At 38.0% G+C, this 72,089-nt stretch overlaps 1 protein-coding gene across 2 annotated transcripts; it reads left to right on the forward strand.

Moving 5' to 3' along the window:
• Positions 1-2,383: 2,383 nt before the first annotated feature.
• On the forward strand, positions 2,384-29,150 carry TMEM47 (transmembrane protein 47). Of its 2 annotated transcripts, none has more exons than XM_035316039.1 (3): positions 2,384-2,884; positions 15,924-16,064; positions 21,064-21,176. In XM_035316039.1, exons 1-3 carry the CDS (start codon positions 2,659-2,661, stop codon positions 21,159-21,161), a joined length of 465 nt encoding a protein of 154 aa, XP_035171930.1. In that variant the 5' UTR covers positions 2,384-2,658; the 3' UTR covers positions 21,162-21,176. The 2 variants fall into 2 exon arrangements, with proteins under 2 accessions (XP_035171930.1, XP_035171929.1); XM_035316038.1 differs by lacking the exon at positions 21,064-21,176 and adding an exon at positions 25,677-29,150 and having other exon boundaries at positions 2,406-2,884.
• Positions 29,151-72,089: the final 42,939 nt, after the last annotated feature.

The raw sequence follows: 72,089 nt of genomic DNA on the forward strand, positions 1-72,089 counted from the left end.
GACAAATTTCTGAGGCAATGGTGCTTGTTACTTTGTTACAATGTGTGCTATTTCAGTTTTCCCATGCCCTCTTTTTCCATTTTCCCTCTCTTCACTTAATCCTTCGTCGCACACTTAGGCTGTCTCTGCTTCCTTCTTTCCAGCCCTCCCTGGGGAAGTACCCCAGGCTGTCTTTCCATCCTTTGGACCCCTGATATTTGATCGTGCCTTAGGACCAAGCAGTCCCATCACTTGGGCTGTGTCTCCTGTGCTCCTTGTGTAGGACATCTCTGAGGTGCGGGAAATCTCCCTGCTCCTTCTCATGTCCAGAGAGGGCTCTCCAGGTACTTCCAGGGCTGGCGGGTGGCCAGAAGGCCCAGGCCGGAGCATGTCTCAGCATTTATTTGCTGATACACCCTTCATTCAGACACAGAAGCTGTAAACAGATGCAGCATACTCACTGCAGAATAAATCTCTGGAGAATTTGACACAAACACAGCTCTCTTGAGCATACCAAACTGAGGCATGGTGTGTAGGTTGTGGTGCTTTCTGTGTTTTGGGAGGTTGTGTGTCAACTTTCTGCTTCTCACTTTAAAATGCAACGAAGTTAGATTTTTTTTTTTTATTATTTGTTTTGTTTTGTAGACAGTGAATATGTGTATTTGTCAGGCCCCACATAACTGAACTTTAGCTAGAACTTAAAAACATAAATCAACTTAATGCAGATATCTTGAGGAGCAAGTCCAGCCCTAACATCAAGGGTTTAATAAAATAAAAACAAATTGAGCCTTGTACAAAGTGCTGGCAACATTAACTATAGATACCAGTGCTATTTCTGTACATAATTTCCCATGTTTTCATATGTTTCAACTGTTTGTATTTTCTCCTTCTTTTTATGAAATACTGGAATTGAACCATGATTCTGCATTTCATACCGTTTTGAGACAGTGTGCTTAGCTTGGCATAACTATGTTTTTTATCCATTTTTAAATCCTTTCCCATTTTGACTTTTTAATTTTATTTGCTCTGTTCTTCCAATAATTATCATTTTACAATTGAGAGGTAATAGAAACACGACTCAGACAAACCAATTGGTTAACATACTTGCTTCTGGTGTATACTTATGCAAATTATATCAGACATTAAAAAATATATATATAAAAAAAAATCAAATGCTAGCAGCAGCAGGACAAGGAAATACATTTCTTCTTCAGGATTAATGACAGACTGGTGTTAACAGCTTCACAAATATTTATAGCTTAGAACTCTTTGAAATACACCTAACTTCTGCTAACATCACCTTGTATATGCATCCTGATACAGGGCACTGAGTTTTAGTGGTTGTGTTTCTAACAGGCACCTAAATGCTTATGAAGAGGAGAAATAGTTGCAAAATGTGTAATCCCATTCAATGTCACTGAGAAACCAGAACTGCACCTCAAACACTTACTTGTGTAAACAGCTGTAAAAGTAAAGCTGTTTGTGCTCTGAGGAGCCTGCAATATAAATAATATTCTTTCTTCCTGTTCCTGCCTTAAAGGACTACAGAGTGAAACAGAGTGAGGAAAGTTGTCTAAATCATTAGGATTTAACTGTGCACCTTTTGAAATTACTGAGAATATTCCTATAGTTAGAAGAAAGACTTATGGAGCAGGGTTTTCTCCTGTTTCTACACCTGACCATGGCTTTTGGGGCTTGATTTCTCCCTTCCCATTTAAATTCTGCCTCTGATCTCAGTCACTGTGTGTTCCTTTCCAAATCTGAGGGTTTGAGGGTTGAACTTTTTTTTTTTTTTTTTTTTTTTTTTTTAAATAGTCCTTAATGGCTTAATGGACATTATACAGCATCTCTGTATGTGTTTCTTTGTTGTGAGGGAGATAGTGAATTATAGTAGTACTAATGTTTAATAACTAACCAAAATATTCGCCCTTGACATTCTCTGTACTGTAATGCTAATTAGGCAAAACGAAGAGATGAAATGAAAGCTGGTCAAAGGACTCATCCGTTCTTAAGATTTAATTTGGGTTCAGAAACGTAGCTGATGGGAGAGGGAAAAGGGAATTACCAGTACGCTCGTGCGCAAACAACGAAACCTTGATTTTTTTCTTTTTTAACCTTATACTGAAGACTTGTGATTTAAAGGTCATTTGAGAAGAGGAATCAAGGTCAGCCGCTGCTGATCCCCAGCCCGAGGTGGCCTTTCTTTTCTCCCGGTTCTCCGCTTTGCCGCGGGGCACCCGGCCGCGGCCGCACTCGCCGCTTCCATGCGTTTCTGCCCGGGCTGAGCGGGGAAACTTCCCCAAACTTCGCCCCGAGCGCGGCCGTGCGGCACTAAGCCGAGCCGTGCGGGTCCGGGCACCGCCCCAGGCGTGGGGCGGGCCAGGGGAGGAGCGCGGCGGGGCCGGGCCGGGCCGAGCCGAGCCGAGCCGAGCCGGGCGCGACAGGGGGAGCTGCTGCACCTGATACACCGGGGCGGGAGCGCGGCGGAGGAGGGAGGAAGCCGTGCTGCCTGCGAAAGCCTCTCCCCGCCGTTAGTCAGCGCTGGTCTCGCTGCTCCTCCCGCCCCCCGCTTCTCCTGTTGGGAGCCGGGCTTTCTCTCCTGCTCCCCTCGGGGCTGGCGGCAGCGCATCCTCCTCCTCCTCGTCTTCCTCCTCCTCCTCCTCCTTCCCCCCGGTCCCCATGGCTTCGTCCGGCAGCGGCATGGAGGAGGTGCGCGTCTCGGTGCTGACCCCGCTGAAGCTGGTGGGGCTGGTGTGCATCTTCCTGGCGCTGTGCCTGGACCTGGGGGCCGTGCTGAGCCCCGCCTGGGTGACGGCGGACCAGCAGTACTACCTGTCCCTCTGGGAGTCCTGCCGCAAGCCCGGCAACTTGGACAGCTGGCTCTGCGAGTCGACGCTGCACAGCGGTGAGATACGGCTGCCCCCGCTCCCCCTGCTCCTCCGACTTTCCCCCCCGTCCCCGAGCCGCCTCCCGCTCCCCCGGCCCCACCGCGGCCGCCAGAAGCTCTCCGTGCCCGGGCTGCCCCGCCGGCGTGCCCCCGCCATCCCAATGCCGGCTCTCCTCGGCCGCCTGGGTTTGCGAGCGGCTCGGGACGAGGTCCGAGCTCCCGGGGACAGCCCTCCCGTACTGGAGTGGTGCCCGGGGCTCCGCTACGCCGCCCCCTCGCCTCGCCCGCTGCCGCCCCGCTTCTAGCCCTGCGCCCCGCTCCGGCCGCCGCCGTCGGGAAAAGTACGGGCGCCTCTTGGCTGCCCGCCCTGAGCGCCCTTCCCGGCCCCCTCCGCGCCGTGCTGGGCTCCCGGCCTCCCTCTCCTCCCCTCTGCCTTTCCGCGGCCGGGGCTTGCCCCCCGCCCGCCGTCCCCACCCGCCTTGGTGCAGCGGGGCGCCCTCCCGAGCCGCCCGGCTCCAGCCCCTCTTCCTCCGCCTTACGACCGAAGGCGAGGGCAGGGATTTCTGGAAATCAAGCGCTGGGGAGGGCTCCGGGAGTCCACCGTCTGCTATTTCCCCTCCCCGCGTGACGGTCTAGGATGCAGGAGAGGTTTAAGGATAGCTTCTGTGACTGAAAGAGGTGACTGATTCCTTATCTCTGCTTGACTGCTCTCACAAAAGATACCGACTTTGGGCTACTTCTGATTATTTTTCTTTGTGGCCGTTTTAATCGAATAAGGGGAAGCTATTGGGGATCAAGGATCTTATCATTACGTCGCCATCCCCAGAAGTCACCAGGTGTGGAAAGCTAAGGCTTCCTAATCTTAATAAATAAATAAAATGTCATTTTGTCCCAGGTGAAGCCATCTGGATTCTAGCTCACTCCATCCCTCTTGATGTGTTTGTGTGTGCCTTTTTCTATCATATACTGCTATTGCTCCCATCGTCTTTCATACTTCTTTTCCTTCTTGCCACATTCTCTATTTTGACTTCTTGATGTTATTTTGTTCTTCACGTTTCTATGTCTTTGGTCATAAGTATTAATTTATTTTTAATGTAATTGCACTGTTGTTTGGGGTACTAAAAAAAAAAAAACACTCAACTGGTTGTGAGTGATACAAACAAGCTGCCTGTTGAATATTTTTTCAGTAAATTTTTCTGTAGTTCGATAATCGTTCCTGTTTTCATGTGCTGTTTTATTTACTTTATACTGATTCCTATATCAGGAATTCCAACAGAAACATTTACAAATGAAGCTGGCCTCTATTCTTCCCCTCTGCCCCTCATTTCCACCCCCCTGCTCCCCCCCCCCACATGCTTGCATTGCTAAATCATCCATTTGGATCACTGTGCTCTCCAGCTTCTGGTAAATCATACAGGGATGAGATGCTTGTTTTGGGAAAGGGGCAAGGGATTGTCTGCATGTTCTAGATGGCTTTTCTTTTTCTGCCTTTTCAGAAATCCTCTTAAAGGTTCTAGGAAATTGCTGTTTGAGTAGAAATTGCACAGGTTTCTTTGCTCCTGTTCTTGTCTTTCTATACTTGTGTGGAGTAATATTTGAGGTTTTGAATGTTGTTTCAGATTTTGTTTTAAATCACATATCTTCAAAATGAATTGTAAAGAACCGTCAGTTTCAATCAGTTACCCGGCTATCTACACAAACTTCAGAAAGCTTTCTTTTCCTTCCCTGGTATAAATGGAAATTTATGTAGGAATGTCAGCTTCTACTGTCTCCTTAGCAACGTGAATCCTTTGCCCCTTCTCTCTGTCTCCTGAAATAGTATCCCCTTGATTGCAGAAGGACCTTTTAGCTGTCTTGAATGAGAACCTGCTTCAAATCCCCTTGCCCCACACACACTTCACTGGGCTCCCCCCTCAATCGGTGCCCCACCACGCATTTGCATACACACGTGCACACACTCAGTGGGACATTAAGAGAAGCAGGACAGTTTATGGAACAGCACGTAAGGCAACTAATTTATCTCATTGCTTTATTAGTTACCTATTTGTTTATGGAAAGATGGAAGATGAATCAGTGTGGATGGATAGAAATAAAATACAGTTTTGTGGGACGCTGTATATTGAAAATTTGCCCTCTCCTGAAGCTTTCTTCTATACTGTGTGAAAATTCCTGCCTGCTTAGTTTTATTCAAGTTCCTTGAATGTGCTTTACTTATTTTCCTTAGATACTTTCTAGTCTAGTGGAGCCAGGTTTCCCAAGCTACTGAGGAAAAAGGGAACGATTGTTTTATTTGAGGTGACTAGGGGGAAAAACAAACAAACAAACAAAAAAATTCCTCATGTTTGGCACACAATTCTGCACTCTAAGGAGACCTGAAATATGAGACACTGTACTGTATGCCTTCACATTCTTTTAGTGTGTTATAATTCCTACTGAAGTCAGCGGAAGGGCTCCCAGTAAGTTCATCCAGTTGGACTGGGCTCATATTTGAGACCATTTTATGTGCTTCCTTAATATTTTAAGTGCACTTTCCTCCTACATCAAGAATATAGCAAGTGGTATATTTTGGAGATAGTGGAGAGCTCCCACAGGGAAAGCTCTTTTAGCCTGATACCGATGCAAGCAGCTCTGTAGCTAGCTAGCTGTGAAAAGCAGTAGAATACACAAGAAAAAGGCATCTTCACCCATGGTTTTAAGAGATTTACTTCATCATCCCTTGAAGGAGAGCACCTCAAGTGGCACCATCAAGGGCAAGCTCATGCTAGAAGCTGTTAAAGCATATTCAAGGTTTAATTAAAAACCTTTGTTGTAATTAGATGTAGGACCCCTGACTGCTATCAAAAGGGCAACTTGGTAGTGTTTGAACAGAAGGAAATGTACAGAACATGATTACATTGTCTGTTATAGCAGGAAATAATTGTGTTTTCCTTGAGTAATGCTAGTGCTTGGGGTGTATTTTTGCATGTATTCATTCACTGTTTTGAGGCCTTTTTCTATAGCTTGCAAGCAATCCTTTGCTCTCATACTGGTTTTAAAGTTGTGTAAGTACTGCACGGTATTGCCAATTCAAGTATGTGAAATAGACAAATTACTTTTTAAAAAACTCAAGATATAAAAGAGCTCATCTTTTTTTTTTTTTTCTTTTTCAGTCTTTACAGTCTGCATAAGTCATCTTTTAATTTTTTTCTGTAATTGCAAGAAATAGAAATATATTCATGCATATTCCTCTCCCCTGTATGAAATTCTAAAATTCTCACTAATAACAATTTCAGGAGCTGAAATTTAACAAAGTTACCAGTATGAAGATCTCTGTGATAAAATCCAGCAATGCTGCTTTACAGTTCCACCAGCTGCCTAGGCATAAAATTATTTTCTATGATCAAAGCTTAAATTGGCTTGTGCACAAGTTGTCGTTAAGTCTGCTGTATTTTAAACCCACATGCTAAACTGAAAAGTTACAGGATTTGGAATTTCTCTTTGGTTTCGTTAAACAAAATTTTCTTTAGACCTCAGTTGAAGTATATTAAGTCTGATTTGCAATGGTTCATTTACAGATTTATCAGGAGTTAAGAGTTCTGTATGAATATTTATTTCTGTCTCAGTATCTGCCTAAAATTAAATACGTCTTATGTCTAACTGCATGATATGTCTATACCTGTATTGGTAGTTGCCTCATGTTTTCAGAATTAATAATATTAGATTTGAATTTATGCAGATCACTGCAGACATTATAGTTTTCTAAATCAAAGATACATAAATATGATGTGGAATGGTTCCACAGAATCTGATCTGTAAGGTAACCATCATGTATGTTACATTTTATATGTAAATATATGTATATATATACACCAACACACACATTTTATTTATTCAGTTTATTGTGAAAATAGCACATACAAAAATATATTTGAGTGAATACTATTAACCAGTACAAAACTGTCCTGATGGATGAGGGACATGACTTTGTTACTTAACAACCTATGTGTTTGTTTATGAAAACTCAGTTTTCCTTAAGATTATTATATTCTCTAAGAATTACCCGTGAATGTTTGAAAAACAAAACAATTTCAAGGAAATAAATGCAAAAGGGCCTCTGTACATATTGAAGCCTAGTGGTTTAAAAGAGTCAGACCATAAATGTAAGCTTAACTTACAGTATAATGCAGTAAAATGACTTGAATCTAGTTTTGTGCTTATAATTCTGTTCTAATTTGTTCTCGAAAGGAAAATAAAATCAGAGGTTGCGCATTTGGTAGCACTTGAAGAGCTTTAACCTTAATTATACATTAGATGCAGATATCTGAATTAACATGGCTCAATGGTCTTGGATGGTATCTGCTTGTTTTGAATCTAAGCAGTTGTTCCAAGGGGAAATTTCTAGCTCAAAATCAGCTTTCTCATTAGAAGATGTGGATCATTGCTCTGAGTTGATGTTGACACATTTGTAAAAAAGTTAGCAAGGCTAATAGTTTGATATAAAATAAGAGAAACAAGTGTGATTTAACTAAGTCTGAAGAAAGTAGCTCACACAATGTACAGATGAATTAATAAAACAATTTATTTTTAAAAACTGTAGTCTAGTGCTTTCCATATTACTCTCTTTAATAATCATCCCTGACACTTTATCTGAAGGTAGATATAAAATCAAAGCTCTACTACTTCAAACTCGCCACCTAAGACCCTGAGCAAGCTTATCTAGCTTTGAAGTTGGGTCTGACTTGGAGGCTGGCCCTTCTTTCCACAGGGAGCTGTGTGACATGACCTCCAGAGGTCTTTTCTAACCATTTTTTTTTTTTTTTCTGTGACTCTGGTCACTGATACTCTGTTTATACCTTATATTTACCTGACTTCTTGAATATGTTCAGAATGCCTTGAATTTGTTAATTACCTCTCCCCTTAGCCCAAATAGAGTATTTTAAGCTGTGCTCCCCCTTTTGTAAATGGAGCACTTATTTTAGTCTCAGCCTACCCAAGGCTGTGCTTTGTGAGCGTAACATATCTAAGACTTCTGCACAGTAGTCTAGACCTTTTAGTTTGATGGCAAGCTACCATTTTAGCCATCCTTCTCCAGGCAGCTAAGAGATATAGTTATAGCACTTTCATGTGTAAAGTGTGAAGTTTGTGTGAGTATATCTGATCAGAGAGCACCATACACCTTAAGACTGATAACACTCTTTAAAAATAGGAAATAGATAAAGGAATCCTTCTAATCTTAGTGGGTTATTGCTACTGCCGTTGTTCATTGCAATTTCAAAATTAGTAACTTATCCTGTTGCTCTAAGTCTTTATTTAATAAAGAACCCTTGCGCCAGTAAGTTAAAAGATGTTCCTTATGTTAGGGAGATTGTAAGTGGTTTAAATATTTGATGAGACTTTATATTTAGAATCAAGTATAGAGTAACCTTGCCTCTGTTACTGATTTGTGTCCAGGGAAGACCACATAAGATTCAAGATAGCAAGCTGTAGAGGGTAAGTCTATCCAGCTGTATTGCTTTATGTGTTTTCACTTGTTCCAGTTCTATAATATAAATGCCATTATTTTGATGGAAAGTACTATTAGAACTATTCTAAATGCTAACTGTTTTCTGCAAGGAACAGTGGAATGAGTTTTCAAAACAGCAAAAGATGGCCAGCTTGCTTGAAGAGCATTGGTAACTGTAGGAAATAATTACACTTCTGTTACAACGTGAAGTGCACTTCCTTCTTCAGATTACTGAAATGTAGTAGTATATATGGGTGAGGTCAGAAAAGGTGAGCTTTTCTTGAAAAGCTTGTATAACACATCTCCCACACTTCTCTCCTAATGACACAATTCTAAGATTTCCAGGGTTTTCTGATGTTCTTGGAGTTGTAGGTGGGTGTTTCCTTTTTTTCTTGAATGAATGGATATCTGATAATTCAAATGGTGTAGTAGCAAGCTAATCTCAGAGGAATGCCACATAGCCAATGGAAGAAGTGCCTGAGTACACGTTGTATTATTCTGTGAATGAATTATAGATTACTTGATTTTCTGTAATGCTGTGCTTGTCTTGAAGTCATGGGTTGTCAGAAATGATGTGCAACGCACGTTGCCTTTAAATAATAAAATAAAGATCTGTATAATGGCAGTACTTGACTCTATCTGAAGAGGTGCTTCATTTAAAGGATTTTACTCAGCGATTTTAGAAGTGCAGGCAGGCCATGACTCAGAAAGAGCGGAGTTATACTAAAACCTCCCAAAGTGTGTATTTTCTATAAATAAGGAATGCAAGCTTTAATCTTCAGGAGATATGTGTGTCAGTGGGTGGAGGAGCAAGCACCTGCTATGTTTCAAGTTGCTCATACATCTGTAACCCCCCAGGCATTAGACCATCTTGTCTTGCAAAATCTGTCTCCTTTGCACAACAGCAGCAGCAGATATGGTTACCATATTTTTATTGTTGTTTGGTTTGATCTCACATAGAGAATAAGGATAAAACTTGCACTGTTTCTGAAGCACACAAAGTTTGAGTCCCAGGGCCACCATAGTCTGCCTAATACAGCAGCTGAAACAGAAACATCAGACAGATTAATGCACTGCGTATCTCGTGCCACACTGCTGTAGAGATCATCCTGAGAAACTGAGACCGTATCTGCTTTGTGTGCTGCTGACTTCTCTGGGAACCAAATTTTACCCAGCCTGCTCAACAGCATCCTCAGGTGGAAGACACCAAGAGCTCTGCTTGCCATTGAAAGGTGAATGAAGAGGTGCCTGATCTGCTACCATCATTCTCCAACAAATCCACACGGGTGGAGGCATTGGTTTAAAACACTTCATGCAGCATTGCCTGCATCTGTACAATGGCTGCCTAATTAGTCCTCGGATCTAGCAAGCAAGTTCTTCCCAGGCTGAGGAATTCAGATGAGAGAGAGTCCTTCCAACAAGCTGTTACCTAACCTGGAACAGAGCCAGTGTCTTTTGCTCTGATCAGTTATCTTGTTCTGGAGGAGAGTAAAGCAGGAACAAGCCTGAATGAGAGAGACACAGCATTGTAAGTGACTGCTAACGACTTCTCCCTCCAAGCTGGGAGAAACGGAACTCGGTCTGCCTCCCAGTAACGTTCAGGCATTTTGGTCTGTTGGTGGAAAGTCAGAACAGACCATTTAGGTAAGAGTGACTTGAAAGCAAGACTCGGATTCATATTCCATCATATCTATTTGTTTACGTGCTCTGTAGATCTTTCTTATATTATTATGGCTTGGATCTAGCAGATGGAAGAAAGTGGTATCAGTCATACCCAGTAGTTCTATTATTTTGGAAATGGAAGCAGAGTTTCAGGTCTGGAGACGAGAAGCAAAGATCTTGCAGTTTCTGAGAAGTCCTCTAGTATATTGCAATTAAGGAGGCATCTGCATTTTCTATTAACCTCACTGTTAAGCCCACCTGTGTTGTGCAAGACTCCTGATATCAACGGCTTTGTGTGTAGAAGATGACCAAGTTCTAAAGTAATAGCACAATTCATAAATCTCCTGTTGCAAAAGAACCAGAAAGATGCTTTATCTCTTCCCTGAACAGCTTATTTTTACATCTGAGACCTCACTTTATTATATCTTATGTTCAAGTTCATACTGAAGTCACAAGTAGAAGAATGCATTGATGGAGTATCTGAGTTCTGTCTTAATAAATTGATACACCCAGCCACCGCTGCCTGGTTCCCACAGTTATGGCTAACACTTTTTAAGCGATGAAGTGACTTGAAGATAGACACATACAAGCAATACTCATACTGCAGAGGCATCTGAATCCATAAAAGAAAATACAGAAATCAGAATGCATCTGTACAGCAACTAGCAGTAATAAGTATACTGTATGAACTGACAAGGAGCACAAAATAATTAGTTATTACTATTTTGTAATAGGTTCTACTGGGAAAGGTCGTGGCTAGAGGAACGTAATGGAAATTTGGTATGGATCTTGCCAGAAAGGTCTTCTCTTTGTAGTGTGCAGAAGTGTAAGCTACACAGTCTCAAGAGACTGCACTTGTGCTGACTGTAAAAGAATGGAGGAGTAGAAACCAAATAACTCATGAATGCTGGGCTTCCCAGGTTTAGCCATTTTGCTCTTTGTCCACACATCAGCCAAATACTTTTTTTTTTTTTTTTTGAACTTAGAAGGTAAAAGCAAAATTCATCTGAGCAACTCCTTAAAAACAAAACAAACAAACAACAACAACAAAAAAACACATTGTTTCATCTCAGGCAAGATTCAAAAAAAACCTGACTTCCTACATAAAACTATTGCATACATAGATCTTAAAGGTGAATGCAGTACTTGTTTTGCTTCAGTATTTCCACTGAATTCCACTGTTTGGCCTTCCACAGAAGTCCATACACCTGGTAATGTTGAAAAAAAGAGCACTATCATGTGACAAATGTACTTTTAGAAAATAGATTCTACCTTGGTCTTTTTATATTGTTGCTATACTTTTAAAACTTTTGTTGGTTGTTTGATGGCTAAGTTGATGACTGTTGATAACCTTAAAAATAATTTTTAATGTGATACAATTAGGAATACCTGTAGCAGTCTTATTTATCTTAGTTGATAGTTATGACATTCAGTAGGTTATATTTAATTCCTTATGCGTGGGTGCTTCAACTTTCGATGCTTTACTTGACACACTCTTTGAAATTCAATACTCCTGAATTTAAATGCTATATTACAGTTTCTAGGAATGTTTGTTGGCTGACAGCAGGTTATGTACTAAGTGGAGGCTTTGCAATGAATCAGAAAAACTTACCCTAGAATATGTTTTTTTGGTTTTGTTTTCCTCACTGGTGTTTTGTTTAGTGCTAGAAGGTCATTACCTTCAGCTTGTAACAGATGCATGCATTTCTTTAACTTCTATGAGGAGAGGACTCTGTGAAGAACCATTGTATGAAAGAAAGGAGTACTTGGTTGTTTCTTAAGAGATGCATTCAGTTTGCTTGTGTTGCCTGAAAGAAACATGTACAAATCCTTCACATATTCCAGCAATATGTTTTTACTTCCACAGCTTCTTTTACTAGACAATACCATATAGAGAGAATATTTAACTTTTGGGAAACTTGCTGAAAATGTGAAAAAATTGACAGCGCTAGCCATTTGCATCACTCTTTCTCACATTAACAAATGGCCTATCTATTAAGATAAGCATCGCAGAACTTTTATATTTTTAATCCTTCTTTTAAAGCTTTTCCTGATTTTAATTTGGAATGGAAGAATTATTTTGTCCAAGAAATAGAACTTCTAATTATAAATGAATATTCAGTTAAAGCCTTAGGTCATTTCATTAGGGGGCAAGAAGGTAGGAGAGTTACACCTTTTAGTGTGCAATTAACATTGTGCTTCCATGTTATTAAGAAACTGGTATAATTTCCAAACAGCAATGCAACCAGGCTGACCTTGCAAAAAAGCACTGAATTATCTGTGAACAATTAATTGAAAAGAAACATAATATTTTTTATTTTACTCAAAGTGGTGATTTTTATGAATTTCATACAATATGCTTTAAAAGTAGATTTGAAAAACCTGGGTTCAAATTTACATACATTTGCAAATATTGAAATCCACATCCCTAAACTAACAGGCAGATTGTTACAATAAAAATTATGCAAACGTTATCATCACTATCAGAATTGAGCTATAGATTTACCATGGAATAAACATTGTAATGGTTCATGTGCAGTAAAAAACGGAGTTTACAGAACTAAATATGGTACAAATTAAATGAGGTTTTTCTTAAGAAATCTGTCTTGAATTACTCAGCAATCGTCCAAAAATGTATTCTTGCTGTTTAGGTTGGTAAAATCATGAAAATTGGAAAAAGTTAGGCTTTCTGTTGTCTCTGCAGGTATAAAAAAACAAAGGAATTTAATTTCAGCATGCCTGTGAGACAGCAGCACCTTTTAAAATCTGGAGGTTTTTAAGGATTTGCAGAAGTGGAATTTTTGCTGGTTCCTAACATTTTTCTTAAATAGTTGTTGTATAATGCAAATAAACTAATGTACAGTGAAAAATATTTATATGCGTTCTTAAGTGTAAACACATATTTAGAATCCTGAAAAATTATAAAGATAATCTCCAAAGTCCCATTTTGCTCATGTTCATGCATGTTTTTATTTCTGCACAAACAGTCTCACTGAACTGCTGAGTCTCCTGAAATGAGTATAGTATCTCATTTACAAGACTGTCTCGTGTATAGATACGGTGCAAGCATATTTTGGATACCACCAAAGTATACTGATGATTGTGTTCTGTGTACCAGTAACACTACGTAAAGGAGAAATCTGCTGTTCCCATTTTGATGCTGTGTGTTGTAAATCACATCTGGGTAGTCTGAGGAAACTACACCTTGTTGTAGAAAAGCATTTGTTACATGTGATTTTAATGTTGTAGATAACTTACAGGGGGTTCTTCTTTTGGGGGTAGTAATTCAGTTTTCTTGGATGTTTCTTTTCTCATGTATAAAACAAATCCAGGGGCCTCTCCTTAAAATAATCGCTGTTAATAATTTCTGCATTGCCTATGTAGAAATTTGCATACTTAGTCCAACATAAGATTTATTTTGTTTCCAGCTCAAATGGCTTATAGAATTGATAGTTAAGGTGTTTCTAAGACAACAAGGATATTTGAACATACAGTTTCCATGGTAGGCAATATAGAAAAACTCAGCCCCTTATTATTTACGCTGTAATGTCTGTCTGCTATCTGACTGGACTAAGTTATATTGACCAGATACTGAAGTCTAATGCGAACAAAAGGTGTGCAGCACTGGAGTAGCAAACAAATGGAAAAAGATTAGAGTACACTGTTGCTTTACAAAGCCACGTAGCACTTCTGTGTTGGTGCTATAGTAAAGTAGCCTGTTTATTTTTTAATCTTTCCAAAATCCATAGATAGCTCTGTCCTGGAAACTAAGCTGTATTCTATCTAACGTCATGCTTGTATCATCTTTGCCTTAGTTATTTTCACTTGATTAGTGGCCTTGCTACGTAGCTTTGTAAAGCAACAGTGTACTCTAATCTTTTTCCATTTGTTTGCTACTCAAGTGCTGCACACCTATTGTTTGCATGAGCCTTCAGTATCTGGTCAATATAAAGGCAATATTTAATAGTTTATTATTTGTAGTGTCTTTCAAAACTGGTGGTTTCTGAGTTTTCCCATCTGGCACTTTGATTTATATTATCACTTCTTTATGGCTTTTAACTTTGGGGCAAGATGGATTTACATGTCTAGTCTTTGTATCTGTGTAATCTTCAAGTGTGAAGATTCCTTTCATGGTGCTCCAAAATGGTCCATTCTATTTATTTATTTCTGTATTTTCTATCCATAATGCACGGTGATATTGGAAGAATACTTTCTAAATCATCACTATACTAACCACTTAGTGTTTTTGAAGTATCATATAAACATTAAAAACCACTTCTCGTAACATTCCAATCCATAACTAAGATCATATTTCCATCCACTAACAGTAAAGCAGAAGAACATGCAGCAAACTGATGTTTTAGATTGCATGCTGAAAGTAGAAGAATGAAGTATTGTTCCTAGCCTTGGTTTTGGTCCAAAAACAAGGAGTAAAAGGGCTTGGAAGGTTGAGCATTTAGTAATTAAAGTATTAGTAAACAATATGCCTACATTTCTAACAAGAATGAAAATGTTTGTACACACACAAGCACCTTCAAAATAACCTTTTTAAGAAACGCCTTTATAGATCTTTATTCAGTTTCTCGTTTTCCTTTCCTCCATCTTTTTTCGTAGAATATGAAGACTTTTTTCGTGATTATAGCTGCAAACCTTCCATTCCCAAACCCCACAGTTGCATTTTAGGCATCTTTAGCAGATTAGATCCCTGTCAAAATCAGAAATATGTTGTTGTTGTCTAAAACACTGAATTTTGCTCTTGTCAAAAAGAGAATATGTATTTTTATTGTTGCTGTTCTTATTTTAGTAGCATTAAGATCTCCAAATTTATTCTGAAAACTACTAATCCTTTTATTTTCTTTGAACTATACAACTCATTCTTCCATTTCATTCTGAGTGTCGTATGCATGCTAGTACGCTCAAAGTAATGAGATATGCATTGGATCCTTAAAGTACAAAATAATAATGATAAATAGTAAATAGTGATCAGTTTCTTTTTCTTGAAGCCCATGATTGCAGAGAAACAAAGTCTTAAGTACTCTTTTGCATGGAGAGATGGCACGAAGCCTATGCCTTTCTAAAATCCTACAGAAGCTTTTAAGTTAGATGTTGTGTGGCCTTGGTGTCCATCTGCTTGCAGATGAATTTTGTTTTATATTATATAAGACTTCAAGGACGTTGTTTGTAACTGCATCCATTATACATAAAAATAATGAGAAAACACACTAGGCCAGATTCAAAAGTTGCTTTCGGGGTAAGAAAAGATAAACTGACACATTAGGATGACTTCAAAGCAGATTTCAGATTTGACTCAGTCTGCATCTAATCATCATTACCATTTTTTATAAGGGCTAAACATTCACCTTTTTAGTGTTGAAAAATGTGTTTTTCCTTCCTTTGAGAATCTCCTTCCTTTAGTTTTTTTATTCCTGTTACATGAGCTTGTTACCTCTCAAGTGGAATGTATCCATGGTCAGCCTCTGTGTATTTCCCTTCCTATGTCACCCTGATAGTTCAAGCAGAGGTTTGAGCTTTACTCTGTTCTGTGAGAGACTTACAGCATTCTTGGGGTCAGCTAAGACATGCTAGCTAATTCTGGCCCAACCTCAATTTCTCATTCTAAATTGGACAAAGCCAAGGTACCAAATTATTCAGTCTTCCTCAAGCTGAAATCCCTATGAGGCCAACTAAGCCTTGAAAAATTGTGTGATGTTGTTGCACATTGCTGTTAAGTCACATCTGTTGTGTAAAGGTGTTTTGCTAATTAGCAAAAAGAAATCCAAAGTGCAGTTGTGTATTTACCCAAACCTTGATGCAGGCTCTGTGTTTCTCATATTCTGTTGTTTCTGCTGAACCAATAGGCTTGTTTTATTGCAATTGAATTGTTATTAATTTCTTTCTCTCTTTTTCCCATAGACTGGCAGATAGCTACTCTTGCTTTGCTGTTGGGTGGTGCTGCCATCATTCTCATAGCTTTCCTGGTTGGTCTGATCTCTATCTGTGTGGGATCTCGGAGGCGGTTCTACAGACCAGTGGCAGTCATGCTCTTTGCTGCAGGTAAGCAGTTTACCAGCACCTTTATGAAAATTTCACGAGGGCAGCTTTACTTTCGTGAAAGATATTCCTTGTACTGCATACCAGAAGCATTTGGTTTACCTCTTGACTGTTAAGTCATGTGAGGTTTTTCAGGATACCAGTTTTACAAGGTATTAATCATTTTTGCAGTTGCAGTCTTATAGTTCATAAACATTTTTTTTATTCTTGTTATACTTTGGGTTTAGTGAAGTGCAGCAGGGGAAACTACAGAGGATAAATCCGTTGAAGTACCATTTTTAGTCTGTTACTTTGTGCTGCTTGATGGCTCCATTTTTATTCTTCATGCAAAGCCCTTTCTGATATTTTAATGTTCTTCCTTTTATAATTTTAAACTGGGAAAACTAATGTTCAAATGTGAAACCTTGAAGCCCAAAGTGTGAAAATAAATAGGATTATGTTGTGAGGTATTTATAGATGCTCCTGTGCCACTGGAGGAATTAATTTTACTGTGTCAGCTTGCTCACTTAGTTATTAATTTAACAAGCTGTCACACTGTAGTCCCTGTTTGGTTTTAAAAACATAAGGATGGAACAGTTTACATAGACTAACACAAAATCTTAAGGGAGACATATGCATCTGAAATGTCCCTAAAACTGGTCCAGTGAGGTATAATTACAATATAAAATCATCTTCTTTCATACATTCTGGTATTTTGGGCCTTAGCATGGATGTTTCTATTTCTCCTGAGATTCACCAAGAAAAGTTTGCCTTCATCCTGTCACTCATATCTGCATTGGAGCTAGCAGCTTAAGCCCCTTATGATAGCCTGTAATGAAGAGAATGATAGAATGTAGTCTCCAGGATGTATTAAAAAAAATAAGCCACTTACAAGTATATGAAAAGATAGGAACTCATCACGTGAAGGGATGAGATTCAGAAATCAAAGAAAACTCTGGGGAAGGCTCCTGCTGCCCCCTGCTGTTTATGTTACTTTGATTGAACCACAGCATTTTAAGATGTGCTTTTATTTGCTCAAGAAATATAAGTAGGTTATATTTTATTCACTTTGAGAAACTAACTGCAAGGAAGGATCAGATTTTCTGAATAGAAATTGTATTTTTTTTTTGTTTTGTGTGTTGTATTGCTGAGTTGACTGAATAAATAAAGGCACTTGTGCCATTACTTTAAAAATTAGTACTAATTCTGAGATAATAAATCATACTGGACAGGTGACTGAAGTGATAAGGATTTCTGAGTGTATGTAATTGTTTCTTGCTTGGCTTTTGATTTAATTTATCATAACATTGTTTAGTAAATTAGGCAGCGTATGTGTGAGCAATTACTATCTTGCCGTATTGCTTAGTTAGTATACAGTTTGTACTTAAATTAAAAAAAAAAATCCAAATATTACTGTTTTGTTTAAAGCTTAATCTGTTCTCCTGTGTATAAAATCAGTTCTAGTATTTATTACAAAAGTTAGGGGGAAGGGGAAGGTGGCAGTTTAGAACAGTAGAATATGCCTGGTTGGAAGGGACCCACAAGGATCGTTGAGTCCAACTCCTAGCTCCACACAGAACCACCCCAAAAAAACAGACCCTATTGTTAGCCACTTCCTGAACCCCTGATGTAGCTTCATGCCATTCTTTGGGGTCCTGTTGCTGTCACCAGAGAGAAGAGATCAGGTTTAATGCTTACTTGCATCAGAAAGGAAAATGTATTAATGCTGTAGCTCATGAGTGATGTTCACCTCTTTCCTTTGCCTGTGTGTGTGTGTGTATGCACAAAATTGCATGCATTTTAAATAGCCCTGGCCTGAAGTGTGTAAAAGGAGGAGAAGGGAGATGATGAGGCAAGGACAGCCTGCCACATTCTTCATTATCTGGCAAATCTGAGGAGAATCATTTTGGGATTTGATGCTGACATTGTTGCCATCATTTCCTATGGATTTTCTTTGCTTGCAGCTACTTTTTGAGATGAGTATGGACTGACATATATTGAGAGAATCACTTGAAGGATCCACCAGTGAAGAGGAAAACGTTAAGGTTGCAGCACAGTAAAGTTATGCAACCTGTGGATTTCACAGAACATCCATGAGGCTAGAAAACCCCTGCCCCATGAACCTTCTGACATCACAAAATATTTTGCCTGACTGATTAGAAACACATCCCTCTGCCGCCTTCTGGTAGAAGGACATAGCATGAGTTGTGTAGAGATATTAATGGTCTATGTGGGTGTCAGGTAGAAAACATCACAGTGTGGGAGAGAGAACCAAATGGAAAAGTGACTTCCAGGCACTTCAGAGTCTGAGCAGTTGGTTCAAGGCATTTTTCTTTCTTCTAGTTTTGATTTATTTATTTTTGTCCCCTTCAGCTTTAGGTTTCATTTAGTGACTTTGTACGTGAGGAAGATGAATGAGTTACTGGGGCTGAAAGAGTGATAAAGTAAAGGGACAAAAAATAATTCTACCTAGACACTGAGAATAAGCCATCGAGTGATCAGCAGAAGTGTGTGTTTAAAATACGTACTATCAGCTCTGTGTAATGGGAGAGGAGCAAGAATATCTCAGGTGATGGAAAAATGTACAGCATACAGAGAGGTAGAGTTGCAGGACACTTGCGTGGAGCTACCTTGGGTCCATTGGGGTTTATAAACATAACCTCACAGCTAGCCATCATGACCCCATGGTGGCTTGTTAATTCGTTGACTCATGTCAGTGTGCTATATGAAGGGATACAAAAATCTGTCTTAACTGAGCTTGGCAGACTTGGTGTTCATACAACTCTTCCCAGCATTTTTGGTCAAGTAGGGGTCGTTAGCATACATACTTGCTGGAGTATTTAAATGTTCCTGATTCAAACTGGCTCTGAAAGCTCCATCCTCAAAGTGCTATGTCCAAGGTCATAAACGCGTCAGTGTAAGGAGTCTCACAATATGGTTACCAGATAACAGAGTGCTAATCAAGTAAAATTTTAGGAATAGAAAATATAATTGTTGACAGTCTGTAAAAACAACCAAAAAAATGTCATTTAAAATGTGTGTGCTTTCACAGGCTCTATTTTAACAGTGCTTTCTGAGAAGCTTGTGCTCTCACTGTTGTAAGAATTTCCTTCCTTTTCAGCCCATTAAGACACAAATTTGACTGACTGCAAAGTAATGAGACTTCATATGGTGACTTGTGTCAAACAATTTCATTACCTTTTATGATTAGGTCTTAGAAGAACCTTTGAGGTCAGTAACCTTTTAACACGTTTCACGTGATGTTCACATGATATAAGCTAGGGAAATGGGTGGTTAAGTGAAAGTATGGGTGAGGGAGTAAAAGAATGACAAGCAGATAATATTTGGAGAATATTTAGAGAATATTCTGACAGGGAGTCAGAGCTCAGTTCTGCTGGATTAACTCCTGAGTTCTGTGCTGTTATTTATAATGCTGTGAAACAGAACGACAGTATAGTTACCAAACTTGCAGTTAAATGAAGCTAAAAAAATACAGATGTGTTGGAGGACAAAATTTGATTTTGAGGAATTGTCAGAATGGTCTGAAAAAGTAGGACAAACTTTGGTAGGAGGAAGTGCAAGGAGCTACAAGAAGGGAAAAAATCAAAACAGCACAACACAGCATCAAAGAAATCAGTTGGCAGGATACTCTAGGTCACCTAGCATCTAGTCCAAACTCCTTGTTGAGGTGGTTGAGGCAGGACAATCATTAACTTTAGGTCTGTCAGCTGTGGTTTTATCTTGACTAGTCTTGAAGATCTCAAAGGATAAGCTTGTACAGCCCATTCAAGTATATTATCCTGTTGCTGTACCGGCCTCCTTTTTTCCTGGTGTCCATTTTGAATCTGTGAAACTGAAATTCTGTCTCTTGTCAACATCTTAGGTTTCCTGGCGCTACAAAGAGTTTTGTTCCAGCATCTTTGTTGCTGCATTTTCAGGTAGATGTAGGCTGCATTGAAATTGCTCCTTAGCCTCCTTTTCATATATCTAAATCAATCTAGCATCCTCTTCTTCTTGAGGACAATTTGCTGTAGGCTTCAATCATTTTGGTACCTTTCTATACCCTTTCCTGCTGAATCCCTGCTGACTGCTTAATGCCACCTTGTTCTGCACATGCTTGGAGGTGCTCTCCAAGAATCACAGCATGGCCAAGGTTGGAAGGGACCTCTGAAGATCGTCTAGTTCAACTCCCCTGCCAAGCAGGATTACCTAGAGCACGTTGTGCAGCATCGCATCCAGGTAGCTTTTGAATATCTGCAGAGAAGGAGACTCCACAACCTCTCTGGGCAACCTCTTCCAGTGCTCTGTCACCCTCACAGTAAATAAATACCCTCTCATTTTCATCTGCAACTTCCTGTGCTTCAGTTTGTTCCTGTTGCTTCTCATTCTGTTGCTAGGCACAACTGAAAAGAGACAGGCTCCATGATTTCAACACCCTCCCCTCAGATATTTATACACATTGATAAGGTCTCCCCTCAATCTTCTCTTTTCCAGGCTAAACAAGCCCAGTTCTCTCAGCCTGTCCTCATATGAAAGGTGTTCCAGTCCTCTCCTCATCTTTGCAGCCCTCCTCTGGACTCACTCCAGTAGTTCTATGTCCCTCTTGTACTGAGGAGCCCAGGTCTGGACACAGTACTCCAGGTGTGGCCTCACCAGGACTAAATAAAGGGGGAGGATCACCTCCCTTGACCTGCTGGCAACACTCTTCTGAACGCACCCCAGGATAATGTTGACCTTCTTGTCCACAAGGGCACACTGCTGACTCGTGGTCAGCCTGCTCTCCACCAGGACTCCCTCTCTCTGCAGAGCTGCTCTCTAGCAGGTCAGCCCTCAGCCTGTACTGGTGCTTGGGGTTATTCCTCCCTAAGTGTAGGACCCTGCACTTACCTTTGTTGAACTAGATGTACTAGAAGATATACTTCATAAAGTTTCAAGGGATTGAAGTGATGCTGATAGACACTGATGCAACTGTGTCATCTCTAACTTATTCCCGCACTGCTGAGTGCCCTACTCCTTCCCAAAGGCTCCAAGACCCCTGGAGATCTTGGGAAAGCCTTCATTTTGCATAATCTCTCATTAGACTGGCTTTTCTGCCCATCATTGGACCAGTATGTATTCTGAACTTCATTTTGCAACTAATGCACCTGTGGAAATGTGTTATTACACTTTTTGCTGCTTCCTAGCTTGATGTTGGGTTCCAGCTGGGCTTCAGCCTTCCTGATTTTGTATGTAAGTATCAAAATAGTATTTTTATATTTCCCTCTCATGGCCTATCCATGTTTCCTGCTCATCTGCCCATTTCTTACACATTCATTGGAAAAAATCCCTGCTTGGCCAGCTGGACCTCCTAGAAATTCCTGGCCTTCCTCTGTAGTAGGGTGGCTTATTCTAAACTAGCAATATTTTAAAAATGAGCATGGATCACCCCCCTCCTCTTCATGCTCCTTCCCAATTTCTTGCACAGGTTATACTAAGTACAAAAAATTCCTAGACAGTTGTATGTCAATCTTTGAAACTGCAACTGCAATTGGTTATTAATAAAGTGCACATGAATGAACAGGAGGATGGTATAGAGAACAGAAATACAAAAATTACTAGCCAGCAGCACCATTTTTCATAATAGACAACAACCAAAAAACCCAATTTTAAGGCTTTTTTTTTAACAGCAAATCTGTTATAGTTAAAAAATTTAAATGAAGGAAGAAAATAACTGAAATTCTGTTTTCCTAGTTTTTAAAGGTTTTGTTGTGATTTTTGCATGTTTAATGTGGTGAGTACATACACTTCATGTAAATGGAGTAAAACTATTATTCCTGTTCCTGTGTACTTGTCTTGCAAGAATCATAGTACTAGCCATAAAAATGTGTCTAAACTTAAAATGAGTATTCTAGTTTGAGTTGACTTTTTTTTAATAGAGTTTTTAGATCTGTGTATATATATATATATTTAAAGATTTCTTTTGCAGCCTTTTTCTATAGGAAAGAACTAGTATTTCTGAAAAAGTGTAGTACATACACTTTCTATGAGCAGGTCCCTTTTAATTCATTGGATGCAGATCAGTGCTTGCAGTCATTGGTTTCAACATCTTTTAGGGTCATGCTAGTCATTTTTTGTAACTTCACTAACTTGTTTCTACCCTACGTTGGTCCCTTTCCACTTTACAGGGAGCAACAATGATGGGAGACGTAAATAGTGCAAACTGACAGGCAGTGTTAACGCAATGTGGTTGTTTCTGCAGGCCTGCTGATACCAGCGCTTCCTTTGAATTTTTCAATAGTGCGGCTGAACCAGTAGTAGCAAATTCAGGATGCCTCACTATAAAAATGTCAAAAGTACGTGTTGTAGGTGTTGCTCTGTTAGCAACATGTTCCTGTGGAATCACTTTTTTTTTTTCTTTTTGGACAAGTCCAATCCATAGATTCTAATTCAGTATTAGATTGAGCGAAGGTAGGGAGCTTCATTGGGTGCAACTTGATAGAGATGCATGCACATCAAGGGCTATTTCTCTGCTGACCCAGTAGAGGTGCTGCAGCTCCAGTTCAGGAAGCCACCAAAGAACTTATTTACACTCACTCATCACAGGAAATCCTCTTGGACTTGGAATGGTCTTAAAGATGTGTCTGAAAGTTGAGCATATGTTCAGGTGTTTTGGGGTATAACCGTGTTCTCATTATACGGAATTAGAATGCATAATCTTTTCATAAAACTAGAAGCTTTCCCTGGTGTACCCTGTCAAAATTTCTCCAGTGTTGTGCAGTATTTTGTGAGCTGGCAGACAAAAAATAAAAAGAAATAAAGTAACACTTCAATGCTCTAGGTTAAAAAAAAAAAAAAATCCTATGGATTTTGGTACCCACATCAGAAAATCCAAACATTATTTAGATTGTCACTCCCAAGAAAGAATCCAAAGATGCTAACTGGATGCGAGCGGTGGGGATGTGTGAATTTCCAGTGGATATTTTGCAGTGATATCAGAGGGTGTATGATGAGCATTGGAAATCCTCTCCCCATCACAGTCCCCATCCAGAGGACAAGAAAGCATTAGTCTCTAAGCATCTAATGGAAGATGACAGTTTGACAGCACTGAAGAGGGCATGTGGGAATGAAAAGGCAAATGACAGGTTTTGGGTGTGCAATGTGTTTGACCGGCAGGAAAATATTATTTTATTTCACTGTAATTTCAAAAGAGCTTCTGTAGCCAAAAGTAGTCATACTTTTTATTTTCCACTGGCATTTATATTGACTTTGGCTTTATAAAAATTCACAATTTTTATATAAAAAATAATGTTCATTCTTCTAACAATACCTAGTAAACTCTAAAAAATAATGAACCAGTCAATGTTAAAGTAGTTATGGCATTGTATCACATACCATTGAACTTTGATCAGAGTATGTCTCAGGCCTGTAAATTCTTAAGAATGTGCTCAACTTTGTGGATGTGCTCACCGTCTGTAATCAGGTGGCTGGTAGTTTATAGGGGAAGTCATGGACTGAAGTCTTTAAAACTTGATTGTTCTAAATAACGGAAGGAAAACCTATCACATATTTGAGGGATAAAAAAAGGTTGTTTTGTATGTTTCCCATGATGTTTTGTTCCCAGGGCTCGGTGCTGGGGCCGGTCCTCTTCAAGATCTTCATTGATGATCTGGATGAGGGCATTGAGTGCACCCTCAGTAAGTTTGCAGATGACACCAAGTTAGGTACGTGTGTCGATCTGCTCGAGGGTAGGAAGGCTCTGCAGGAGGATCTGGAGAGGCTGGACCGATGGGCCGAGGTCAACTGCATGAAGTTCAACAAGGCCAAGTGCCGGGTCCTGCACCTGGGGCGCAATAACCCCAAGCAGAGCTACAGGCTGGGAGATGAGTGGTTGGAGAGCTGCCAGGCAGAGAAGGACCTGGGAGTAGTGGTTGATAGTCGGCTGAATATGAGCCAGCAGTGTGCTCAGGTGGCCAAGAAGGCCAACAGCATCCTGGCCTGTATAAGAAACAGTGTGGCCAGCAGGGCCAGGGAGGTGATCGTCCCCCTGTACTCGGCTCTGGTGAGGCCGCACCTCGAGTACTGTGTTCAGTTTTGGGCCCCTCACTACAAGAAGGACATGGAGGTGCTTGAGCGAGCCCAGAGAAGGGCAACGAAGCTGGTGAAGGGTCTGGAGAACAAGTCTTACGAGGAGCGGCTGAGGGAGCTGGGCTTGTTCAGCCTGGAGAAAAGGAGGCTCAGGGGTGACCTTATCGCTCTCTACAGGTACCTGAAGGGAGGCTGTAGCGAGGTGGGGGTTGGTCTGTTCTCCCACGTGCCTGGTGACAGGACGAGGGGGAATGGGCTTAAGTTGCGCCAGGGGAGTTTTAGGTTGGATGTTAGGAAGAGCTTCTTTACTGAAAGGGTTGTGAGACATTGGAACGGGCTGCCCAGGGGAGTGGTGGAGTCACCATCCCTGGAGGTCTTTAAAAGACGTTTAGATGTAGAGCTTAGGGATATGGTTTAGTGGGGACTGTTAGTGTTAGGTCAGAGGTTGGACTTGATGATCTTGAGGTCTCTTCCAACCTAGAAATTCTGTGATTATTTGTAGATGGCAGAACTAGAAGCCTAAAGAATGACCAAATCATCTATCTTGTTCTTGTCTTCAAATTAAGTGTAACTTTCACCTGCTTACTCTGGAAGCTGTTGTCCCAATTATAGTGTTAGCAGTATGCCTGATTTTAAAAGAATGGACACTAATAAAACTGAATTGTTGATGTGAAAACTGGTGTTTCTTTACTTTTCAGGTTACCGTATGCATTGTTTTGGTGTAACACAAAGGACAGGTTTGCTGAATTCCTCTGCAGAACTGTGGATCAGACTGTGGGAGATGGGGCACTCTTAGGGGGGACAGTACTTTAGAAAGTAATGGTTTTTAAGCTTTTTCCTGCCTTGAATTAGATCTGTTTTATTAGCTTTTTAGCTTTTTTAAAAATGAAGCATCTCTGACCCACCCACTAAATTCATAATGTAAGGAAATATTTTGCTGTTGAAAAGTTTAGCAATTGATCAAACTTTATGGATTCCTTGTTATTCTGTTCAATAATATCATTAATTCTGATTACAGTACACAGTAATGCATACAAAATATGTAATTCAGTGAGTCTTCATGAACATAAATATGGATCACATACTACAATGAATTACTATTAGGCTAAGTAAATAATTTGATTCTGAGCTTTATTTCTTAATATTCATTTATTCTTGTTTCTTGTTGTTTTGACTTATTTATAATAGGTACGGAACAAATGATCTTAGATTTGTTGTTATGGAAGGAATAATAATTCCAGACTAAAATACAAAGAGGAGAGACAGAAAAGAATTGGAAAAAGATTGCTTTCACTGTTTATTTCTTGGACATCTGAAGTATTATTGTTATACCGTAGCAATAACATTTTTCATCATCAAGGGAATATGCAAGAACTGCTCTGTTCTCTGCGAAGGAAATGAAGGTTATATATATATATATATAGATATATATATTTACATACTGCTCAAAAAGATAAGTATTAATAGCAAAAATTGAACCAAGAGCATTTTGAAATGTGAATCTAAGTTATGTGATGGTTTTATGGAAATGAATTAAGGCCTCTTCTGACATTTGGTTTGTTTCTTTTTCAGTTGTTCTTCAGGTGTGCAGCTTAGTCCTCTACCCAATCAAGTTCATTGAAACAGTCAGCTTGAAAATATACCATGAGTTCAACTGGGGCTATGGCCTGGCTTGGGGTGCAACTATATTTTCATTTGGGGGTGCCATACTTTATTGCCTGAACCCTAAGAACTATGAAGACTATTACTAGAATCATTTAATGGAAAGAAAAATATCGAAAGGATTACCCCATTTTTTCTAACTCACAGTTTTTTTAGAACACTTGTGGAGCACCAGTCTGCTCTGTTGATAAAATAGCCTTTGCCTCTTGGGTGTGAACACTGTAACCAGCTTTTACAACCATTTAGAAGAACTGCGAACACTAGGATTGCTGATCTTACACAGACAGATGCTGCAAGCTGCTGATACATAGGCTTTGTTTTTCCTGACAACAAGCAAAGGATCTACGTGACAGTGATCATTGTGAGAAAACTAGTTGGAATGAGAATGCAAGGCCAGCATCTGCTATTGCCTTCAGGGGAGCAGCTGGTATAGGCTCCATTTAGAAGTTTCTCTGTATAGTAGAGGATTCAAATGTCTGATAAGCAGGCAATGGCATCTTGTACAAAAGGCTGTGTTGGCCCCTTATTACTTGCTCAAAAAAGCTCTTAAGGAATTAGTTGCAAGTAACTGTTGAGGGCAGTGAATGTAACTGGTTAATGACTTGTCTAATATCTGCATTCAACAGTCTTCTTGGAGAATGAAAAAAAAAAAACAAAACACACAGAGGATTTCATGAATTGGTAATTGACATCACCATGCCAGCTGTAGCAGATTGTTGAAGGAATTCCAAACCTGGAGACATGTGCTTCTGACTATGTGGTTGGAAGTTGTCTCAGCTCTGAGTATTTTGTTGGGAGGGTGGAAATAAGGGAAAGGACAGAAGACCATATACATCCCTAAGGCATTTAAAATGCATGAATGAATTGCAGTTTTCCTAAGTACCCATTTAACTTCCGAACATCACCGTGAAAAAAATGAATATGGAACAAGTTCAATTCTATTTTTGGAAGGTATTTGTTAGTATAAATGAATATATATATAATACAAATATAAATGCAAAGGGAGAAAGAGAATTCATCTTTAAATTGCAATAGGAGCTGTGATGCAGTGGTTAAAAGACTAACTTTGTACACATTTTTGAGGGTCTTGGACTGGTACCCCCGGTCATGGTTGGCATTGCAAAATAAACATAAAATGGTTTGTCTTCTGTATATGCCCTTGTACAGATTCTGTGTTATGGGAAATGCTTAAAAGTTCACATCAAGTTAATGTACAAGTGGATGAAATAACTACTTCTTATTCCATATGTAATCTAATATTAAAAATTGTTTTCTAAGGCTGTTGCAAAAGAAAAAAAACTGCCATTTTTTAAAAATCTAGTTAGGTTGCTAGAGTTTCTGATCATCAAGAACATAGCTGAGACCCAATCATGTCCATATTAAAACATTAGCACTGCAGGAGCTACTCTCATGTTTTTAAAGGCAGAGTTTATAATGGACTGGCTGATGATTATGTACACCTAATTACTCCTTGCTTAGTATGTTTCCCACTTAAAACATCTGGATATTATACCCATTAAATCCAAGTTAAAATAGGGAGAATTTCTAAGTGTATTTAATCTGCATCACTTTTATTTTTGTTTACAATTTGCTTGTTTGGGTATTTTGAATTAATTATGAACATATTTTTATACAATTCTAATCTTTAGAAATAACTATTTTTTTTAATGGAGAAATTTAAAGTATATTCTATGTGGACATCTGCAAAAGTCGATATGCTGGGGTTGCATGTCCACCTCTGCACAAATGGTTTTGCTGGTTCCACAGAAAAGACTGCTGAATGACTCAATGCTAAGATCACATTTGCAGTGTTAATGATTATGCCGCAGTTCCCAGGGAGCAGAGGTTCTGCATTGACCATTCTACCCCAGGACTGCCTCTAAGAAGCTGTTCTCAAAGTGTTGCTGCTGTACAGAAGTCATTTCTAAAACTCCAGGCCTCTCTGGAGCTAAGCCTTTACTATCACAGAAAAATTATCAGCATTCCTTCCTGGACCAGTGGTGATTAATTAGATGAGACAGAGCAAAATGATAGCTTCACTGAAGAGGGATTGTATAGCAATGCCTAAAGAGGAAAAGGATGGGAGGAAGAAATATGTCCGTTTATCTTGCAGGCACCCAAGAGCATTTGTAACATTTATTTTTTCTGAGACTGACTTAAGGCAGATATTCAGTATGTAGTAAATTCTGTATCTTTCTGAACTGCTCTGTAGTTCGGCTTTTATTTAGCAGCATGGAGAACATTGTAGTTTGGCATGGGGATTAGGTTAATGTAGAGAGAAGCTCACTGTGAGAAGATTTCTATACCTTTCTAGGAAAATCGTGTTTTGATACCAGTATTGCACGGTGCTTTGCCAATACTGGCAAGAAGGTACAATACTGTAGTAGTAAATCTACAAATTTATCAAAACATTTTTTTCTTTATGTAGAGTTTGAGTGAAATTAAATGTCAGGCTTAAGGCATATGCAAGTTAATTGCAAGCACTTCTAAAGTCACATGGCTCTTAATACGAATTATGTTCAGGCAAAAAAATTACAAATTTGAATGGCTAAAGACAAGGTTCTTCATTCATATTTGGGTCAGAGATCTGATTTCAGCACCTGCTTTTCTTTTTGAACATAATTCAGTCTATTAGGATGCACTTCTCAGGTCCTTTTACTTGGACATCTAGTATTTGGATTTAGGTATGTACTTTTTTTCAGCTTGGAACCTCCCTTTAACTTTCTTATGTTGCTACTTGAGTTTTTTTCCCACCTCGATTCCAGTAATGGTAATTGTTTTTCATGACTAAACAAAAAGTAATGACATTTCTGATTTCTTTCTAGACACAAAAAAAAAAAAGAAAGAAAAGTCGGTGTCTGAGTGTATGTACAACAAATTAATCATTCTGAACATTATGCTTGTGTCATGCCATCATTATTTCGGTTGTTTGGCTTTGTCTCACTGTCAGGATGGTTCTTTCACACAATGAATCCTTTGTTTATCATCCAAATATATATGAATAAAGATATATATATATATAGCAAACTTGCAAGCAGGGCTAGTTATTTGTATTTTTTAGGCTTAAAGTATACCGTCCGGTGCTGACAAGTACCTAGCACCTCTTCTGGATTTCTTGCACAACTTCATTTAGCTTTTGTAAATTTTAAAAACAAATATAGAGAGACCTATGTGTTTGAGATATAAATGATATATATGGATTAGCATGTAACTGTATATTATTAAACATGCAATGAACTGACCGGTAAGTGAAATCTAATCTTATGGCTAGCAACGTAATTTATTCAGACTGTATTTTTGTACAGAGCAGTGCACACTAACCTATTGCCTCTGTGTCCTCTATAATGCCTAAAACCGTGCCTAGAAATTTAATTTGTCTTTAAATGAAAGAAAAAAAAAAAAAGACAACTAAATGATTCATGTTGTTGATGGTATTGATTTTTTTTTTTTCTGATGTTGTTCTTTATTTATTTTTGAGAAATGTATGGTATGTTTATTAAATGAATCCATCAAAAATACGGTTCGTTTTAAATGGTCATTGTTAGCAGGTAAAGATTTTTTTTTTTTTAATCAAAACTTATAAGTTTGCAGTTTTAATACCATTTCTGCATTTCACAATTTTTGTAGCTTACATGAAGTTATATGTGAAAAAGTAACAAATAAAAAAATGTTACACTAATCAAATCTGCCTGTTTTGTTCTGAGTGGAGTACTTGCACAGCTGATACCAGCCTGGATTTCTGTTGGGCAGGCTGAGAAGCACCACTCTACATAGACTTATGAATGCCTTACTAAAGGAGTCTTATCAAAGGACACAGGGAGTGAGGGGAAGAGAGAGAGAGACAGGATCTTTTCTATGTAACCCCTCCATCTTGTCCATAGAATAATACAGGATAGGTATCTGGGTTTCACACAGCCCATAATGCCTTTATAAATGCAGTTATTGTAATATCAGAAAACCAAATTGTTTTAAATGTGTTAAATAACAAGGTGATTTGTTGAATCTTTACTCAGCACCTTGTTCCAGTGGGGAAACTTCTTCATTATACAGACTTTATTTTTTTTCACATTTCCAATAACAGTAATTATTTTTTCTGTTCTGATTCTGAATGCTGTGTTACTTTTCACAATGAAAAAAAAAAAAAAAAGATACTGGTTTTGAGCCACTGCAAAAATGGAAAACCATGTTTTATACACTGAAGATATGGTACTGTCATATTTCTACCATTCAGAAAGTTACTGTCATCCTTCCATTACTGGATACCTCTCATGTAAGCAGGCAGCAACAAGAAGGAGCAGCCAGTAGAAAACAACATGAGAACTGGGGAATGAAACTGTGGATTCAGTGGACCATTGCAATGACTGAGTACAGGCATGAGGGTGGAGTGCGCAAAGTGGAAATCAAATAATGGAAAAGGAATTCAGAGCAGGGAGGGAGTAGGATGGGTGGTGTGGGGTGGAGGATGGGGATTGGCTGAAGATTGATTTTCTTTTGAAATGTGAGTACAAAGAGAGAGGAAGTTCACAAAGAACCAAGAACCTGCAGCTACTGGAGAGTGAGGAAGCAAACTGGAGGTGATGGAACGTGTATTTCTTAAAATCTGCATTAAAATGTTCATTGTAGTGAGTGGTCTTAGGGGATATGTTACCCAAAGACTTGACCAATGCTTAGAGCACAAACTCTGGGTCATCTGTGTGCCTACATGTTGACAACAGGGTCAGAGGGGCACACTAGCTTACCAAAGCAAGAAATTAAGTATAGTGTGAGAAGAATTTACTCTCTGTCTTTTCAAATATGCTTAATGATATGAGCAATGAGCTGGCATGCACTTGGTGTATCAAAGATGTTCCAGCATACTTGGCAGTCAACCTGCATCTCACCACATTTGGTAGACCTGTACTGTACCACTGAACCAGATGAAGTGTGGCTGGATGTATGGCATGCTGTGAGCAAGAGAAAATGTGTGGAGGATGGTGTATGAGCCCAGGTTTGTTTATATCAAAGTGAAGCTTAAACATGAGTAAGCAATGAAGCCCTTTGTGGAAACAAAACGACTTGACTCTACAAGTGAAGCTGAAAGCTCTAGGGTACAAACTGAGGCAAAAGGAGACGAAGCAACATAAATCTGCCCAGAGTGTACTGCTACGTTCACAGAATGTCTTCTTGATCTATGGATTTAAAGAAATCTAAAAACTCTTTAGAACGTTACAAAATCTTACTTTAAATTGATGTTTAAGGTATTTGTGGGCAAGGGGTTGTAAGTCTTGTATGTTTCTCTACCTTTAAGGAGTACTTAAAGGTACATACATGAAAAGTTTTAGTGACTTCCTGGCACTCTCTTGATGAAAAGAATTGCTATGCAGATTTTCAAAGAGACAGTAGCTTCAAAGAGGACTTTAAATCATTTAAGTATCCCCAAAAAAGTCTAGTGCTTGTCTGGAATGTGATACGACAAGCATTACATCCTACAGAAAAGCTAATTTTCATGATTTGTTAATATTTTCACCGTTTATTTATTTGTGAGGAGAAACACCGGATGCAGACAGCTGAGTGAAAAAGTTTGGATGATCTCAAGGGTCTTTTCCAATCTATATTGATATATTATCAATCTATGATGATAAAAACTGATATTTTTTTCTGAGGAATATATGAATCTTTAGTGAATAAAATATGGGTATTCAACTAAATTTTGAATTGTAATAGGAAGTCACAAAAGGTATAATCACTAATATCTGCCATCTATTATCATTCTTTTTAATTCTCCCACCTTCTTTTCTCAGTCCATTTTCTTTTACTTTCTCAGTTCTGTAATATTGTCCTATTATTCTATGGAAGTATAAGATTTAGTACACAAATGAACCAATATGATAGACCTGCCATTTCAAGAAAATATCTGCATGTACAGAGCTAGTCAGCATAGACAGCAGGTCTTCATTGTGGCCAGGAGCTAGCAGCAGGTTACTGCAGCTGATGCATTTACCTTCTTGGAAGCAGAATATCCCAGGACAGATAAAGGGTGATTCTGTGTTTCAGGAATGATATCTGACCTGGGCTGGTTTCCCATCTGCATCGCTCTCATACATGACTGCCTTGCAGCCTGCCCCACGAGAAAGAGGGTGAAAAAATAGCACCTTTCACTCAATGATGTTGAAAAGCAATATGGCTGAAACACTTGAAGTGTGAGTATTGGGACAGACAGAAATGTTTTGTGTATGTGAGCATGGTTGCTTTAGTTGTACCATATGTCACACTGAAGAGGCTGTACAACAGTGCAGTAGGGAGAGAAGTTGTCTGTTTACATTTTGTGCTGTAGATTGGATCTAATCTTTTTCTGAAAGGAGACTGCCCTTCCCTTGGGTCAACCAGGCACACCTGATGTGGATAACAGTTTGGATTTCAGGATAAAATGAGCAGGGAAAGAGGGAGAGAGAGACAGGGTGAGTGAACAGGGAGGCTGCCCCACTTCAAGGGAGGGAGATACCCCAGAAAAGTAAGAGACCTTCCCACCTGCAGAGGAAACAAACCCAGAGCCAAGTTTCAGGAGTGACAAATGTGATAAGACTCCCAAAAGATTCAAGTTACTGTCAACTCTGTATAGCAGCTTTAGAGGCTTTTGTCAGCTCAAGTGCTTGATAGGTTCCCATGCATGAAAAGTTACTGTGATGCTTTTGTTCTTGTCGATGTCTTTGGGCACTGTAGAATCATCTGAGCATCTCTGTACTGCATTGTGCACCACAGCTAAAACCCTGTCCTGAAGCACCCTTGTGGCCCTCTGTGAAATGAAACTTACATTGGGCAGGGCACATTGTGATTTGGGATGGTCCTGAGTCCTGCCACAGTTCTATATTAGATGCCAAGAAGGCTGTGTCTCTTGGTGAGTATGAAACTCTCTATAACTGAGATAAATCATAATGATGCAGCAGGGTACAAAAGAATTTCTGCAGTAGCAGACAAGCCTTGGTATATAACAATGATGAATGGATTCATAAATGCCTTCCTAAACAAGAAGAATATTTTCTGAGTGACTCAGAGCTGCTGTTGGTCTAAATGCTCACCTTCATCTGCAAGTTTCTGTTCTAAGAGCTATCTCAGGAGACAGAACCAGAGCTATTAACTTAATTCTTTTAATTGAGAACAAGTAATGTTTTTTGTTTGTTTTTGTTTGGTTGTTTGTTTGGTTTTTGTTTTGTTTTGTTTTTCCCAAGAGAGTTTTATGATATTAGTATTATTTAAAATACTTAAACGTAGTCAGGTTGAAAAGCTTCAACTTTTTTTTTTTTTTTTTTTTTTTTTTTTTTTTTAATAATGTCTTCTTAGCCACTTGCCACTTGGAAGTTCAGAAAATAGAAAAGCAAGGATGAACATTATACTTAGCTTAGAATAACAGGGGGGGAAATCTTTCAGCTGATAGCTCAGAAATTTAAATGTCTGAGGAAAAGTGAAATGAATAGCAACTGAGAAATACACTGCCTTTTTTCTACTCAGACCGACTTTTTTCTATCCATTCCTACTTCCTCCCTTGATGCTACAAGAAAAGAAGCATTTATTTCGGGATTTGTCCTGGTTATCATCTTTTGAAGTAAGTATGCCTGCTGTATAACGAAGTACTTGTTAAACTAATATCAAGAATTTCTAATGGAAATGTTTAGAATACCTAATTTCCAAGGCCTAATTGGAAGCAACTTGAAGTATTGCATCAGTAAAATTTGCTTGAGGGGAAGCCAAAAGGGATTCATGTAATGAAATAAGAAGTCCTATCTGGAGAAAATTATTTTTACTGTGAAACATTTGAAAAGCTTTGCAGCTGTTGGATTAAAAGAAAAACTACTGAATTATTCTGAATTTTTAAACACATTTAAACATTAAAGATCGTTCAGACTAGTTTAAAGCAACTTGCAAGAGGAACAGGCAAAGCTATTCTGAGTAATTTAAGTGCGAACAGATTGTGCTCCATTTACTTGAAAACAACCTTTACCTGACTGAAGCACAGTGCCATTATACCCTCTGCCAAATACCTTGTAATTCTAGCACACTTGTTTCTATGGTTGTTTTTAAGGCTGTAAGAATTTTACCGCACCATGGTGTCTTAGGCCTCAGGCTAAAATGCCTGTTCTCTTGGGAGACATAGGTGCAAATCCAGATTACCCTCAGCTCATGCCTTCCTCCTTGCAAAGTGCCCTCAATTAATTGAGTTTGATGGTTTGATGCTATTTGCAGCTAGAAATTCTGGAGTCTCTTGAAAAAAGCTACTCTCCCCCTCTTCCTTCTCCCTACCCCAAGATTTTGACGGCTCCATGTCTATATCTATCCTGATACATAAAATGACTTTGCAGCATAGATACTGAGAAGGAGTCATGTCAATTTTCTTACAATTTCTCCCTCTCTCTCTGCAGTTACACTCAAACCTTTGTGTGTCTGCGGGCCACAGCTGTTCTTGTCAGAGAGGTGTTTAATACAGCACTGCTGCTACCACATGACTTTGTCCAGCTATTCTCACGCTGTCAAAACACCTACAAACCAAGGAGTATCTGATTTTTCCCTGCTTGACTCTTCCAAGATTGGTGTGCATAAAGTATGAATAAGTAAATAAGTAACCAGCTGTCTTGGTAGTGGCTGACCAAATTTCAACCTCTTTAAAAAAATGAATTTGTCAAGTGGGCAGCACTTTAGCGTGAGTGTGTATTGTGTATCTGTAATAAATGATCTACACTAACACAATGAAGATGATTTTTTTTTATTTTTTTATTTTTTTTGAAAAGGCAAAAACTTCTCAGGAAATAAAATATAATGTTGGTAGTGTTGGTAGGGAAGGATATATGACCTTCATATTCTACACTTATCCTATAGAGAGCTAAATGAAATTGCAACAAACACATAGATACTTTCAAAGTATAAACGTAGAAAACCAGAATATGTATCAATGCACAGTATAGAGAGTCCATTCTAGGATGCTGTTTCCATTATTAGCTTTTGCAGAGCTGATAGGAGAAAAAGTAGATGGCCATCCTAGTAACAAATTACGAACATGGAGAAAAAAAAATATTAAAAAAAAAAAAACAAACAAAATAAAAACAACAACTAGCAAGCATAAAATATATTATTCATGGAGTACACATCCTTCCCACAAAAACTGTCAAATGGAGAAGAAACTGTTCTCAGTTTTTAATTTTAATTGGGAAGTTTTCTTGATCATCAGGAAAAGTTTAACACACTACTTTGCAAAGCTTATTTTCTGAGAGATCTGAGGTTAATTATTTGCTTACAATAAAGCTGTTCACACTTCTGATTCAATTTTGCTGGTCTCTAGCAGCTGAAGCTCGTGTGAGTAGTTACACTAATTCTTTTAAAGGTCCAATTTTTAGTACTCCGTCAGAAGTTTACAAAAAAGTCAGATCAGCAGCCTCTGCTTCCCTGTGCAGTCATGTATCTGTGGAATTCAAAGCACGGTTCTCTGGAAGCTGCTAATTGCCTGTCAATCATCTGGCATACTAGCAGTTCACACATTTTTGCTATCAACCTAGCAGATTAATAGTATAACCCAAACAAAGGAACAAAGGCTAAACTGTTCAATTGGGTAGGGTAATGTGTGGTCTTTTCAGGCCAAGATTAACAGAGAAACAGAAAAAATGTGTTCTTTGTAAAACTAAAGCTGCAGTGACCTTAACTCTGGCAAATAGATTGAATGAGTTCAGCACTATTTGCCAGCAAAACCTGAAACAGCAAGTGTTTTAAAAATGAAAATAAATAATAACAATAATAATAATAATAAAACTCATATTGAAAAATCATTCCAAGCAAAATGATTTAATATTAAAATTGTTTTCACTTTTAGCAGTCAGCAGCGTGGCAAACATAATTCACAAAGTACTGCTAGATATTGTTGACTATCATACCACAACCTAATGCTGAATGTATTTTTAGTATCTGGGGGGGGGGTCTATTTTCAGGACAATAAAGGACTTTTTAAAAAGGAGTGTTCAAATTTTTTTCCTGGTATCTTTGGGCCTTGTATTCTCAGATTAAAGTCAATCAGAATACGGATACCAAAATTAATACTTTTGCAGTTACTTGTATGTTCATTATACCTAGTAATTCCTACCCAGGTTAAGACTTGGTGCTAACACCAAGCCCACACCAAAGAAGACCACCTTGAAATTTCCATTCTTTCTGTACTGTGGAGCTTCATCAAAGCTTCATAATTAAGACTGCAGTGAGATTTTTCTCACTGTTCCAAAGAGCATTTTTCTTTCAGGCTAAAAGAGTAAATATACCCACATACAAAACGGGCATCTTGTCTTCTTCCTCAGTTTCTTTAAACAAGTTTTGTTTCCAAGGGCATAATGGCATTACATAATGGCCTTTTACATCCTTCTGGCTTCATGTTCCTGCTCATGATACCCATGTCTACAACCTCACCTACTGTAGTACAGTATTTTTCCAGAACTGTGTGGTAAATTTGAGTCACTGATGTGATCCACGGCAAAATTAAGTATTTGAGGAGTATCCTTTCTGAGCCTGGGTCATTTTAGCAACAAGGCATTATGTATGAGCACCAGGCAGTCAGGGGACAACTTGCACCAATTTCATTGCTGCAGCCATTTCATCGTGTCGTCACAACCTCTGTCTCTCAACCTGTTACTGAAGAGAGCAGATATTCTCTTCATTGCTGCTGCTGCCAGTCCCAAATAACATCTGTTCTTTAGGCCAGATGAATCAGAAGTCCTAGAAAATGTCAAAATGCACAAATGAGAGGACCTGAAGCAAGAATGAGTTATTCCGATATAGTTTGACCTCGTAACAGGCCCAGGAGACTGCCCCAGTAATTTCTGCAGCAATTGCTTAAATTATGTTTGAGCAGTAAATCCTGTCTCCTCACATTTGCTCCCAGCGACTTTGGTTCAACCTCTTAATATATTTCTTAGTGTTTTTTTGTTTGTTTGTTTGTTTGTTTTGTTTTGCCAAGGTGTATTCTCATGATCAGCTTAAATCTTCATTTGCTGCCAAAAGCATCAGTTCTCTTCAAGCAGTGGTTAAGTGTTCAGTCACCTTCTTCTGTGCCCGCATTTTACTGATGCCACTTGGGATGTTGCAGCAGCTCTAATCCTGGAGAACACAAAACCCACAACCATCAGATTTCAGCAGTGGGAATTTAGGATGCAGCAAGGCCTGAAGTCAGTGTGAAACCACATTGTCCATGTCTCAAAGGTTTGAGCTTAGTCACAGTCAAGCAGAAGTTGGACACAGAAAAGCATCTGGGTAAGGAGCCCAGTGTTTTGCATGCGGTTCCCTCAGGAGAACTCATAGCACACCCAGGGGGGTGCCTGGCTGAAACACTACACTGCTAGCAGCAGCAATGGGGAGTTTGTAAATTGCCTGTAGAAACTTCAGCTCATGGCAGGTATGGCTTTGTGGGTGGAATGGCAAAGGTGGTACATCTGGTGACCTGTCATGATTGTCTTAACTGACCTAACAGTCTCCAAGCTACAACATACCATCCTGTAAGTTTCACATACTCCATACAGAAAGGTGTCATTTTCTTTACTGATATCCTATTGCATCAGTGGCCTCCACAAACTACACAGAAGACAAAGATGTGAGAACAAGATTAACTTTCAAAATGAACAGTAATTATTGTGACTAAATAATGGTCTGAAAAGTGCATGTCAGGTGGCCAGATTTCACTTTATTCAGAGAAAGAGATTTCTGAAACAATTCCCCAAAGTTGGATACAAGCTTTGTTTCCTGTGAATATTATGTAATATTCATTTGAAATTTCCCATTGCTACAGATATTCAATTCAGTAAACTCATTTGTTGGTCTATAAATTGCTGATGAGCATTCACCTTCTTAAGCTCTTTCCCACCCTTCTTTAGTGAAGGTTGTAATTAGCACTATTTCACCCTCTAGTCATAAAAGCATAGGGAATTTTCATCCTGGAATCAGAGCCAGGAAACTTTCGGTAATAGTCAAAGAAACTGAAGTAAGAACATATAGTAAGGGCAGGTAGAAGAATATTTCAGACCTTAGAAAATCAATTGAGAAATAATGAACATTGATGAACATATAAAACTTGCAGAAAGTCTCATTTATTCATTGTGGGCTTCAATAAAGGGCATACCATTTGTCTGCTACAGTGCTGGAGCAGGATGGATTATCCTACATAGTGAATATTTTGTTTGGTGTTTTATTGATCTGAGGGGGAAATGCAGGTTGTACTGTAGACCATGAACTGGATTCAAAGCCACAAAAGTCAGTGAAAAGATTTCTTATGACTTAGGGGATTTTAGATCAGGCATACATTGCACAATCAATGCAAATTGGCTACAGTCCTGGACCAAAGGGATGAATATTCTCTGTCTGGTCCAAATGAGCTGCAGTTGCTTCTTAGCATTTTCGTCTGTGAATCTATTGCATAGAAGGAAACTGTTCTCTTTAATTTAACAAATCAACTCAGATAGGTGGGGTTACATACCCACTCTGTGTATACCCATGGAGGCATATGCATGTATATGTCCTCCATCCTTGACTTCCACAGGACTGCCTATGGAATGTGGCCTTAATATATATATACATATATATATATACATACATGTATATATATACATGTATACACATACATGTATATATACACATGTACATATATATGGGGCAGAAATGGTTAGGTACTAGTTGGGAATTTTGTCCATCTTCTTACAACAGCACTTCATAGATATGTATGTAACCCCCAAAACTGCTATAAACTAAAATGCTAATCTGAATTGTACCCAATCGGTTGTGCCTTGGAGTAGCAGCATTCAGCTGAAGAAAAAAACCATCCTTTTCAGGAGACCAGGTATCAGATGCCAGGAAAGAGATAAGAGACATCAGAAGAGGTATCCTTTGTCCCTACAGCAGTGGGCAGAAATTTCCTCTTCTGAGTCTCCTCTGTAGGTGTTTGAAGAGTCTAAAGATAACTCTAAAAATGATTAAAAAAAAAAAAAAAAAATAGATCATCCATGTCAAAGTATAGACAATTTCAAATGGATACTGATTATGAAGACAGATTTTAAATTTGTGTACTGTATATCTTTTTGTTCAATTGATAATTTAAGGTAGATTTTTTTTTTTTTAAAAAAAAAAAAAAAGAAAATGCAGAGTATGTAATGTTTGGAAGGCTGCTGAACTTTGCTTCCAATTGCATCTGATTGACACTGTCTTGATTCAAAATTTGCAAATTCTTCTTTACAGTACATGCATAATGGCTGTAAGACAGCTCTTTTCCTCTTTTTCCTTTTCTTCAATTTATTTCAAGATACAAGAGATTTCTTTATACCCTAGAGCAGCAGGACCAGTTTCTTCTGATACACAAAAAATGACTCTGGAGCTCAGCACCCAAATGGTACAATTTGGTCTGAAATATCAGAAAGATATAGTTGATATAATAAGTTGTGTGCTAGTGACATTTATCACAAAATATCAATATTTCATAAAGATGTTTTGTTCTCTGATTTTGACAGCTGCAATTTGCCTTTAGTTACTCATGATGAAACAGTATGTTAGTTAAAGGTGTCCATATGCATATTTTTAAAAACTCTTTAGACAGGCATTAGAAATAGCTCACTATGCTATTTAGTCTTTGCTGAGAATTGATGAGTCCTGCCGAGCTTTGCTTCAATTTCAATCTGTCAGAACTGATGTGTAATTTATTTTAAGAAACTGATGAGGTTTCAGAAATGTGCTATTCTTGGAGGGAGTGTAAATTAAAAGATGGTCGATGAACATGTGACTGCTTGTACTTCTGCTGTCTAGCTCTGTAGTAGCCAGAAATCTTTTGGGAACAATAGAAGATTGTGAATGGGATTTTAATGTTTGCTTAATGGCAAGGAGGGAGAGAAGGTTTGGACTACTGTGCAGAAAAGGATGCTTTTGGCAAGACAAATTATTACATTTCAGAGCTAGTTTTTGCAGGGTCTGTGGGTGGCACTGGCAAAGCTTTTCACAGGACAGTATTTTCTATTCTAGTTCTGATGCTGCTCCTCTTTGCAGAACTTCTAAGAAATTAGAAATATTATCATATATATATAGGGGACTGCATTTTATCACTTTCTTTTCTCTATACAGAAGCTCTCAGGCTCTGTTGGCTTGTACCAGTACTTGCTTCCAGTGCACTGACATCAGTCATGTAGATGAAAAGATGAGCTCTTGGAGTGTAAGGTGCTGAACAGCCTCATCAAACAAGAAGACAGTCAAAGTCCCTGGGGTTCAAACATAAGCACTTGCAAATGATATAAAAACAATAGCTGTGATTTTCAATGTAGACTACAGCCTGGTCCTAAATTTACTTCTTTCCTGTCCCTTCACCAATGGCAAAGTATAGAGATCCTTTAATCCTCTTTTATACTATGTATCAGAAAATTCACTCTTAAATAGTTTTTGAGTATTTTCTCACATCATACATACTATCTTTGCAACTATACCTGCAAATGTATTTTAAAATTTCCCAATACTATAGCACACAATGTCTTGCATTTCAAATCTTGAAACTAGCCAAATCCTACTTCTGCTTGGGATGTTGATTATTGTAAATACCAAAGGAGAATAAATCTACTATGGCTTAGCTAAATTTTAGTTATATATCTATTAGTTACAGTCAAGAGAAGTGGGAAAGATTATGTTTGTCACCAGATACTGTGAATATTTATAGTAAGCTCAATACCAAGATATTAGCAATTGCTCAGAATATCTATTCTTGGTGTAATTTGCACCCTGATTTTGTGGGAATGGGAAAGGGAATAGTCTTTTCCATAGGTTTTCAGGGTGAAAGAGTGATTTATCTACTTTTCTTTCAGAAGGCTAGAAGTCTTTGTGATCTTGAATAGTCCCCAAAAGAGGGCTAATGAACAATGTATACAATGAAGCATTAAAAGCAAGGAAAGCAGTGAAAGCATTGGAAATAACATTAATAACATTAATATTATTGTATTTTACAATGATGACGATGACTGCCAGATCTGGCTACTGGTCTTTAGAACAGAACCTCTCCACTCCCTCCCCACAAATTTCTAATATTTTAAATGCAGGCTTTTTATTATGTCAGTTTTTGTTGTTGTTGTTGTTTTGTTTTGTTTTCCCTCTTTTTTTTCTTTTTTCTTCTCAGCATATAGCAATAGTATCTGTCAGACAACAGGGATACTTGATTCCAACCCATACAGTCACATCCTGCAAATGGGATTAAATAGACTAGGTAAAACATTAATTTCAATGAGTTTGCTACTTAATTATCATCCCAAACCACTGCAAGATCATCAAGCATGACGAAGAATATGAACAAAATGTTGGCTTCTCCATTTTACATTCAGCAGCAGCCACACTGCATTTATCTACAGTAAAAATGCTTGTGCATCTGCTTTCTTCCCAAGGCTTCAATGCATACTAATTATTTTCTCATGTATATTAACTAGGATTTTATAACTTCTGCTGCTTTGTGCACTGTTTCAAATCTTTATCCCATAGCTTTTCTGCTATCTTTCTTGCTTAGAGCTGAAAATATATTTTCATATAACTCTGGTGCAAATTCATTTTTGCACATGGGTAGAATCTTGTAAATTTAATATCACATAATACAAAGACCATACTCTTTAGACAAGTCTTTTCTTGGGTAAGGTGAAACACTGAAGTGTCCTAAGGTGAATTGCCTTGTTTTATTATGTTTCATTTGCCTCCAACCACAGGTAGAACATGCTAAATACCTTTCTTTATACATTCCAAGGGCCTCATTACAAGCCTCCACCCACACTGATGATTAACCTCAGCATCACACATACTTGGTATATATGGCTTACAGACATTACAAGTATTTAAGTAAGAATACAGCTCTATGCTTTGTCTGAGCTGTCCTGCTTCCACTTCCCATCATTCTTTGTATCCACCTTTACTTCAATTCCTAGCAAAACATATTCTTTTTTGAAATAATTAATCTTTGATATAACAACCTGATATTTATTGAGAATTTGGTCTGTCTTTTTCACATCATTAATTTTAAGTGAAAAAGTTATATTTTGCACCATTGTTCATAAGAAGAGAAACCTTCCTTCTACATATAGAGTCATCACTGAAGTCAGCAATTTTCTTCCTTCCATTCCCTATTTAGTCAGCACTGGAAATATCATTTTCTATATTACTGCTTGGTCTAAATAATATGTAATTCAGCATTAGTATTAATACTGCATCAGGCCATTACACCTTGCTCTGCTTCAGTAATTCACTCCATGGTCCAAGGGTTGCCTTTAATAACAGGTCAGCCAGAGAACTAAGTCTACTGAAGAAGAACTGCAATTAGGATTCCCAGTCCCCTCCTAACTGTTCTGACATATTATCTAATCTTCACAAGCCAATAAAACTTTATGAAGAGAACTACCCACACATTTACTTTGTAATACAGTCACACCTTGATGATTTTGAGCTTTCTCCCCCCACACATACGATTCAAAAAGATATTATTATTATTATTTTACTTATCAATTCTAGTTAAAAGCTAGAAGCTTATTGTGTTATATGCTAAACAGTTTTTCACATCTTGTTTAGTGGAAGTGACCTGGCCTTGTGCATGGTGCTATATATTTCTCTGGCTAGGCCAGCCTCATCTCCTTGAAAGGCAGAATCAAAAAACATGGATCTTGCTTTAAAACACTTACAGTTGGTCCATGGCACCCATTGTTGGCTGATTCAGCACAAGATGTTTAAAATGAAGCCAGACTCTGGAAATTGACTATATAAAAGTATGATATGGGGAAATACCAAATCTGCAGTGTCATATGGCACTTCTTTCACTTGGCTTATTCATTACTTATATTCCCACTTTCCATTTTCTAAAGGTGCACTGTGGGATTTTGCAGTCACATACTTCCACCTGCAATAATCTGCCACCAGATTACCTCTATGGGTAATTTGAGAGATTTGTGAGTTTTTCAGATATATGCAATGACGTTGCATTCCAGTACCTTTACCTTTGCATTATCTTTGTAATTTTTTTTCCACTTCCTACCGTACAAAGAAAGGTTGAGTTAACCTTAAAGATTGGGTTACCCTAAGATTAAGGAACTGCATGTGAAATTCTCTGGTCTCCCACAGATCTCTTATGGGATCCTGAAAACATTCCTGAATCTTTTTTTTTTTTTTTTTTTTTTCTTTTTAATTTGATGACATTTTGTTACTTTTTTTTACTTAATCAGGTTAGGAGCAAACAGTGAGAAGATACACACCACATGGTCAGACAGTATACTGAAGATGATCCAATGAAAACTTCATGGTTTTACTCGGATGGGTGGCCAAGCTCCACCACAACCGCTCTCTCACTCTCCCTCCTCAAAGAGAAATGGGGAGAAAATAGGATGAAAAGGGCTCAAGGGTTGAGATAAGGACGAGGAAATCACACAGTAATTATTGTGATGGGCAAAACAGACTCAGTGTAGGGAGACAGTAAGATTTATTGCCTATTACTAACAAGCTAGAGAAGTGAGAAACACAGGAAAGAAACCAAAAGCACCTCCCCCCCATCCACCCTCTTCCATCTCCTCCCCCTGAATGGCACAGAGGAACAGAGGAATAAGGGTTATGGTCAGTCTGTAGCGCTTCTTTGCCGCCACTCCTTCTAGGTCACTCTCATCCCCTGTGCTGTGGGGTCCCTCCCATGGGATGCAGTCCTTGCCAAACTGATCTGGTATGGGCTTCCCACAGCCAGCAGCTCTTCAAGAACTGCTCCAGATAGGGGTCCATACCACAGGGTCTATCCATCAGGAGCACACTGTTCCAAACTGGATCCCCCACAGGCAGCAGCTCCTGCCAGGTCACCTGCTCCTGTGTGGTCTCCTCTCCACGGGCTGCAGCTCTGGCCCGGAATCTGCTCCAGCAGGGGTCTTCCACAGGCCGCAGCCTCCGTCAGTGCAGGTCCACCTGCTCCACCGTGGTCTCCTCCATGAGCTGCAGCATGGAACCCCGCTCCCCCGTGGTACTCCAAGGGCTGCAGGGGGACATCCTGCTTCACCATGGTCCTCACCACAGGCCGCAGCGGACTTCTGCTCCGGCGCCTGGAGCACCTCTCCCCCTCCTTCTTCGCTGACCTTGGTGCCTGCAAGGCTGTTCCTCACTCCTCTCACTCTCCCAGCTGCTGTGTGGCGGAGGTTTTTTTTCCCTGTCTTAAATCTGCTCTCATAGAGGCCCAAACAACATCACTTATTGGCTCAGCTCTGGTCAGCAGTGGGGCCCTTACCAAACATGGGGCAGCTTCTAGATCTTTCTCACAGAAGCCACCCTTATGGCCCCCTGCTACCAAAACCTTGCCACATAAACCCACTACACTTCAGTAGACAAAATCCATTTCTCAGTGTAAAGTTGACAAGAATTTTAGAAATCAGTTTTGTAGATGTTTTAGGTGGAGACACCAAGACACAGAGGAGATATTGAAGGAATTGCCTCATTTACCTCTTTTCTGTTTGCTTAATCTGAAGGGCTAGAGTCACAGAATTATTCATTACATAGTTTGGAGGGTTTGGATGCCAGCTGGTGTAGTCCTTACTCAAAACAAGGAAATGAGGTCAGCTAGATCAGGTTGCTCAAGGCCTTGCCCAGTTGATTTATGAATACCTACAAAGATGGAGGTCCCTTAGCTTCTCTGGACCCCTGTTCCACTGTCTGGCCACCCGTTTTCCTTGTATCTAATCAGAACTTTTCATGTTCCAACTTATTCCTGATGCCTCACATCTTTGCCTTGTGTATCTTTGAGAAGAGTCTGATTCTGTATCCACTACAACCTGCCAGTATAGATACCTATAGACTGCAATATTTCCCTTTACCTATCTCTTCTCAGGGCTAAACTAACCCAGCCCTCTCAGGTTGTCCTCATATGCCCAGTGCTCCATCCTGTTGACCATCCTGGCTGCCCTGTGCTGGACTTGTTCCAGTATGTCCACGTCTTTCTTATACTGGGGAAGCTAGAGCGCTACTGCAGAGCGCTCCAAAGGTGGTGCCACAAGTGCCAAACAGAGGTGAAGGATCACTCTGTTGGATCTGCTGGCTATGCTTCTATTAATAAAGCTTTGGATACTCTTGACCTTTAAGTGCATTGCTGGCTCATGTGGAGTTTGTTCGAAGATCTTTTTTAGCAGAGCTGCTCCCCAACCTGTCATTCCCTATCCAGTAAGCCCATACAGTGAGCTACCCCACTCCAAATACAGAGCTTCCAGTGTATTTTGCTGTTCAGTCCAGTTTAATGTAATTTGCAAACTTGTTAAGAGTGCTTTCTGTCCCATCATCCAGGTCATTAATAAAGACAGTATTAGTCCCAGTGTTGCTCCCCAAGGAATGCCTCTAGTTAGTAGCCACTAGATGTACTTTGTGCCTACTAACTCTGATAATAAACCTTTGAGCCAGGATGGCCAGGCAATTCTCAACACTACTTTTCCATTTTGTATCTTCATAATTTGGCTTTAAGACTGCTGTGGAAAAACACACCAAAGACCTTGCAAAAAATCAAGATAAACAACATCTACAGCTCTCCTCTCATCCATGCTATCAGTCATCACAAATAGTAGATAACTGGTAGAAGGCAATCAGTTTGCTGAGGCATGATTCGTTCCTGAAAACTCCACCTGGCTGTTCCCAGTCACCTTCTTGATCTTGATGTGCTTGGAAATAAACAAGAAATGAAAGCTCTACAACTTAATTTTAGTTGTTAACATTATCTAAATACCTCTGAGAAACTGGTACTGAAGTGACAGAATCTGGCTGAGTGTCAATGGAGCAAATCTACTGAGCTATTTCAGAGTAGAACCATATTTTTCTTTAGCATTGCTCAGACTTAGCCAGTGTAAAAACAAACAAACTAAAAAAAACAAACATCAAAAAAACTCTTAATTGTTATGTTGTAGTGGAAGCAATCATATACGAAAGATGTAGGTGAAGGCTTTGACAACAACTCCAGTATGAAAACGTTTAAGGTCCTTACACACAGGTACTATCATACTATCAACTTATTTAAACAGTTTACTTTAGCTGACATCTGATACCTTGAATTCAAAATTTATTATATACATACTACTGAGCTTTCTAAAGTGTAGGGATTGTAAATTATTTTATTTAGAACTCCAATCCATTCTTAATCTTAACTGCTTTCGTAAGCTGCTATATTTAAATTCATATTCAAGAACCTCATGTTCCTTGTATGAATGTTTCTTTTAATTAAACAGGATAAGTATTTGCTACTGTGAGTGAAATCCTGAACCAAACAGAAATTGGATAGTGTTATCTCTGAGTGAATGTATTTTGAGATAATTCCAGTTTTCACTGCCTCATTAAAATTGTCTTGCACATATTTAGCTCTTAAAAAAAAAAAAAAAAAAAAAAAAAAAAAGACATTATAAGTATTCCATTTAAAACCATTTGCTTGGTAGGGTTTGTTCACCTTGTTTATAATTATCTCTGCTTTTAAAATGTCAGTGTTACAGGGTTAACAACTCCCTCTTTCTGTGGCAAGTATATTTGAAGGAGACTGATCTGAAGGAAAAAAACCTTCCTTTTCCCTTTAGCTTGCTAAGTTGGTACAGGCTGCTGTCAGCTTCACCTTATCAAGTACTAGGAACACCTTATTAATTCATTCAGTTTTTGCCCTCCAGTTTTACTCCTGCATGGCTTATGCTAAGGATTGTGTTTATGCTTAATCTATTTTAAAGTCTAATTCACAAGAATTCAGTGGGGTTTATTTCTGTTAATGAAATTGTTGCCTAGCAAATAACAGTGAACGGTCTCACTGTTCTTTCCTAAGAAAAGCATGTGTAGATATGGGAAAATTGTTTTTCTTTCAGTATTGTATTTTATTTTTTTTCCTTAATGTATTTTTACCTAGCTACTGTCTTCCTAAGCATCTCCAGATAGCAAATCCTTAATCTTCTGTGAAACCTCTGTTATCATAAAAAAGTGACATTGTGAATGCAAATGCTCTCAGTAAAGAATTACTGTTTAGTGAAAGGAAATGCAGGGATACCATGTCTATCTTTCAGAGGTTTGTTGTTGTGAAACAGAATCATTCAGTTCTAGGTCACCCACTTATACTAGATCTAAGTCAAGGGTGGTAAAAAATGTTTACAGTTGGATGGCTGTGCAGTGGCCTCAGTAAAATGAATGTTTCTGCTTTCTAGTTTCCAGTGAGCAGTTGTTAAACTATTAAATAGTTACTGCAAGTACAAATACTATCTCCCAGGATTCCCCTCCCTTTCTTTAGGTCCACCTAGTCATCTCAGCAGACAGCAAGCTGAATGGGTAGACCATGCACCCTTCTATCAGAGGGGCAGCTAGTGTTAGGCTACGTCAGCTGATGTGATTTTCTGCTCCTGTGGGAAAGTGAATTTTCTTTGTGTCTAAGAAATTAACAACAAAACATCTACATTCACTCATCTAGATCTGCTAATATAGGTATGTCCTTTCTGTAGGTACCCATTCCTGAAAATTTGGAATGACAATTTTTCACAAGTGACTCCATGTAAAAAAAGCTTAGGAAGAAAACCCATTCTTAAAATAAGATTAAATAGTTAAATAGTTTTCCCTGAAACTCTCCAAATGGCCTCAAATTGAGCATCAAAAGTAGCCAATACATATCAGGACTAGTCACTGTGAAATCTCGTTGTCTTGATGTAAACTATTTAATAGAAGCAGTGATATATAGAAAGGTTACTGTTGATGTCGTACCCAAGAATAATACTCTCTGGTTTGACAAACCATTGACAAAGTTCTAGTGTAGAAACAAAAAGCTTCTATAATGAACGGAACATGAGAACATCTGGCCATCATTCATTTGGAGCTTCTTTATGTATAAATCTACATGTTTTACACAGCTGCCTCAGGAACTACAAGATTTAATTTTTATCTTTATGGCTGCTTGCACAGATCTTCTGGTTATTCTGTGGTGTTTCAACACTGTGAAGTCTGGGACCTTTCTGTAAGATCAGAACCATGACACATATATATCATATATATATATATAATATGTATTGCTAAATTGGTGCTGGCTGTCTGAGCTACCATATTAAAACTGCAAACAAAATTGTGTAGCTGCTCATGAGATAACTTGATGAAGTTCTCCATGTAAATTTGTTTAAATACTACAGCTCATTTGTTTGTTTGTGTTTTAAGATGAATATGGTAGCATAAGTGTAGAGAGAACTTAGCTAGCTAGTGTAAATTTCTATTGTGAACAATTTTATATATCACTTATACTCCTCTCTCACATCCTCCTTGTGCTCTCCTCCACTGTAATGCAATCCCTTGAGCATGCTCTGTGGCACCTCAGTCACAGAAAATATGACTGTGGTCTTCCAAGACACTCAAGGTGTTCTCACAGTACACACCTCAACATCTCATACTACATAGTAACAGGGAGTCCTACTTTCATGTCACAGGGCAGACTTGCTTCTGGTTTCCCTAAAAAGAATGATAAAGCTGGTATTGTCTCAGACAAGATCCCTAGGCTGAGATTTTCTTAAGGGTTCATTTTATTTTTGCTGGTTGTTTTCCCTTAGATACAAGATTCATTCTTAAGACGTATCTGTCTGTAGAAGCTGGATCCTATTTGCTGCAGTCTTTCTACATGCAGAACAAACTTTACTTGCCTGAAAGAAATGTGCTTATTTTTTCCTCCTTTTAATCCTAAAACAATGGAGATGACTTTGAAAGTCTTCAGCCAGTAGCTGTGGAACACAATACAGTAAACTCAGCTCAGTCCAGCTTTCTTTCTGTCTAGCTCTTCTTTTAAAAGACCAGCTCTCATCTGCCTCCTGATTTTCAAAATTGTTTTATTGTATGCCGTTGTTCAATACAGGCATGAATGTTTTTACTTCTCGGTCATCCTGTAAAATCTTATTTCATGGGTTTTAGGAGATAATGTGAAAAATAATTTTTCAGAATTATGGGATAAGCTTTTTTGTGGCTTGCCAGATGGAGTTACTTGTCCCTACTGAATGTTTGTTCTTTAATGATACTCATTATGATTTGCTGTAAATTATTGTCTCATACTGAATGATTTTGAAAAGATTACCTTTACTGTTCACATTTTCTGGCATATGAGTGGTTTGTGATGGTTTCTCAGAAGTTTGTTACACAGTACAGTTCAGTTAAATGGGAGCCTTACAAATCTTACATAGGGGAATATGTCTGGTACAGCGTAGTCTGGTGCCTTTAGTTGCTAAATGGTATGTCAGCATGTAGAAATCAATTGAAACCTAATACTGGCATTGTCTGCAAGTTGGAGTAGTCTATAGGTACAAAATGTATTGTAAAATGTAATTCTAGTAGTGTGTTCCTCCATTTGTTGACTTTTTTTTTTTTTTTTTTTTTTTTTTTTTTCCTGCTCTGCTGCAGCCATTAAACAAATCAATCCTAATTCAGTGTAGCTCCTACAGGACTTTGTGAAAAGCTTCTTTAAACCCATTTCATAAAACAAAAGCATATCAACATGATGTTAACTTCCAGACTAGTGATACTTGTCATGAACACTTAATAGGTTTTTCTTTTCACTGATGTGTGTATCAAGGAAGAAGACAAAACAAGCAACAACAACAACAACAAACAACACAGCTCTTTTATGTGGAGATCCTTTTTCACCACTGATTACCTTAATTTTATTTTATCCAGCAATTACTGCAAAATTCAGTGTGTTAAATTATCAGATTATTAACCTTTTATTTCTGCTTTCAGGGCTCAATGAGCTCTTAAGTAGTGATTTGACCAGTTATGGATACATGCCTTATGAACTCTTTTCCCAAGTATTACTTAAAAGTAAATGTAGTGATTTCTCCCTATTGTTCTCATTTTTCTTCAGGTTGTGCAAAGTAGCTCCCAGAGTTATTGATTCACTGGTTTAATTAATTCATTTACTGTTGTATGTCATACTTTCTGTTTGGATGGTTGAACTATTCTGTTGCTGTTAGCATATCCTTATAGTGCACAATAATTTGGGGTTTCGCTATTGGTGCTTGAAACAAATTCCACAAAATTCCACTAGACGTTTCCCTGTATGCTACTCCTGCTTATTGGGATCGTACATTGTCTTTTGCAACACTCCAGACCAGTGAGAACTGATACAGAACCTGTGAAAGGACTTCAATTTTCACAGCACTTTGCTGAACACCTTCTGCAGACAAGTTTTTCTCAAGATCCCTCTCTAAAGGAATGACAGCAATACAGAGGGATATAGCTAAGCCAGCTTTAAACTAGCTTCACAGCTGCTGATAGGTCTATGTCGGTAGATCAAGGAGCACATTTTGCTGTAAAACCCACCTGAGGAGCTGGGTAAATGTGAAGGAGATTAGTTCATGCTGATGTCTGTACCGCTGTGGTTACAATGCCAACAAGTGCCCAAATCGTCTAGTTTAAAGTATGACTATACAATCTCTATTGCTGTAGTAGGTGTAGGACTGCCATACCCTACAGCAGTGAGAGAAACCCAAACTGTAAACAGAGGTAATCACTGGCATGTTTCAGTGTGTGCTACTAATGTGTTTGTTTATCATATGAGAGCTTAGCTCTCCTTTCTCTTATGTCCTTGGTGTCCTCCAGCTACTTTGGGTAGTTTTAGGTGTATAATTCGCTTCGTTTCAGATACTAACACTTGTAAATAACCCTTGCTGCTACACCCAGAGTCTCTTGAAACATTAATTTTCTTTAAAATAAAGGTCCAAATCCCAACATAAATCCACCTCCCAGTAGTGTCTGTCCAAAGTCTTACCAGGCACTTGATTCATGTGGGAAGCTGTGGACATCATGTTAGACTGTAAGCCAAAAAAGATTTTGATCCCTTCCTGACCTTACTTGAAGTTATTGGCATACAAGTCTCAAGTCTAAAACAAAAACAGCAAGCTTAAAATATTAGTAACATTGTTACTAATTCCTTGCATAAATCACCTCATGTCTCTCTGCATCTTTTCATTCTCACTGTCTTTTATTTGTTTTGGCTTTCTAGGTGACAAGTTCTTCAGGAAAAAGATGTGTTGTTTTCCTACATGTTTGCATAACATATCACAAAGAAGTGCTCTTCTCAAATAGTGTCAGAGGATGTAGGTACATTCTTGTGCTACATTTTTCTCTTTGCCATTTTCTTCCTTGTGAACAGGAGCTTGTTTTGCATGTCTTCAGCTTGTCTGAGAGGCTGGGTGGAAATACCAAGTATTGCTCGGAGTATCAACTGTAATCTGGCTCTTCTGGGTGAATTTTCCATCTTCCTGTCCTGGTCAAATGGTCAGTTTGGAATCACAGAGTGTTGGGAGAATCACTGATGGAAGTTTCTTGCTCCTGACTGCATAATTTCTGATCATGGATTGTTGAACATGGTGAAAAAAAAAAAAAAAAAAAAAAAAAAAAAGTAATGTGTACACTACAGTCACAACAGTTGATATGCCAAAGGTAAGTCTAAATTAATTGGTTGGACACAGTAATAGTTCTAGCTCTGACAACATGAGGTTTATTAATACCTGACTTATCAATTTTTTGCAATCAGATTCAGGAGCTCATGCTGTATTCCACATTACTGGTCCTAATGGGAGACCAGCAGTAGCCTTAGTTAGCTACTGTCAAGGCTACAATTGCATTCACAGCTATATCCACTGTCTGACTGATGGGATTGAAAATGATCCTTCAGTCTCTAAGTGCTTATAGTAGCTAAGTAGCTTATTTGCTTATTTGCTTATTTGCTTATTTGCAGTGTTTCAAAACAGTCTGGAATTCCTTAAGCAAACATTCCTAAATATTGTCCAGTTCTTTTATTTACTTATTTATTTATTATTAATCAGGATGTAAATTCATCATAAATCAACACCTTCTGAAATAAGATAGCAGAAACAGGCTTGTATATTTAGCCACAACTAATTGTTGCTTGACTACCAGATCCATGGGACAAGACTACCGTAGCGCAAACTGGTGTGAATCTAGGCAAGTTCCTTACTTACCATCCTGTAAAACAAAAGGCTTTTGGAGCTCTTATTTAACTGTCCTGTACCAGTGTTGCATGATTTAAAAATACAGAACCAATGCCTTGAGCTGTTTTTTTTTGTTGTTGTTGTTGTTTGTTTGTTTGTTTGTTTGTTTTTTTCTTTCCTCTTGAACCAATTGATACAATGGAAACAGCTTTGCTCATTTTAAAGGAAACTTTAAAAGTTTAAAGGCCAGGTACTGCATCTGAGCATCTGGGGAAAAATTTGTTGTGAGCACTGGAGATAAAAGCATGTATGATCCATGGTTAAAAGCCTTCATAATTTTTAAGAATAAGACTTTCCATTTTAACATAGAAAAGGAATGACTTGGGTTGAAGTATCTGTATCTCACTATGCTGTCTGGTGTTCAAACAGCCTCAGTATTATGGGGGAAAGGAAAGCAAAATTTGAAGTAACTTGTCTTTAGGTATTATTCACGTCTCATTTTTGTAGCATACTAAGCGTTAAATGGGATATTTCTATCCTGTCCTAACCTTACTTAGAAATTCAAATAAGACATCAAGAAGTTTAAGGGAAGCTATTGTTATTAACTCTTTAATGTTATTGACCACAGTATAATACATTTTAGGTTAAATGTGATAGGATAAGGTATCTAAAAATATCTTCAAGGAACACTGCCTTTAGGTGTTCATTTGCAGACATTACTTATAGCTTTGGTGGTAAGTGGTAAGTTTCTTTCTAATTCATTTATATTAATCAGATGTTTTTCCTGGATACAAAAATAAGCCTGTAGACATTTTAATTGCTGCAATATTCCTTCTCATAGAAGATGGGCTGAGTCACTGGTGAATAATTCACTTGGCCTGAAGCCATGCTACAAGACAGCTTTTAACTGCTACATATGCTTCACTCTTTTGTTCACCTGCCCTCCTTATGACCTAACATAAGGAGCACAAAACAGCATGAAAACTAGCAAACCAGTCTATCAGGGGTGAAGGAAAAATGAAAACTTTTCTTCTTATTTACATCTCACTTCTGTCATAGCACCATAACACTGAATTTTTCATATTATAACATGTCATGTTACCTTATGTAGTATCAAGAGACATTTCAATTTTAACCTCCTTCTCCCCCTTCCCCCTCCCCCCCCCCCCGCCCCAAACCCAAACCACTGCATCTGTTTTTTAAAAAATTGTTGTTCTCTATTGTTGGTAAAGACCTTGCAAATGCTATAGTTAATTTTGAGAACTGGGGTATCACAATTTAGATGTCGATGTGGATGTGAAATAGACACAAGTTGCTCTGAAATTATTCTGAGGCAAGTAGCCTGTTTCATGGGTTTGATATCTGTGTGGCATTCTGCACCAAAATCTTCTCATCTACTGTGCCAAGCAGTAGATGGCAAGCAGTGATTTTCCAGTTGTGCCTATGTAACAATAGTGTTAATGTTGTCTGGGTCTGGTGTGAACAGATATTGCAAAGAGAAACAAAAGAACAAGATGATGACATTGCATTTTTAGTCTGAGACAACCAGCTTCTCCAAAGCAATCAACAACCATTACTTGGTTGAAAGTTTTGAAAGGTTGGACTTGGTGCTTAGGGACCAAGTGGGTGGCTAGTGGGTGAAATTGGTAGTGGGGTGATGGTTGGAGCAGATGATCTTGGAGGGCTTTTCCAACCCTAATGATTCTATGATTTTACCTGGACCTGCTATTGTTATGTGCCAGGATGTCCTGTCCCCCTCTAATTCACTGTGTTTGTTGCCTGCTAGAGGTTATCTGCAGGCAAAAAGAGTCAAATTTGTTGCCCTTCATCTCCTTCAGTTCTGGCAGACCACCTATTTCTACAGAAAAATGGCCATTTCAGGGTGATTTTATCCAAATGGAGAAAAATGGGTCTGTTTGGTTGCTGCACCTGACTGCTGCTTCTCACCCTAAAATGTACAATGTCAATGCTATGAAGTGGTGGCAGCTCTCACTATAACCTTTCCCCCTTTGCCTCATCTGTCATTTGCATATCCTTGCAAGTCTGCAAGGCTCACTGACTGATGCCAGTTCTTAAATATCAGATTCTCTTCTGTTCAGCTTTCTGTTAAACAAAATATCAGTTACTGACAACCTAGGCATCTTTGCTTCTGTAATATAAATACACTAAATATCTCACAATTAGATCTCACAATTTGTTGTTCTCTTTTAGGAGACTATAAAAAAGCTGGTTCCAATATGCAAATAAGTAGGAAAAAATAAATAAAAAAAAGGAAAAACAGACTGCACTTATTTGTTTTTCCCTCCCTATATCTGTTACTCAGTTGGTTCTATGACTGCTATTGGTAGGTGATGGAGAATTAACTAGACTCCATAACTGATGTGATAGTTTACCATTTGTTTGATAGCTTTTCACAGTGGCTTCTCCGATGGCAAAAATATTTTGATCTTTCTTTGAGAAGCTCAAAAAGTGAGATTGGTGTGGAGAAAAGAGGGACCCTTTCTATGGTTGTTGCTTTTATATGAAAATTGTTTCACGTGTGTTATAGCCCTGATGCTAGCAAAGTGTTCTGGGAAATCAGCAGGTTCTAGTCTTTTCCAGTATGAAATCATCAGATCTTAGATATACAAGTGACTTACATCATCAAAAGATAGTTGATTTTGAAGTCTTAAGGCTCTGGTAGAAAAAGTTTTCTTTTCTGTCACTAGGAATATATGTGGAGTTCAGGCTGAAGAAAGAAAACGAGCTTGATAAGTACACATTAACTAATTTTCTGCAGAAATATGTTCTTCTCATAGTACTTACCATTACTTTTCCACATTTATTGAAAATACCCCTTTGCCTGAAAAATAAAACAGACTCCAACATTGTACTGATAAAGGTGTAAGTAATTACCAACTTGTTTATTACAGTGCAAGTAGCTGAGCAGAAGTCATATTTTACTAAATTAATTCAGCTTTTAATAAAGAAAAGTTTTCCTAGACTTCATGCAGATGTAGGGTAAATGTTTCTCAGGTGGTCCATTCTCAGCCAATACATACCAAAGTTGAATTTGATATGCCATAAGAAGATTTTTAGTTCCAGAATCTTTTCATAATGATATCTCAGGAAACAAGAAATTATATATGGGACTATTTGCTCCAATTAACTGACTTAAATCTATTGCCTTTGCTCTAGGATGCTCATTTTCTCATAATATAAACAAGATCTTTTTCTCTCAGCTTGGTCTATAATTTGGCATAGGTGGAAAGCTTTAATTGCTCCATCAATTGTATTGTTTGCTTTAGGCTGACATTAAGTGTTTCTTACCTTTCTCTTAGGTTTTGTAATCTTTAAACTTCTCATTCTTGAAATGATTTAGGAATCTCTATCCAGATGTCTTTTAAGTAAAACTTGCTTCAAAACAATGCAACTGAGAAATAATTATTTTTGTAATAATAATTATTTTGTGTCTCTGCAGATAGACTCATTTAGCGCATCTGGAAAATTGTTGAAAGTTTTCTTGTTTTTTATAGATATCTTCATTTTTTTTTTTATTTTTTTTTTTTTCTACAGCTTCTTGTGTCTAATAGTTTCTAAAGGAATTTCATTTTAATCTTTGTGGCAGTGAGTCGATACTCAGAATATTTTCACCAATCTACATGAAGTGTTTTGTAGCTCTGAAATCAGAGGTTGTCTGAAGTGGAGCAGGAAGTGTATTCACCTGATTAAGTGTATGCCCTAGGCTATCAAATTTGAACAATTATTTTTTACCAAAGAAGAACTTCAGTATAATTACCATGGCCTCTGTAGAGAATAAAAATTTAGGAATATTTTTGGCTTACCTTCAAACAAAATGTTTACCTTAAAGCATCTATGCTAAATTTAACAAAAGATCAATTAATAAAAGACTTTGTCAAATGATTTAACCAAAGATTAGTTCTATTAGTGATAATAGGAACCATAGAGTGAAGCCAAAGTAAAAAGTATGTAAATCTGGCCCACTGGAAGAAAGAAAAGCCATTTATGCATTTTAAAAAGACAAACTTCATATGCCATGGTGTTGGTTATGTTCTCTTGAATAATTGATTAATTTGAGGAACCAGCTTGCAAACATTAGGAGGTCTGAGTAAAAGTGTGCTTTATTTTATTGATGTACAAGCTAACAGAAGAGTATCTCCACAAACTCCATCACATGAACACGTTCTTTGGTCTTCACTCAAACAGCACTGGTGAACCTCTCTTTACCTCAGACAGTCTCTGATTTCAGAGCTACCAAAGCCCTTAGAAAGATTACAGTAAAGATACTTGAGCATTCATTCCTGACCCATAATTTAAAAAAATAAAATAAAAATAATAGTACTGCTAACACAAGAGTGAGCTTGTCTTTCTGTTTTACTTTAGTACATTCACTTAGGAGAAGTGGATTCTGGACAGAAATCTAATCCTAGCAGTAATCTTGTTTTTAATGTATCTTATCCTGCTATGAACTCCCTCTGGTTCTTAGTGAAGGTATGCTGGTGTTCTGCTTGAGATATTGTGGGAAAGCTTTGTTTCCTTCTTGTGGCTGTGCTATACTGTGGAAACACAGCTTGTGAGGTTTATACATATATTTTGGGTAAAGGATTACTTCATACAACAGATCTGATTACAGAGTATAACATTATTCCAGAAATGCTCAGGGCCAAGTCCATGAGGAGGGAAAATGAGTGGATCTTACCCATTTATTCTATCTGATAGTTTCACCAAAAGACTGTTGTAGTGACCTTTTCACTACTGGATTAATTTAAGAAAAAATCTTTTTATTGTGCCATTTCTGTATTAGTCTGACACTTGCTTATTTCTGATGAGAAAGACAATCTCTGCTTATGTGCTGCATTATTGTATACCAGTAGTTTTTCAGACTGTTTCATGGTTCAAGTTAACCCTTATACCACTATCTTAAGGACCACCTAGAATCCACTCCCCATCCCTCCAAGTGCTAAGCCACCATGACACCAGGCGTGTTAGAAATTATATTTCTTCCATAATTTTGTTGAAGACAGGTCCTGAAAGCTGTGAAATAACTGGTAATTTGTAAATGTCTATGAAGTGAAAAATCACAGAGCACTGAGAGAATACCTCAAGTGCTCTGCAATTACTGTAGTGTTTTTTATTATCCTCAAAGGCAGGTAGAAGAGCCTTTCATCACTATCATAATTTTCACACAGAAAATGTTAATAAAAATTGGTTCATAGTTCTATGTTGTACTGAAAGCAGCTATTTCTTCCCTGCACCCCTTTCAGGTAACTATATTAAAATTTAATATTTTACTCCAACAGTAACTGGAAGGATTTAAAATGGCTTCAGGACTACCTTTATGAAATTCTTGGTTGCCTGAGAGTTTCTGAAATAGCCACTAAATCTATTATCTGGTACACTAGAGGCTACATTTGTAGGTTTATTTTGTTGGTGGTGTTTTGTTTTCTTGTTTGTTTTTCTGAATCACCTGGGATTATTACCACTGGTATAGGTCAAGGTTAGTGAAGATACTCTGTCTCCAGTACTCAAAGCTATTGAGAAGCAGCTATGCAGCACACTCAAGTCAGCACCAAGTGTGAAGACAAGCATGATGTAATAAAAATGTTTGAAAGGAACTTCAAAAAAATAAAAATAAATATATGTCTTTACTGTAATCAGTCAGCAAAAATAATTTTAGATGTTTACAAAGTAAGTTCTCTTTCTAGTCAAAGGAAAGAAAAGGCACTTTGGGGGCCAATTGCTCTCTTTTAGGCATTTATTTTGTATCTTAAAAGGTCAGCTGTAGAGCTCTACTTTTAATCTGATGCAACTTGCCTGTGACATCTAAGTGCTGTGAGTCACCCATCACTGCATAGTTTCTATGGCAGCTCTTTAATACTTTATTTTTCTCAATATACTTTTTAATTCTGTAATAAAGAAGAAGGGTAGCCATGCTCACACCTCTCCAACATATTGCTGCACCATGCCCAGCAAACAGCTGTAAGAAGGCAGAAAACTTTCACATGTACACAATAAGTTTGTTTTTCTTGTTCCTTGAAAACTAGAAACAAAGGTTCAACTTTCTAAATACTACTTAATGGTGCTCTTTATTATCTGTTTGTGAATGCACAGGCAGTCATTCTATAACATTAGCAGGTAATTGTCACTGGGCAGAAGCCTTTGGAAAGATGTACGTAAAAGACACAGAAAAGGCCTTGTATGTGTGCAAATGTATTGAATCTCTTTATCCACTCTCTGGGGCAGTAAGGAATTTGCCTGTAATTGGGTTAAACAATTTTGTGAGGTACTCTGCATAATTTAGAGAATTGCTATGTGACTCACTGATGCCTTCACAGACATTAATAAATACATATAAAGTGGGGGAGGTGAGCTTTTCTCTGTAGAATGTCAAATATTTTTTATTTATATTTATTTTATGGATGAGTGCATATTTACTTATTTTTTCAGGGTTGTTTGAGGTCTCAAGACATGAGTGTGCAACACAGGTTACTCTTTCTGTTTCTGGAGTACTTACTTATGTATGGAAGAAGCTATTTGGGATTGTTCTCTGAAAAAGTGACAGTATATTTATTTCACATGCTTGCTCTTTCTCTTTAAGACAGTCATAAAACCACACAAGAAACATTAGAGAACATCTCTACCATGGTCTTGCAGCTGGCTGTAGGGAAGATGGTAAGTAGTTTCATATTACTGAACTGTGTATATGACATGGTGCAAATTATTATAATTCTTCACAGATGAAGATCTCATCTTCGACTGGGGACTTGGCAGTTTTTCCTAGAGCAAAAAGTATACTGGTCCTATCTTAATTATTTGTAAAGAGAACCCTTAAAGTTGATTGTCTACTATTCCCCCAGACAGAAAATACCTTTTAATAAGGTATTATATGTATACTTGTATTGCATTTAGACATAAACAATAATAATTGCCATAATTGCAATATCAGTTGTGGGTGAAAATTGTGTGTAGTCAGAAAGCTCTGGTCTTGCATGTTGGCTTGTTTATCTTTTGTGTGTACTGCAAGTTCCTCTCTGACTTTGATGAGAATAGAAACTGACGGATCAGTGATCTTGAAGCAGGGGCTTTAATTATTAACACTAACTTGTATATTTTTCTCTACCAGTATGCTTTATCTACCAGTATGCTTTATTTTCATGTTTTAATACATGAAAAAATAAGGTTATTTCTTCCCTGTACAAGAAATGCACAGAATCCGAGGAACTGTAGGATTTATTTTTTTATTATTATTATTATTATTTTTTTTCCCTCTTTATCATTGTAAATTCATTCACAGACACTACAAGAAGTCATAATTTTTGGCAAAGGAAAACTTTCCTATACAACATTTCCTGTAATGTTCTGGCAGATTTTCCCTTACTCAAAAATAAAATAAATAAATAAACATTGAGTCTGCATTAGTAACAGTTATGCTGCACCATGTGGCCATTTCCTTTCTATTACTGACACGTGAAGAATATACTCAAGAGTATGAAAGCAACCCACTCAGGATTTCCTTAATAAGAAAAATGTCTTTGGAGCCATGCTGGTTGCATAAAGATTGAACTGATATATCACACCTGAGCTAAAGACTTCTGTCCCTTTCTTTTTTTTTTTTTTAATTTTCTTTTTTCTTTTTCTTTTGTTTGTTTTGATGTGTAAGTGTGTGTCTGGCTGCATCTATTGAACAGAGCTGAGACCTGTCGGTTTGCTTTTTCCAAAAACTATTTTTACACATGAGCTTTCTTGGAAGGTTCTTTCTATTTATCTATGGAGTTTTCTTTTTCTCCCTTGACATTTCTTCTATCATCTGATAAAACCACCTTACAAGGAAGAAGGAAACTGTTTTTTCTCTCACAATACAGATCAGATATCTGAATTAATAGACTGTGGTGATAATATTTCCATTGAACAGGTCAAAATTGGATGTAGCTGTGTTTTTAAGTTCCAAGTACTCATCTGTGAGCCACAAAGCTTTTTTTTTTTTTTTTTTTTTCTGTTTTCAAGGTGTTTTTAATTGAAGCTGAAATGAAATGTGGCAATACCCTGATTGCAGTTTTTCTTTCAAGGTCATGCTGTAATCCTTTAACTTCATTTTCTTTCAGGTCTTATGGAGTTTCTCTCCCCAGGGAAATACTGAGTTATTCATTTGCTGAGAGAAACAGGGAGGATGTTGTTTAATATTTTGCTTTGTTTATACAATGCCATTTGAAACATTTCAGGCCTCTGATTAAACTAGAGGAAGTGACTTTATAACTAGAGTTTCTAAAGGCAATATATTCTGGGATGTGTACTCCAGACTGCTTTTCTGCCTCCAACAATTTTGTAAATAACTTTAATATGCCTTGGAATGCCATAGCTGCGTATCAGCAATGTCTAGGGCATTGTTCACAGGAAGGAAACGGAAGAATGAGAACATTGTGAACATGCTCCTGACAAAAAGAAAGTAAGAATATATCCTTTCAATGGACAGCTTCTGTTTCTTCAAGGTAAATAAACAATAAACAGAAACCTACTATTTTGATATCTAATATTGTAAAATTCCTTTCTAGGTAGAAAACCATGCTGTTGCATGAATCTTTGATCAATCATTTAATCTTGTTTAAACTAAAACCATATCTGAAGTTTCTAAATTAATTCCTCTCACACTGAAATGTTAGCACAGCTTAGATTAAGACATATTAAAAAAACTCTCACTTCATTAAGAAGTTATTAATAGATTTTCTGTAACCAGTCATCTTGGAGAAACACAATGTAAGATTTTATCAGCAGAATGTGAATATTTTAAAAATAACAGTCAATCTGAAATAAAAGACACTTGGAATGAAAATGATTAACAATTCAATACAAAGATCGGTAAATTAATTAGGCTGGGTGGGATTATTCCTCTTAATGTTCCTCTCATTGAAAAATAATTAATGTCGTCGATGTTGCTCTGAGGGATGCAGCAAGGAAAGCTGCTGCCCTCCCCTCTTTCCGGATGGTAACAACACGAGTGTTGGCAGCAGGCACACTGGCACAGGCATCTCAGGAGATCACGTCTGGAGCTGTCTTGATTCCCGGGAGGCTGGTGGCACTGCCTTGCTGCCATTAGGTAGGTGACAGACCTTTACATCAGTTTGTCAGCCCTGTGAGGGCTGCCGGTAGCTGCAGCAGACTGTGGCAGAGCTGGCCATGATGACTGGGGCCTACCTGTCTGCACTGGCCACCCTTTGCCAGCAGCCAGCCAGCTGCAGCACTTGGTGAGTTTCCATGGAATAGAGAGGGAAGGGGAAAGAATGGAAGAGGCTAAATGTATGCAAGACTGCTTATAACCAAGTCCTCACAGTGTGTCAGGGTCTACCTGTGCTGGCCTTGATTGGGAAGGTCTGGGAGAGTTCCTGCAGTTTGCATCATCATGGTTTTGCAAGTTTTAAATGCTACAACACTCTGATGAATGTTTCATTTCCCAGTTAGCCACCCTAGACAAACTTGTTGAACAGCAGCTGAAAACTTGTTTCATTGGTGTGGGAGGGAAGAGAGAATCATTGATGGTATGAGTGCCAATAACACAAAGAGGTTTTCAAGCAACAAAAGCAATGAAAATTGACACAGAGGTAAACAGCAAAGCCTGAAATGCGAGCAGTAGTGACCTACCTCTTTTTCTCAGAGGCTTTTGAACTGGTCAGGACACTCCAGTCAGAACAAAAATGGATTCAGACCTGTTTGGGTTTGTTTCATTTTCATACTTGGCTTTCTCTTTGAACTGAGATCTATATAACAAGCTAAGCTTAAAATTTTTGATTCTGCATAATATGTTATATCAAAATATATAAAACAAATGATGTTGGCATGCACAGTCCAGGGCTCTATTGCATTGTATTCAAAACAAAACTCAGAACTTAGGGACCCTGGGATAGACGCTATGTAAATTACTGAAATTAAATCATCTTCTGGGCATATTCCAAACATTCAAGCTGATGAAATGGTTACTGGATACAATCAGAAAATGAAAGAAAAGGCTATAATGAAATGAACTTATCAGTTTTAAAGCATAGCTGTTGCCACAGCAACCTCTGTAATGGACATGTTTAATCCTAAAATTCAGCATTGCACCTGAACTGACTTCAACTGTAAGCACTATGACAGTGCTGGCAAGCCATGCGTCTGACTGAGAAGAATTCAACCCTCCCAGTTGGGATGAAAAGTATATATGTACATAAACTGTTGATGAATGTTATTTATTACTTCGATGTCATATACTTTTTCTTTGAAAATATTTATTGGGTTTCATAAGCCTAACAAAGATAAGCACAGCGTAAATGATATTCTAAGGAAGATACTGGGCTGAGGCAGATATTTCTGGAGACTGTCAGTTTCTATAAACCCAAGGTTCATGCACTAGACTGTAGTTTAACATGCCTCTATTTACCAGCCTTTCCAGCATGGTGTCACAAGATAGTTGATCTGTCTCTGCTTTGAGCCCTGAGTCATATCTGTTTTACTTAAGATTGTTTTTCTGCTTATTTTAATCCTGTCTGCTTCTACCAGAATGGAAAAATGAGATACACCCTGCCAATTTTTAGGACAAGTAAGAATCGTAATGTTTTTGAGTACTGTGTGTTTCACTGTAAGTTCATTATTCTTTCTAGACTCTGATTTAAAGCATAAATCTGATAAGTTTTATATGTCATTAAGCAGACCGTGAATTTCATTTCAGAGTCTGAAACATTTTTCTCTTTGATTCCTGCTATGATTTGGAAGGAGCAGAGAAGTTTTAAGGTGGGCAATGCTGTGACTGAATTTCTTGATTTGCAGTATGTCAGACCTCCTTTCTTTTAGATGGTTCTCTTCATGCTTCAGATAATGCAGAGACGAGTTGGTTAACCCTTAACTTTCCTGCAAAGCATCTGCTGCCAGGGAGGGATCGATGAAGCACAGTCATAGTTGAAGAACTTTACTTTGCAGACCCCATGCTGTGAAAGGGATTGAAATAATAACGACAATGATTTACACTGTGGTTGATCAATTCATCTCTTTTCCACTGTGCGGGCTAGGTCTGTAAATGTGCCGTATGCCAGCAGGGTTCACTGAGGAAAAGTACAACCAGTTCATCTTGCTACTTAATGGCAACATATGACAAGAGCTATCCCCAAATCCTGCCCTGATGGTTGGATACCAACTCAACTCCCTGCTTCTAGTACTGGCAGCTGAAACAGCCTCTCTTTTATTCTATTTTTTCTCCTATTTTAATTTGATCCTTAAAAAACAAGCACACATTTTCAGGACCTACCACCCTGATGGCTGTGTGTAATCATGCTTGATGACAATGAACTCAGGAAAAGGTTCTTCACTGAGAGTGTGATCAGGCACTGGAACTGACTCCCCAGGGAAGTTTTCATAGCACTGAGCCTGCTGGAGTTCAAGAAGCGTTTGGACAATGATTTCAGACGTAGGGTCAGATTTTTGGGTGGTCCTGCAGGGAGGCAGGAGATGGATCCCGATGATCGTTGTGGTTTCTTTCCAGTTCAGAATATTCTATGACTTTATGATTATATAATTCTATGGTTCTACGAACAACTTCTTATGACTCAGTGTGCACAAAAATAACTGTAAAGTGATATTATGTTAACTAAAGAGGTAATGAGTTAAAGGGCAATGAGTAAACTGATTTAAACTGAACTTGAGATGTGAGAGAACTAAGGGAAGGGTCCAAAACTGAGCCAGGCACTGAGTTAATGACTAAGTAATATGGACCATGACAGACATGGTTCCTTTTTCCTTCTTGTTTTTATTTGGTGGAATAGAACTCATCATTCTTGTGAATTAAATTACCTGTGAAATCAGAGTGCACATGCTGTTGCTCGTGGCTCAAACTGGGCTGACTTGGCTGGGAGCAGACTGGGGATGTGAGGTACGGTGGCACATCACCTCTGTGCCTGACTGCCCTGTTGCCTTGGTGTGCTGGGGTTAATTTCAGCTGATCTGCCTTGTGCTCCTTTCCTCCTCCTCACTGGAGAGTAGTGTGTGCTGGCCAGAGAGCCTCCTGAAGACTGGACCTCTGCATGGAAAAGCATGGATGAAATTCCTACTGGGGAGGCTCTGAGGAAAAGTAGTGTGTGTCCGATGTGATGGCATCCAGGCATAGCAGCCTCAGGGTTCTCTGGCTGTCAGGTCTCCTCAGGTGAAAAGTGGCAGGGCTGACCTAGGATATGTTGTCTCAAAAACTGTGCTGATGGCCATGCATATGAGCCCTCTCTGATAATGTTAATCATAGTAATGATTAATCATATTAATGTCTTCTCTAACCTTTCTTTTACCAGTCAACATTCATTATTGCAGAGAACAACCAAAAATTTTCTCTCAGTTATTCTAGTAGCAAATGAAGATGTGATCCCTGCCTAAATTAAATGTAATGGAGTTTTCCTTTTAATTACACAACTTTTAATATCCCAGTACCAACCCTTTTCTCGGTTTTCCCACATGTGACTCTCTCTTGGTATTTCTACATCTCTCTTCCTTTCAGTACCCCTTCCTTTGCAGACAGCTTTTCTTAGGAAAATGTTTTAGGTCAGAAGATAGAATCAATATTTTGACTTTAATCCAAATATTTAGATTATAGTTCCATCTTTTATTTTTCAACTCTTTTCTAAATGCTCTTGAACACTTGAACATTTGTGCTCATTAAAATGAACTGATTCATGACTTTCATTTATCTGGTAAAATCTCTTATAGTCCCTTTTGGGTTGAATTATTCTATACTCTGGACGTGATAGCATTGCTTAGGTTGCTTCACAACAGACATTTACTAATTTTAGGACATGTTAAATAAATTCAAGTTTTTGCATTGATATGTTGCAAAGAAGTTCTGAAGGCTGGTTCTAAATTACCCCCACCTTGACAGAAGAATCAGTAATAAAAGTTGCTCAGCAGGTAGTAAGAATTTTGATAGTATGTACTTTGGAATGTTGTCTTTCAAGTATGTCTCAGTTATCACAAACTTGCTGAAAAATTAGTTCTATGAATATGTAATAAAATAATAAAAGAGACAGCTATGGAATTTGTCAGGTATAGTCAGTCTAGCTGATCCAATGACATTTTAAAAATTAATATAAACATGGGACATGAAACATATGTAAAAATATAACCATAAATATACCTTCACTCCTAAAAAGTCTGAACATCAGATGTTCCCATAATGGTATGGCTTTATATCCAGTCTTGACCTGTCTTCTTTTTTAATCAAATATAATTATAAAATTAAGACTCTACAAGTAAGAGCTTCTATTGTGACTATATATTGAACTTAAAATAGGCAATATTTTATTTAAGTAGTATTACAGTTAATCAAAACAGTATCTTAGAGTGAAGTCTGGGAATTGGAAGCACCATAATTTATTATTTGTGTAGCTTTCAGTATTTTTCGTCAATTGAATTTACTATATCCTCACTATTTCTGGTGCACACTGAAGTCCCCTAATAACATGAAATTATTTTTACATTACTTGCTTTTTATTCATGGAGCACTTTAAAAATAATCAGGAGACTGCGTTTAAATTTGAAAGCTATTTAAATAATAAATATGTAGGGCAATATCCCTTTTACTGAATCAGTTCCATTACTTTGCTTAGGCAGCATAAAATAGTCAGCCTATAGCAGCATTTGTCCAACTGGGAATATCCTTGATGAAAAGGAAACTTCAGCTGGCAAGTATCTTGTTTACCCACCTTCTTTGCTAATCAGTCACACCAGAGCAAGCATAAGAAGCATGGAGGGACAGAAGAGCGCAGCTGCACCGTGCTCGTTTGCATTTGCTGTACAGTACCTGGGGGGGAAGCTTTACCAATGGAAGCAGTGAAAACTGATGATAGTCGGACCTGAAAAATATCATTACAGAAGTGTTTGGTTTGTTTTTGTTTTTAATTTTGAAAAGGTACCTTCTGAGAGCACAAGTCCTCCCTGGGCTGGTCTGCAGTTGTTCCTCAGGCCGCTTCTCAGCGCAGACCTGGCTACTCACTCCAGCCCACCCTTCTCAAGAGCCCTGGAATCTGGGACACTGCCCAGGAAGGGAGCCAGGATGGGATAGTCCCACACAGGCACCACAACCACAGCTGAGTGGGGTCCACTGCTGTTGAGGCTGGAGGTTTGTGCACCTGGGATGTTTTCCAGCATTCAGTGTAGATTTCAGAAGCAGGACTGGTTGGTGACTTCATACTGCCTGACAAGGAAGGAAAAAAAAGGGGGTTTTGGAGAGAGAAGATGCATGCAGATAAATGATGCTGGCTAGTCCACCTTTTCTGGCTTCTCAGGATGCCCCAGCAAGGACAGCAACCTGCATCTTCACCACCAACACTGCTCCCTCTCCTCTACAGCTGCCAGCATATCAAGCTGTTCCCCCTACCTTCTGTATTATCTAGGTGCCATCTAGCATGAAGCACCATCTGGTGCTTCATGCATATGATCCATCACATTCACAGCCATCTATTCAAATTAGCAGTTGGTGTTTTCATTTGGAAGTCGTAAAGTTGTGGCCACCTCATATGGAGTAGCTTGCTTCTCACTTTTTCCAGTGCCCTAAGCTTCCAGCAGGAGCATTTGTGACATGGAATTACACTGTGGAGTATTAAAATTCCTTATCTAATTTTGTTCCCCAAATTGAAGTCATAAGTCTTAATCTGAAAGATATCTCTTCTCTGCATCCATAGGAACCAAGAATAGCAGTAGCAACAAGAAGAAAAACTTCCTGTTCTGATGAACTTTTGGAGTTCTTAAAATGTTTCTCCTTTTACAGCACGCATCAGAAAATTAGGTATTGCTGATGTCTTCTCCTTGCCCCAAACCCTAGTGCTGGTATATGCACTAAGAATAGCAGGAGCTGTTTCTGAGGATATTGTTCTGAGGATATATTTTTATCTTGTAAGCACAGGTATAACTGTATGCTTTCTCAGAGATAATCAACTGCCTTCTATCCCAATGTAATGTGTTTACTGTATTAATTGTAAGTACTAGAAATTACTGTCAAAGGAATCCAAAATCTAGGGAAGAAAAAAGAATGCTATAGAATGTATTGATAGAAAACAAATATAAAAATATCTTACAGTGGCTGCTAACACATGAACAAAGAGGCTATAAAATAATATTCATGGTTGTTCTACCACTGTTTTCTCCTCCAGCTTGTTTGTAAATAGTTGGTTTTATCATTTTGCTCAAGTAACTTTTGCCTGATGTCTGCACCTCCATCTGTTAAACTTCAGTGATGTTATCCAAGGAAAATAGGAGCAGATGGAAAACATTTTAGCTCCATACTCACTGAACACAAGATTAAAAGAAAGGCTGTGGTGCATTTTTAGTAAAGTAGGTGATTACACACATAGCATTCCTTTTCTGTCTGGGAAGTTACGTGATTCACACAGTAATCTGGACTTCCGTGGTCAGCTGGTTTCAAAAATAAATTTTAAATTCTGTTGCCACTTAATCTACTTCTGGGCTATTCAAAGAATCCTTTATAATCAAAATCAACTCTCTGTTCTATTGCATATTAACACTGTAAATTGTTGCACCTGGAATTGATGAACCCTTGGTTTACTATGCTAGAGGAGTCATACGCAGCTGTTCTTTCCCCAAGTGATTCATTATCGCATGTAAGGAATGGATCCTACATTGCACAGTCACTGAATGAGCTTCCTGTTTGCCATTCAACTTTCTAACAATAATAATAAATTTTTAAAAAATGTTCTTTATCAAAATTAGGAGATAGTACCAAAAGATCCCTAAATTATTACGAGAGCACTTTCAGTAAGCAGCTTGTCTGATGTGTCATTGGAGTTCCCCCAGCTGTAATATTTATTACAAATATCTTTGTTCACAGATGAACATTCTAAAAAAATGGCAAAAAGTCCCCAGATACTGAAATAGAGGGTGATAAATGTTTTACATATGGCAGAAGAAGTTAAGCCTTCTGCAGTGTATATCTCAAGCATTAAAGCTCAGAAGATTTCTGTTCTGTTTCCAAAGGCATCCTGTGGGACCTTGCACAAGGTATTTTATTTCTCCAGAGAATTCAAAGTGTATTGATTAGACTTGTAAATTGCTATATTCAGAAGGATGAGGGTTGCCTAATCCAAACATTTTGTGCTGGTAAAATAATAGTGCTGTTATATGATGGTTTTAAGATTGCCTAAGATTGTACTGCTTCTGAAAAAGGTGGTCAACCCTCTTTCTGTCCCTGGCTACTCACCCCCATTGCTGCCTTCCTCCTGCCAAGAGGTGGTTCAGGTGAAAGCTAACCCTGATGAGGAGCAAAACAACTAATTCTAAGCCAGACCTATGAAATGAACTGGTCCACTTAATGTTTGGGATTACTTGGTGCAACACAAAGGAGTTGATGGGAATATGGGAGCATTTGGGAAAAGGTGGGAGTGTGATTCATGGGGCAGGCAGAGCCTAAATCAGCACCAGGTGACTGTGAAACCACGTTAGGATTTGAATATTTTTTCAACTTTTTTTTTTTTTTTTTTTTTAATATCAGCAAAAAAACTAATAAAAGCATAGTGATACCACAGATAGTAAATTCAGCTGCTAGGTATTTTGTTTTGTTTGGGGAGCAGTTAAGACATACGTCAGTAAAGGAGCATTTACAATAGCAAGTGCTTGCAAACACTGCTTTACCAGCAATCTTCTCTTGGCTGCAGTGTGTTTTATTGGGACCCTTATGATCTTTGCTAACTGTCAGGAAAACGTAAAGCTCTGTGTTATAGTTCTCTGATGAAACAGAAATAAACCCTCCCCACATAATGGGAACTCTACGAATATTAATGTTTCAAGTATTTGAAGGTTTGAGATATTGCTGTAATGACCATCATCCAGCACTGCAGTTCCATTTTGTGTTAACCCAACCTACCTTCAGGCTCAACCTGATAGTGGTGATTCCTCCTGTCAGTCTCTTCTCTTGCACATTCATCCCATCTCTTTTTTAACCATTACAGGAACCTGTGCCAGCTCCATCATCAATAAGCACTTCACAAACTGCTGAAGCAACTTCTGCAGTTTCAGGCTTTCAGGTTCCCTCAGGACTTTTGTGGAAGTCCCTCTGATCGGTGCGTATCCACGCTTCCTTGTTGCTCATATACCTCCTTCCAAATCTTAGCAATATTAGCATGTATCTCTGACTGATCATGTGGAAACTTGCTTACCCTTGGATTATGGAAAAACTTGTCCACATTTTGCAATAGCTTTAAAATGGCTTGACTAAGAAGAATATGTTACCTTGTTCATTTGGCCTAAAAAGGGCCAATTAACTAACTGTCTGTAGAGAACAATTTGTAGTGAAATTTTCCAAACCCAAGTACTCCGTCTTTCATGAAAAGACTTTCCAATTGTCATTTACAATACCTTTGTTTATTTTAACCGATGCAATATCTTGTAGGTAGGTCTTAATAAAAATACCCACCTGCAGTATACAGCATGGTGTATACATGCTTAATTACATGGTTGTGTAATATGTAAAATATTACCACGTGCTTAAAGTGAAACATCCCACTATTTCTAGTAGCATTAACATATACTCAATATTAACACATTATTTGAGCAATTGAATTTCAAACAGCCTCATCAACACTTTTAGGGAGCATCAAGAGATAAGCAGACTTCTCTTTGTAGTCTGGACTGAGAGGTGAGGGAAACTCCACTTCTTGTCTGCATATCAGTTTTGCTGCTGATACAAGTGACATCCTGCCCAACTGGAGTCTGCTTACTTATGTAGTTCCCTAATTAAGAGAAGCTGAAGAATCAATGTATGATGATTTTGATAGTCAAGAATATTACAATATATGTATGATTTCAACATACAACACCATATACAGTTTTATAATGGTATACTTAAAAACATATGCAAGTATTGTCTCAATGTAAACTGTTTCTGGAAAGCTTTACCTATTTTACACTTACTCTGAAGGAGTCATTGGCCAGTTTATTTTATATTTTTTTTCTTTGCTTCTTTCTCTGTTCAAAAAATTAATGAATATCAAATGTGTTTACAAATGTAAGAGAAGCATTTGTTATTTGCCTTGGCTTCACTGTGAAAAGGCCGTCACTTGTTTCCTGGCAAAAACAAATAAATCACAGGAACCCAGTTCTGAAGTTCTTACTAAACCTTGTTCAAAGCATATCCAAGGACAAAGCTGAGGTGAGAGGCATGTAAAGGTTCTTCAGTCTTCAACGTCATTCATATTTCTGAGCACTCAAAGATTTACTCCTAGCTTTGAACACTTATAAAAATAAGACAATATTGGTAGCATATGTACAGAATTGTCATTATTTAGGTCAGTCATTTTATAGCATACAAATAATCTTGCTTTGATATTCCTTTTTTTCTGTTAGGAACACTAGGAAGTACAAGGAATTTCCACTCATACACTCACTCATAATGAAAATGTCTTTCTTTTCCTCCCATGGCATCATTTCCTCTTCAAGAGAACTGGGTCCTTCACAATGCTCACAATACTCAAGGTACTGTTTTGCACAGAAAAAAAAAAAAAAAAAAATGGTCATGGGCTTATGCTTCTTCTTATATTACATTAAGGTTGAAAAGACTAGTGTGATAAAAGAAAACCAACCAGTTCTAACCTTGACAACAAAAAAGATATAAGACAGCTGAGCAGTCTTCAAATTTAAATACATTGATAAAGCAACATCAAATGAGTTCACAGCAGAAGCAGATGCATTGAAATTGAAATTGTGACCAGTGCTTTTTCTTACTGCTCTATTGCTGTTATTAATACCCATTACTTCACATAAAATGGATTTTCCCAGTCATATGGATTTATTTTTTTTTTTTTTTCTAAAAAAAATGAAGATTCTTGTTATAATTCCTCATTCTCCTTTCCACTAGCACTTTCCTCTCTTCTTTTTATGTCTTCTGGAAGATACTCAGCAATGACTGGAAAATATCTACCAGCTTTCATGTAGCACACACTTTATAAGTCTTCTTCCACTTTTGTATTTAGAAGTAAATGAATACATATAACTATTTACATGCATAGGTTTCCCAGTACCTTCACTTCTTAGTCATATTCACATTTATGGTTTAATATGTGGACTTAAGAATGATAAAGAATTTTTGTAATAGCTCTGTCAAGGCTGGATGCATAGAAATACAGTATTACATTTCAAGTCATGCGGAGAGAGTTAATCAGTAAAATTGCACAAATTTTACAGAAAGGGTTTTTCATATAAAGCTGGCAGAACAGGAACAAGATATATTTTCATCTGAAGCAGACTATAAGAGGAGGGTGACTCCAGGAAAATACTGTTCATGTGGAAAACAGTGTCATAGTTTTACACCTCTTCACACTGTTTCTCACTATGATTTAAGGGTAAATAACTCTATGGTAAATTATGAGTTTAGGGACATTTTCACACCATGCATTAAAATAATATAAATAACAAAGACAATAACCTAACACCGCAAAAAGTAATAAGAAAAACAAACTGTTTTGCATAAGTTGAGAACACAGTGTTCATGCAAGATTTTCTAAATTATGTACTACGTTCTTAGAAAGGAAGCTAGGCTTTACAAAAATAGCTTTAATCATTCACTTATTACACTTTCTCTGGGATGAAAGATATTACTTTATGCTCACTTGTTCAAAAGTAAATGGAAGGAACAAAACTCATGAGACAACAAAAACAGGAACAACAATAATAGGTTAACTACTTAAAAAATATTGTGTACAAGATCAAATCACTGAAGATTTTAAGGATTAAGATGACAGAAGATTAGATTAACAACAAGGAAAAATTGTATTTCCTTATTCATAAGAAAAAAAAAATGCTCTGATTTTAAATCAATAGGACTTTTCCACATACTTCATTTGAGATAAATTTTCCTATTTTGTTTTAAATGTTAGAGAGAGATAAGCAAATTAGCATTAGAGTGATTATAATACATTTTTTCATAAGAACTTGAGAAAGAGAAATTCAACATGAATTCTTGTTGAAGAGCTATTTATTTTGTCTAGCTGCAGGGTCAACAATGCAATAGTAGGCAGTAGTAAAAAAAAAAAAAAAAAAAAAACAGCTTTAGTAGCATCTGAAAAATTTCTGAAATTCTTGGCTTGGGATAATAAAGCTAGAAAAAAAAAAGTCTTAATCACAAAGTTTGTTCAAGCTTTAAAAATTAAGGAATACAAAATTTTGGATTATTGTACTGAGTTCACTTGGCAATTTTGCAGTTTTACCTTAAATTATTTTGGGATAATAAAATTCTGGAAAATGTGAGTAGCCAGACTGTGGAAACACTTCTGCCGCCATTCATTTATTTACATATCTTCTAAATATTACTGGGTCTTAAACATAGTTTTTTTTTTTTTTTTTTCTCTCTCTCTCTCTCTCTCTCTCTCTCTCTCTCTCT

Source organism: Oxyura jamaicensis, chromosome 1 (genome assembly GCF_011077185.1).
Source record: "Oxyura jamaicensis isolate SHBP4307 breed ruddy duck chromosome 1, BPBGC_Ojam_1.0, whole genome shotgun sequence".
NCBI classification, from domain to species: Eukaryota; Metazoa; Chordata; class Aves; order Anseriformes; family Anatidae; genus Oxyura; species Oxyura jamaicensis.

Excerpts from the sequence above, each read along its gene's own strand:
- TMEM47 (XM_035316038.1), top strand. The coding sequence starts at position 2,659 with ATGGCTTCGTCCGGCAGCGGCATGGAGGAGGTGCGCGTCTCGGTGCTG. Across the intron at positions 2,885-15,923 it reads CGAGTCGACGCTGCACAGCG|ACTGGCAGATAGCTACTCTT; the intron begins GTGAGATACGGC and ends TTTTTCCCATAG. Across the intron at positions 16,065-25,676 it reads AGTCATGCTCTTTGCTGCAG|TTGTTCTTCAGGTGTGCAGC; the intron begins GTAAGCAGTTTA and ends TTTCTTTTTCAG.